The sequence below is a fragment of the Eretmochelys imbricata genome, chromosome 1, assembly GCF_965152235.1.
Source record: "Eretmochelys imbricata isolate rEreImb1 chromosome 1, rEreImb1.hap1, whole genome shotgun sequence".
Lineage (NCBI taxonomy): Eukaryota > Metazoa > Chordata > Testudines > Cheloniidae > Eretmochelys > Eretmochelys imbricata.
Window position 1 is genome coordinate 127,751,394 of NC_135572.1, and position 72,089 is coordinate 127,823,482.

A 72,089-nucleotide genomic window follows, 5' to 3' on the forward strand; every position below is an offset into this window, starting at 1 on the left:
TTGGGCCAAAAGAAATCTGATGAGGTTCAATAAGGATAAGTGCAGGGTCCTGCACTTAGGACGGAAGAATCCAATGCACCGCTACAGACTAGGGACCGAATGGCTAGGCAGCAGTTCTGCGGAAAAGGACCTAGGGGTGACAGTGGACGAGAAGCTGGATATGAGTCAGCAGTGTGCCCTTGTTGCCAAGAAGGCCAATGGCATTTTGGGATGTATAAGTAGGGGCATAGCGAGCAGATCGAGGGACGTGATCGTCCCCCTCTATTCGACATTGGTGAGGCCTCATCTGGAGTACTGTGTCCAGTTTTGGGCACCACACTACAAGAAGGACGTGGATAAATTGGAGAGAGTCCAGTGAAGGGCAACAAAAATGATTAGGGGTCTAGAACACATGACTTATGAGGAGAGGCTGAGGGAGCTGGGATTGTTTAGCCTGCAGAAGAGAAGAATGAGGGGGGATTTGATAGCTGCTTTCAACTACCTGAAAGGGGGTTCCAAAGAGGATGGCTCTAGACTGTTCTCAATGGTAGCAGATGACAGAACGAGGAGTAATGGTCTCAAGTTGCAGTGGGGGAGGTTTAGATTGGATATTAGGAAAAACTTTTTCACTAAGAGGGTGGTGAAACATTAGAATGCGTTGCCTAGGGAGGTGGTGGAATCTCCTTCCTTGGAAGTTTTTAAGGTCAGGCTTGACAAAGCCCTGGCTGGGATGATTTAACTGGGAATTGGTCCTGCTTCGAGCAGGGGGTTGGACTAGATGACCTTCAGGGGTCCCTTCCAACCCTGATATTCTATGATTCTATGCTCCATGTCTTCCACCACTGACAGATGTGTGAAGTGTTTACAGTCCCATCAACACACAGCAAGGCAGATCCTAGAGTGTCTCCCATGTTACCGCCCCTGAAATATTAGCGCTAACCTTGCATACAAGAACAAGGCAGTGTGAACGCGGGTATACTTGGGTACATTTGTGTCCAGCACAACATATTTTGACACTTGGCATGGGTTTGGGGTACATGCACAAGCATATACAGAGCCCAGTAGTATGCATGCCAATGTAGCCTTTGTATCATAACATTAGGATAGGAATGTTTTACTTTACACAGATGGCAGGCACCACCATTCTCAACTGCTGTTTGCAACTGCTAGTAACTTTATGTAGAATTTCTTTAACTCACTGGCTAAGAGTGTTGTGTCCCCTACTACTGGGCCTTAGTTACGACTTAAGATTAAAACTTCCTATTTATGGGATGTGGTTCAACCAAGTTAAGTGAATTAAACCAAAAAAACAACCTAAACCTTCCTCTGTCCTTCTATGAAACCAGAACGCTTTTGTGATTTGGAACAGTTCACTGAAATTTTCCCCACCTCCAACCTTTCGTCATTTAATAGTGGCACCTGGGCCCACTGCTGTTGCTATCTGAGCCCTCACTGGTAGAGATGTTTCTGGGGAACACCAAATTTCATTGTGATGTTGTGCTTCATATGGCTACTGAAGGCCAAACAATCTTTACCAGATAATCCCTAGAAGCACAACATTTTAAAGCTACAGACATACCCAGTATCACTGCTTGCTGTTATTGTTTAGAGGATATGGGGCTTGAGCGTTTTCAATTTTGTTGCAAATGTTCAGAGCTCTAAATATTTTTGGGATAGAATCCGGGCCCCACTGAAATCAAAGAGTTTTGCCATAGACTTCAGTAAGTCTATGATTTCACCCATGGTCTCTGTACTTCCAGTACAATTTGATTAGCAGTCAAAATAGCGTTGGGATTCTGCTTTATGTCACCTAGTTCTGTCAAGAAGGAGCACAGATCAGATATGCTAGATAAATTCTAGTGTATCAACAGATCCATGTTTTGTGATGTATCTGTCTGCTGACACTCTAACTGTGGATTTATTCCACTATGATTACAGTTATTTAAGACTACAGTACTTACATATATGAGTAATGTACTCAACCGATTAAACTCAGCAGTTTATGACATAGCCTTCTAATAGTCTTGGTTGGATGGATTCAGGCCAGCCAGCCAGTTTCACCTTAACTAATTTTTGTACTTTGACAGAATTAGTGCCTCTAGAAATTACATGAAATCTCAAGAGGGGGGCAGGAGGAAAGCTTTCTGGGTGTTTTTTTTTCATAGAAACTACTTTATAGCACATTTTATTTGAAAAGAAAAAAAATGACTAATGGTAGAGCTGTGTTATAAATAATTTGTTCTTTTTGTCAAAGCAGTCACATCCCAAATAAATAATCCATACTCCCATTAATTTTATGAAAACCATAGCATGAATCCATGTGGTATTTGAGAGTGTCAGTATTTACCAACCTGTTCTTCTTCAGGTCAGTAAAGGGATTTAATCAGTTTTTGACACATACCAGCCAGCTGCTTCATGACTGCTTTCAGGTGGCTGATGAAGAGCCCTCCACCTGCCTTAGTCAATGTGAAGTTGAAAATCTTGTATTCTTCCTCCCATAGCTCCCAGTCCCGCAAACAAAATGTTACCCAGCAGGCTTTTACACCACTTGGAATACTATTGACTGCAGTGAGATACCACGTGCTGTAAGAGTCCACACTGGTGCATCTATATGCAAGATCAGAGCTAAAGGTAATAATATCAAAACAGAATGCTCCATTTCAGAAGCATTTAAGCAAAGAAGCTGACTCTGCATTTCCTGGTGTTAGGTGATAATTAAGTAAAACTTTCTGTAGCAGATTTAAATATCAGTGAGAGGTATAGGGAAATTTGACAGAAGAGAAAGAATACTTGTTTCAGAAGGAGAATTTCTTTGCAGAAGTGTCAAGTGGGAAGAGAACAGAACTCAATTACTTTCAAAGAAAAAGAATCATCTGAGAGGTTTATGAAGTCATTCTTTGAACATTAGCTGGAGAGTTAAAATATCTAAGCTGGATACAGAGGAATGTGAGATTACATACAGCTTTTCCAAGATATATTTACCCCATATGTTATCACTTCTGCGTGGCTTTTAGGTCACTTTGTTTTTTTCGGTTGGTAGTGAGAAAAGACTACTCTTAAGAAAAGCAGTGCAGTATGCAATCTGGATTTTGTTAGATATAAATTACTATTATTCCATTACATTTAAGTGATTAAGATCAATTTTACATCAGAACTTTTAGCACAAATTTAAAAAGAGAGCAACACATCATCCTAAAATGCTTCCTTAAACAAATTTATGGACAGTACTAGAGTCTAGTCTACTTTAAGCATATAGACTGTGTGATAAAACATAAGTAAATTAAATATGGTTCTGATCATGTACTTATTGAAATGTGTATTTTAGGAGGGTCAGGTTCAGGGCCACAAGGAGAGTCAATTATATTTTTAGTTGAATACTTTTCTAAGATACTCAAATACAAATATGCTTCAAAAGAAAGAAATTAACTACATATTTTATGGTTTATGAACAATACATATATACAAATATATAAATCTCAATTACTGTAAGTGTAGCCCCAATAATGGAGTATAGACTTGAACCAGAAGTGACCTCTTGTTCAGAGAAAAAAAAATTAAGGCATGAGCAGTAGATAAAAATTATGCAGAATACAAAAGAAACTTGACTGTAGTGTGAATATTTGCAAAATACTTACACTTCCAAAGAATGGCACAGGAGACAACCATCCAATGTGTTCTTCTATCTCACTTATTTTTATGAAATATTTTAATATTTGATGACCTATTGAAGTTATTAGGGCTCTGTCTTGGTATACAGAACAGCTAATTAGATCAGGGCCTCATTTATTAACATCTGAGAGACAATATCTACTCAGAGTTCACTGTAAAATATTTTCCTACAAACAGAAAACATTGTAGAAGTTGAGTGATTATTAATACTGCATACATTCTATATATACACACATATACTGTACATATAATACGTGCACATATATACTACACATTCTTTAAGAAGGTTATCTACATCATAAATATGGGAACAATAATACAGAGTTTATTAGCAATGCAGAAGTTAATGGAATAAGGTGTATGGCATGGAGGGACACTGCAGCAGATATTACTTTGGTTGAAGCAAGACTTGTCAGGGAGAAAGATTATTTGCCAGTGAAAGTGTAACTGTTGTAACATTATCTGAATATTTTGTAAGAATGCCTTTGGCTAAAATCCCCCTTAGTGGAAGGGATTTGATGGCACCACGATTGTGGGAGCAAAAAATACAATTCCTTCAGATCTTTTTATAGGGAATTATCTTAAAGCTTTGTGCAGTCAAGTTAATATCATGAACCAGTCACAGGAAAGAAATGATCCTAAGCCTGTGTCTATTACAGGCAACGACTTGCCTATGGAGGGTTTCTCCAAATGTTTGTCTGAGGAAAGTAGGTATTTGACTGACCAGAAAAGCAGTTTATATGTGGAAGAAATTTCTGAATGTCTAATATCTCAGAAGTGAATCTGGCATTAGATAAGGCAGAGAAAGAACTCATTGCTCAGGAAAATGTTTCTCTGGAGCAAATTAAAGTTGATGGTCAGGTTAATACCCTAACTGTGGAAGAAGAGGGTACATTTTGTGTAGATACTGAATTGTTGGCAAGCGAAGCTTATGAAAGTGAGCCTAGACAATATAAAAGAGATTTGCTTAAGGTAGTTCAGTATGAGCCACCACTGCCTGTGGAAAGCAACAGTTTGTCTGTTGGGAGTGGCACTGGCAACTTGCCTGTTAAGGAAGCTGTCCCACTTTCCAAGTATTTGTCTGTAGACAGCCATGGGTACTGGGACAAAAGAAAGGATCTCTCAAATTGTTTGTCTGTTGAGAATTGCAATGTGTTTGCTAAAGAAGAATGTTTCTCTAGTTCTTTGTGGAGCAGACAGAAGAAGCCTGTCAACCTATGATGGTTAAAAATTTATCAAATGTCTCAGAGTTGATTTTGGACACAACTGAAGCCCAGGAAGGAAGTGTCCCTAAGTTTGTATTGGCTAGGGAGAATGACATTGTAACCAACTTGCATCCAGGTGATATCATAAGTAGGTCCCAGGGACCAGGAGATTCTGGTGCTTCTATTTTGCTTGTTGCTAGTGTGTTGCTGGGTAAAGATATGACAACCGTGTCTGGTTAGGTTTATATCATGACCAGGGCACAAGGAAAGCATAAAGGTGATTTGACTGTGTTACCCACTGAAAGAATGGAAACTTGTGTGTTGAGCCTGGTAACCTGCATGTTGTCTGCAAGAAAAGCTGCAAAGGGGAAGGGAATGCCTCTCAACTTTTGACTGTGGAGTCTAGAAGCTTGCCTAAAAGGAAGTTGTGTGAAATTCTTCCTGATGGGCTGGAGGTAGTTCTGAATTTGAGTGAAAAATCAGAAGGAGTTTGTTAATTTGTCTTTTATACCAAAGTTGGTTCTAAACATCACTAGAGCTCAAAAAGAATCTGTTGCAGTTCATGGTACTGCAGAAAGGAAGGAATTTTAGTGAAGTCTTTAAAGACTGTGAGAAGTCAATAATTGTGCTGGATGAGGGGAAAAAAAGGAATCCCTTACATTGACTCTTAATGGGCCATTGTTAGTAGCAAACAGTTTCTCTACTAAGAAAAGTGTGTTGGTGCCTAACAGCCAAAGTCTATCAAATGAAAATGAATCCACTGAATTTGCTTTTGGAAAATCCAGTGTGGATAGCTTAAAGGAGGCTTTGTTGTTAGCTAATATTTCTATTTGGGAATACATTGCTATAAGTATCTTAAAATCAAATCAGTGTTCTAGGTATTGTGAAATGCACAAATTCTTTGTGGCATCCAATTTTTTGATGGCTTTGTGCAACATTGCAAATCAATTCCAAGAGAAAGCAAATAAGGCTCCTTACATGCCAAGTGTCAGTATTGTTTGTTCTGAAGTACAGTGCATCCATATCCTCCTTCTCTCTCCCTTCATCCATTTGATTTCTTTCATGTGTTTGTTTATTGCAATTAGTTTTCCTCTTCAATTGAAAAATGCCACCTTTGTTATGATGTATGCAGTGTTGTAGTCATGCCAGTCAAGGATATTAGAAAGACCAAATGGGTGAGGTAATATCTTTTATTGGACCAAATTTCTGTTGGTGAGTGAGACAAACTTTCAAGCTTACATAGAGCTTTCCTTCAGGTCTAGAGAAGGTACTCAGTGTCACAGTTAAATTCAAAGTTGAACAGGTAGTTTAGCATAAATAGTTAGCACATATTATAAGGGACCATTCAAGGTTAAGTGGCCCATCAACACCCCTATAATCATAGGACAAAAAGGGGGTTGCAGATTGTTGTAATAAGCCATAAATCCAGTGTCTTTATTAAGACCATGCTTTTAGCATGGTCTAGCAAAGTTATGGGTGTAAGCTTCCAGGCTCGTCTTTTTTGAAAGTGTTGTACAGGTTTCCTTTGAGGATGAGGACTGAATGATCACTCTGTGAAAAGTGTTCACCCACAGTTGATAGGGTGTTTTTGTCTTTTATCATCTTCCTGTGTGAGTTCATTTGAGAGTGTAGTGATTGCTGTCTTGTTTCACCTGCATAGTTATTGGGGCATTTAGTGCACTGGATGAGTCACACCACATATTGTGATAGGCATGTGTAGAATCTATGGATCTTGAAAGGTATGTTGTGGGGTGTGTTGATCATTGTACCAATGGAGATATCTGCAGGTTTTGTATATATTGGTTCTGGCAGAGTTTGGTGCTGCTTTGAGTTGGTGCATCCTGGTATGTGGGGAGCTTGCTTCTGATTAACTTGGTGAAGGGTCGGGTGTGGGGGTGGGGAAAAAGTTGTTTGAAGGCCAGAAGAGGGAGTCAGGAAAGATTTATTTCAGGATAGGGTCCCCATCAAATATGGGCTGTAGTTGTTTGATACCTCACCCACCTTGTCTCATGTTTGTTATAATTAAGATACCATTAGCATTGCCACAAAATTTTAAGAAAACAACTATTTGTAACTTAGTTTACCTCTTTAGCAAAGGATGTTGCAAATAATCCACATCTGTTATTCTTGAGGACAAATTGCAGTACAGTAACAAAAAAAGTGGTTGAAAGGTTTTATATATGCTTAGATTATCCGTTCTATAGCAATCAGTTCAGTATTTTTACCTCTCTTGTTAATATTATTTTTGCTGCTCTTGCTAAACACATTGTATTTAATGATCCATAGGCCAAGTAAATACCATTTAACATTACCAGCTAATAGCATAATTGAAACAGAAATAGCAATCATGACTTCCTGCTCCAAAAATATAGGTCTACAGCACTTGAATTAAAGAATAATCTCTATAAATCATCTCTAATGATCACTTTTCTTCAGCTCATCAACTAAGGAGTACAAGCTGTGAGAACACTACAGCAACTATCTGTTCAGTAGAGGGCACAAGCACACACACAGAAAAATAAAAAAACACCACCAAGAAGGGCAACATTAAAAGAGGTCTGGGGGAAGAGTTAAACTTATCAAGAAGGACATTGGCAACTATATGAATAGACTGATGTTACCGTAAAAATCAACTTAAATGTAGATACAACACATATGACTTCTAATTTAAAATCAATTGATTGTGACAAATATATAACCTCTGATAAGCAATATACATACCAGTTTCTAAGATTTTGCCTTGGAACAATGGCATTTTCAAGACTGACTTTCAGAGAAAGGAATGGTTAGGAGATACACATTTGCACTATTACATGTAACTATACACTAGCCATTTTGTTTTTCAAATTTAAGTGCCTAAAATTAGAAATTTAAATCCATATTTTTAATATGGAGATCTACCTATCTCATAGAACTGGAAGGGACCTTAAAAGGTCATTGAGTCCAGTCCCCTGCCTTCACAGGAGGGCCAAGTACCGTCCCTTATTTTTGCCCACCCTTCACCAAGTTAATCAGAAACAAGCTCCCGACAGACCAGGATGCACCAACTCAAAGCAGCACCAGACTCTGCCAGAACCAATACATACAAAACCTGCAGATATGTCTCCATTGGTACACGTCCACTGCTTTCCCCTCATCCACAGAGCCAGTTATCTCATCATAGAAGGCAATTAGGTTAGTCAGGCATGACTTGCCCTTGGTGAATCCATGCTGACTGTTCCTGATCACTTGCCTCTACTCTAAGTGCTTCAGAATTGATTCCTTGAGGACCTGCTCCATGATTTTTCCAGGGACTGAGGTGAGGCTGACTGGCCTGTAGTTCCCCAGATCCTTCTCCTTCCCTTTTATAAAGATGGACACTATATTAGCCTTTTTCCAGTCGTCCAGGACCTCCTCGATCACCATGAGTTTTCAAAGATAATGGCCAATGGCTCTGCAATCACATTCTCCAACTCCTTTAGCACTCTTGGATGCAGCACATCTGGCCCCACAGACTTGTGCTCATCCAGCTTTTCTAAATAGTCCCGAACCACTTCTTTCTTCACAGAGGGCTGGTCACCTCCTCCCCATGCTGTGCTGCCCAGTACAGTAGTCTTGGAGCTGACCTTGTTCATGAAGACAGAGGCAAAAAGCATTGAGTACCTTAGCTTTTTCCACATCCTCTGTCACTAGGTTGCCTCCCTCATTCAGTAAGGGGCCCACACTTTCCTTGGCTTTCTTCTTGTTGCTAACATACCTGAAGAAACCCTTCTTGTTACTCTTAACATCTCTTGCTAGCTGCACCTACAGGTGTGATTTGGCCTTCCTGATTTCATTCCTCCATGCCTGAGCAATATTTTTTATACTCCTCCCTGGTCATTTGTCCAATCTTCCACTTCTTGTAAGCTTCTTTTTTGTGTTTAAGATCCACAAGGATTTCACTGTTAAGCCAAGCTGGTCGCCTGCCATATTTACTATTCTTTTGACACATTGGGATGGTTTGTCCCTGTAACCTCAATAAGGATTCTTTAAAATACAGCCAGCTCTCCTGGACTCCTTTCCCCTTCATGTTATTCTCCAGGGGATCCTGCCCATCATTTCCCTGAGGGAGTCAAAGTCTGCTTTTCTGAAGTCCAGGGTCCATATTCTGCTGCTTACCTTTCTTCCCTGTGTCAGGATCCTGAACTTGACCATCTCATGGTCACTGCCTCCCAGGTTCCCATCCACTTTTGCTTCCCCTACTAATTCTTCCCAGTTTGTGAGCAGCAGGTCAAGAAGAGCTCTGCCCCTAGTTGGTTCCTCCAGCACTTGCACCAGGAAATTGTCCCCTACATTTTCCAAAAACTTCCTGGATTGTCTGTGCACCGTTGTATTGCTCTTTCAGCAGATATCAGGGTGATTGAAGTCTCCCATAAGAACCAGGGCCTGTGATCTAGTAACTTCCATTAGTTGCCGGAAGAAAGCCTCGTCCGCCTCATGGTGGTCTACAGCAGACTCCCACCACGACATCACCCTTGTTGCTTACACTTCTAAACTTCATCCAGAGACTCTCAGGTTTTTCTACAATTTCATACTCGTGCTCTGAGCAGTCATACTGCTCTCCTACATAAAACTCCCCCACCTTTTCTGCCCTGCCTGTCCTTCCTGAACAGTTTAATATCTATCCATGACAGTACTCCAGTCATGTGTTATCCCACCAAGTCTCTGTTATTCCGATCACATCATAATTCCTTGACTGTGCCAGGACTTCCAGTTCTCCCTGCTTGTTTCCCAGGCTTCTTGCATTGGTGTACAGGCACTTGAGATAACTCGCTGATAGTCCCTCTTCCTCAGTATGAGGTTGGAGCCCTCCCCTCTCGCACTCTCCTGCTCATGCTTCCTCCCGGTATCCCACTTACCTCAGGGCTCTGGGTCTCCTTCCCCCGGTAAACCTAGTTTAAAGCCCTCCTCACTAGGTTAGCCAGCCTGCTTGTGAAGATGCTCTTCCCTCTCTTCGTTAGGTGGAGCCAGTCTCTGCCTAGCACTCCTCCTTCTTGGAGCACCATCCCATGGTCAAAGAATCCAAAGCCTTCTCTCTGACAGCACCTGCGTAGCCATTCGTTGACTTCCACAATTCAATGGTCTCTACCTGGGCCTTTTCCTTCCACGGGGAGGATGGACGAGAAGACTACTTGCGCCTCAAACTCCTTTATCCTTCTTCCCAGAGAAACAGTCTGCAGTGATCCGCTCAAGGTCATTCTTGGCAGTATCATTGGTGCCCACGTGGAGAAGCAGGAAGGGGTAGCTACCCAAGGGCTTGATGGACGTAACTATGCTGACATGAGTGTTCAGCGTAGACCAACCTTGAGTCTAATGATTCCTGTTGAAATCAAAAAGGGAGTCACATATGCACAGTACCTCTGAAAATCAGGCCATTTTAAATTTAGGTCCTAAATGTGCATTTATTTCTTACTGTCCTTCAGCCACATCACCTGACATTTGGCCACTAATCCATCCATGGGAATGTATTCGACAGTCCAACTCCCAAAGCTCTTTCAAACATTTATTTAAAAACAAATAATCCGTCTGTGAGAGAGATCTTTAGAGTTGGATGATTTTCAGTTCAATGGCAATTCTGAAAAAAAGCAGCATGAGGTGATCATTCCACACTTATGCTGCTAAAGCCAGCGCTCTATGCTCTGCCCTCATCGATCCAACAGAACAGCAAGAATTAATTTTTGGACACGTTACTGGATGTTGGTGCATCATTAGAATGATATACATTGTAAAGTGTGCAAACTGATATTTTAAGAAAAAATAAGGAGAAAGGTGTGGGCTGAGATGGATATTTTTAAGGGCAGTCCTTTTGTTTGTGCTGTAATTTTTAATTATGCAATAGGCTCCCAGAGCACTGAATGGATACCTAGAATTGTATTTTAAAAAATTAAGTAGTGATTAAATAAATTAAAAAAAAACAATGCAACATAACAAGAATATACTCATTCTGCCATATTATGCATCAGTACCCTTGGATAATAGGATTGAATATAGTGAAGGTGGCTAAAGGCAGAGAGTCTGATTTTCAGTCACCCAGCACCCACAGCTTCCATTGACTTTAGCTGAAGTTCTAGGTGCTCAGCACTTCTTAAAATCAGAGTCAAAGGGCCCAATTCAGCCTTCAGTTGTGTGATGCAACTCCTATTTACGTCAATGGGAGTTACTCTCTGTAATGGAGCCAGACTCACCTGGCAGCGCCTCCTACTGGTTGTCCTTGGGAATTAGCTCATCAGCCTCTGGAGAACCCTCTGCCATCTGGTGATCTGCCTTACCGCCGGCCCCAGTCCCTCCCAGAACCCCACTGGGGTGCTGCCCCCTGACAGTAAACCCCAACAATCCCTGAGGGTCTCCCCCCCTGGGGAAACTCCACCCACTACCCCCATTTTGGCTCAGTCTTGGCTACTGCCAGTCATCGCTTAGTCCTGCTCCCCAGGGCAGACTGCAGTGTATCAGCCACTCATCACAGGTGAGAGGGTTTGGACCTGCTACCTCTGTCTACCCATGGGTTGCCCCCTTGCAACTCCAGTACCTAATAGGCCCTAACCTAGGCTTCGCAGCCTGGGGGTTTCCCTGCTCCCAAGGCCTTTCCCCTTTAGCCCTGCTCCAATTTAGATATTCCCTCAGGTCTCTGCAGCCAGGCCCTTCTCTCTCTGAACGCAGCCTAGCAGCCCCTTTATAGGCCCAGCTGGGCCATTTCCCCAATCAACCTAGCTTTTCTTGCCCTCAGCCCTGGTTCTCTCCCAGGGCTGGCTTTTAAGCCACACAGGGCTGGAGTGGGCAACCACCCTGCTCCAGGAGGGAGGGTCAGTCTGCTCAGACTGCTCTGCTGGCTGGAGCTCTCTCCCTTCTTGGGCTGCTGCTGGCTGGAACCTTCTCCTTTCCTGGGCTGCTGCTTCTGCTGGCTGGAGTCTCCCTTCCTGGATGACTGCTGCTCTTGCTAGCCTGACCCCGCCCCTCCAGCCTCTGGAGGGAGAAGTCAGGACCCCACCACCATCTATAGGGCCCTCGTGCCTGGCTGATTGCTGCTCGCTGCTGCTGAAGAGGACTCCTGCAGAGGGATATTGTGGAGGGGGTTTATTTATAAACGGAGTGACTTTTGACATCTCTGCTCCTGGGGTGGTGGTGACCTTTATTGCTGTTGTGGGGAGCACGGGGGAGAGGCGTGGAGCCTTCCCCCTTGTTTATCTGCTCCTCCACTACCACCACCATCATTGTTGCCGACTCCACCGCCCCACATACCAACCGGACCTGCTCTTCGCTCCTCGATGTGGCTGATTGTTTCCCTCCATTCACCACCTGGGACTATTTGCAGCAGTGAGCGGCACTGGACCGAGCTACACAGGTGCACGTGTCTCCCTACCTTGGACTTTCCCTCCCCCCAGCTGCATTTGGCTGGTGGGGTCCCCTCCCTGCTGTGCCCCCCAGTCCTCCTGTGCTAGTTTGCCCCCCCACAGCCTGTCCCGCCTGCTACTTGCTTTGCTCCCCTGGGAGTTTCCCTTTTGTTAGTTTTGCCTTTCCCGCCCTGGCCCTTGCGCGTTTGCTACCTGCCCTGCCCCAAACTTTGAGATTTGGTTTGGTTGCCTGCCCCGCCCTTAGACCTGAAGCTCCCTCCTGTGCTTTGCCTGCTCCCTTTTTTCCCCCTTGTCCTTTTTTGCCCACCCCAAGCTCAGTCCCTCTTACCTAAGTGCCCATGCCCCCTCCATAAGCACTTGTGTCCCCCCTTTCAGTTGCCCCCCATCACTGTTCACAGACTCCCCAATGATATTGTAGCTCCCCCCCTTCCTAGTGCAGCTGGAGGAGTTGTATCCCTACCCAGAGCCTGTGACTCCCCTCTTACCCCTCCATCCCCACTGCTAACGCCCTCCTCCCATGCCCGCAGCCTAGCAGGGAGGAGTGTTCGCTTTTCCCCCTCCCCCACCCCAGGGGTGCCCTCCTTCCCTGCCTACTGCTTAACAGGGAGGAGTGGTTAGCCCCTTCCCCCACATTCCCCTGCCCTTCCTACTGGACCCTCCTCCCCTGCGCATTGCTTACTGGGGAGAAGTGGCTGCCCATCGTGCCCCCAGCCCCATATTAGGGTCTCCTCCTGCCTCTCACTATCATGGAGGAGGACCCTGTTCCTGCCCCTGCTGACCCCATGGTTCCTCCCTTGTCACCACCCCCGCTCACCCCAGCGGATGCCCTCTCAGCCACCACTAGCCCAGACTCCGCCACTGCCATGGCCGCCCCTTCCCCTGGCAAAAAGGGCCAGGGGAATAAAAAGGGCAAAGGCCCCACTCGGAAAATAAAACCTCCCATTGGTGGGGCTCCCCTCCCTGCTGCGGCCCCTTCCTCCCCAGCCGTTCCCTCCACCAGCTCCAGGGGAGCTCCATCCCTAGCCCCTAGAGCGTACGCCCAGGTGGCTGCCGCGCCATCTGCCCCGACTGCAGCCTCCGGTACCATTCCTGGCGGCCAGGGCCCCTTCCCCTCGCTGACCAGGAGGCACAGCATCCGCTGCCTCCTGGTGCCCGCCCCGCCCCACATTGAAACGTACATGCAGGCGCTGGCAAGGATGGTAGGGCCCACGGCCGTCGTGGCAGCCTCTAAGATGTATGGTAAAGTTGTGTTCTTCCTAGCGTCAGAGGCTGCCGCTCAGGAGGTGGTAGAGAAGGGCTTGGCGGTGGGGGGGGGGGGCGTGCTCGTCCCTCTAGAACCCCTGGAGGACTTGGTGGTACTGACATCCGTCCTGCCTTTTCTGCCCAACGTTGGCCAGTTGCCTGCCCTCTCTATCCTGGGGATGCCCATTTCCATCATCAGCCCTCTCCCGCTGGGCTGCAAGGACCCCACCCTCTGCCACGTTCTGTCCTTCCGCCGGCAGGTGCAGATCCAAGTGCCGCCCGTGACGCATGGCGGGGTGGCACTCGAGGGGTCCTTCTTGGTGCCCTATCAGGGGGCCCATTACTGGGCCCATTATTCGATGGGGGAGGCCTGGTGCTTTCTCTGCTGGGCGATGGGGCACGTCCGGAAGGACTGCCCTCTGGCCCGGCCCGGAGAAGCTTCCAGGACCCAGGAGGGCACCGACCCTGGTAGCCCGGCTGCTGCTGCCACTGCCCCTCCTCCTGTGGAGGAGAGGGCGGCAAGACCTTTGCCGGCTGAGGGCCCGCCCCAGGGGGAGGTTTCCCTTCCCCCTGTTGTCCCGCCCTTGCTGCCCCAAGCCCTGGAATGATCGCCCTGGCCCTGCCCCTGCTGACCAGCCCTCCACCTCCACTTCGGAGGGTTGGGTGCTCGTCCGGGGGAAGCGCGGCGCCCGTAAATCACGGGCTCGATTCCTCCCCTCCGACAAAGAGGGAGAGAAGGCTCCCCGAAAGATGCTGTGGGGGGGCTGATGCTGTTACTACTTCCACCGCGCCCCCAGATGGAGCCCAGCAGGAGACGCCGGCCACGGTAGCCATGGCAGCGGACGGAGACACCACCGCTCCCCTTGTTGAGTCCCCTCCTGAGGAGGCCTCTGTAGGAGTTCCCCTGGCCCCTTTTCCATCTGTGCCCCCCTGCCGCCATTTTTACTGAGGCTATTACTGCCCCGGTTGCTGGCAGGGAGGACTCTGGGGCCGTGGGGACTGAATTTACGTCAGTATTTGAGAACAACCCTCAGGGGGCGGTTTTCGTGTCCCCTTTTTCCAACACTGTGGGGGCTGCACTATTCCCTCCGCCACTCCCTCCCATGCCAGGGATGGGGACGGGCTGCCAGGTACAACCACGCTAGGGCTCCGCCCCTTGCTTGCCCGTCTCTGCAGGCCGCAAGGGTTGTTCGCGGGCCCCACTGGAGGACGGCAGCGGGTTGGTTGCCACATCCCCCTCTGGGCTGAAGGAAGAGCTGTGCTGTTTCCTGCTGGACACCCATGGCTCAAAGGTCAAGGTGCAGCTCGCTCTCCAGCGCTGGGGGGACTTCCACCACATCCTCCGGGCCGTGAAGGCCCTCCTGGGGGAGAGGAGAGGGACCGGGAGGCAGGGCCTTGCGGCCTACCAGCGGGATCACAAGTTCTGCAACTCCCTGATGACCTTTGTGGTCAAACATGGGTTGTTGTGGGGCCCACTGGAGGCTGTTGATCACCCTGCCCGTGAGGATATGCCCCAGCCCTCCCTATGAAGGGCACCATCTTTGCTACATTGAACATCAGGGGCTGTAGCGTGGGTCTCCACAGGAGCGAGGTGCTCTCCTTCCTTTGGGAGGTGGGGTACTCTGTGATCTTCCTGCAGGAGACCCACATGGCTCCAGCCATCGAGGCTAGCTGACGGCTGGAGTGGGGGGATGAGGTTTACTTTGGCCACCTTGGTGCTCGTTTGGCTGGGGTGGCTTCTCTGTTCTCCCCCGAGCTATGGCCCGAGGTTCTAGGGATAGCAGAGGTTGTGCCAGGTCGCCTACTGCACGTCCGGGCCTGCGTGCAGTGGCTGGTATTAAACCTGGTCAACGTCTATGCCCTGAACACGGGCCCGGAATGAGTGCATTTCTATCGGCAGATGTCGGCCTTCCTCGGCACCCTGGATCCTCACAAGTGCCTGATCCTGGGCAGGGACTTCAACACCACCCTCGAGGACTGGGACCGCTCAGGAGTTGAGACATCGCAGGCAGCCGTGGGCATCCTCAGGGAGATTGTAGACCATCACTCCCTGGTAGACGTCTGGTGCGACCACCCCCCGGACGATGATGTCACCTTTACCTATGTCTGGGTGGAGGAGGATTGGTCGTACCACTCCCAGTTGGACTGCATCTATTTCTCACACTTCCATCTGGCACGAGCCCACGCCTCCGGCGTCCACCCGGCCCCGTTCTTGGATCACCACTTGGTGACCGTGACAGCCTCTCTCAGTTCAGAGAGGCCAGGGCCAGCCTACTGGCATTTTAACAACAGCTTGTTGGAGGACGTGGGCTTCGTGGCGTCCTTCCGGGAGTTTTGGCTGGCCTGATGGGGGCAGCGGCATGCCTTTCCCTCGGTGAGGCGGTGGTGGGATGTGGGGAAGGTGTGCACAGGGCTCTTCTGCTGCGACTACAGCTGGGGCGCCACCCTGAGGAGGGATGCAGTGATAGGGCAGTTGGAGCGGGAGGTCTTAGAGCTGGAGTGGTGTCTGGCCTCCGGCCCCAAGGATCCACCCCTCCATGCAGCGTACTGGGAGGAGCTCCGGGCCCTGGAGGACCATCAAGCCTGGGGCACTTTTGTTCGATCCTGCATCCGCCTCCTTCGGGAGATGGATCGTGCCTCCTGCTTCTTCTATGCTCTGGAGAAAAGGAGGGGGGCCAAAAAGCACGTTACCTGCCTCCTGGTGGAGGACGGGACCCCCGTCACGGATCCGGAGGAGATGTGTGGAAGGGCCAGAGCCTTCTACACTAGCCTTTTCTCCCTGAATCTGACCGACGCCGATGCCCGCAGGGTGCTCTGAACCGAACTCCCGCTGGTCAGCGCGGGCGACCGAGACTGGCTGGAGCTGCCTCTCTCTCTGGCAGAGCTGTCGGAAGCCCTCTGTCGCATGCCCACTAATAAATCTCCGAGCATGGACGGGCTGACTGTGGAGTTCTACTGCGTGTTCTGGGACGTCCTTGGCCCGGACCTTGTCATCATCTGGGCCGAGTCCTTGCAAAGCGGGGTCCTCCCTCTCTCGTGCAGGTGAGCTGTGCTTGCCTTATTTCTGAAGAAGGGGGACCCCCACGACCTACAGAACTGGCGTCCCGTCTCGCTCCTCAGCACGGACTATAAGGTCGTAGCGAAGGCCATCTCGCAGCGGCTGGGGTCTGTGCTGGTGGACGTGGTCCATCCCAACCAGACCTACACCATCCCGGGATGGACCATCTTTGACAACTTGTATTTGGTCTGGGACCTCTTGGAGCTGGGGCGTAGGGATGGTCTGTTTGGCCTCCTATCCTTGGTCCGCCCTGTTGAACGCCAGGGACATCTCCTGGGCACCCCGCGGGCATTTGGCTTCAGGCCCCAGTTTGTAGGCTCTCTCCAGGTGCTGTACGCTGATGCGGAGTGTCTGGTCAGGCTCAACTGGACCCTGACCAAACCGGTCAACTTTGGGCAGGGAGTATGGCGGGGTGCCCCCTCTTGGGCCATCTGTTGCTCTGGCGATCGAGCCCTTCCTCAGTCTCCTTCGCCAGAGGTTGATGGGGTTGCGCTTCGGGAGCCGGAGCTGCGGCTCGTCCTGTCGGCGTATGCTGACGACGTGCTCCTCATGGTCCAGGACCCGGACGACCTGATGTGGGTGGAGACCTGCCAGGCCGTTTACTTGGTGGCCTCCTCCACCCGGGTCAACTGGGTCAAGAGCTCTGGCCTGGTGGTCGGGGACGGGTGGCAGGCGAGCACCCTCCCACCCCCGCTTCAAGCCATCTGGTGGAGCACGGGTCCCCTGCTCTATCTTGGCATTTATCTATCCGCCACACATCCTTCTCCGCCGGAGAAGTGGCAGGATTTGGAGGCCAGGGTGGGTGAGCGGCTGTGGAGATGGACAGGACTGTTCCAGTGTCTCTCCCTGCGAGGGAGGGTGCTGGTGCTGAACCAACTGGTCCTGTCCATGCTCTGGCACTGACTCAACACCCTGAGCTCAGCCCCAAGGATCCTGGCCAGGCTCCAGAGGATGGCTCTGGAGTTCTTCTGGCCGGGACTGCACTGGGTTTCTGCAGGGGTCCTGAGTCTTCCCCTGGAGGAGGGAGGACAGGGCCTGGTTTGCTTGCGCAGCCAGGTCCATGTTTTCCGCCTCCAGGCCCTGCAGAGGCTCCTTTATGGTGCAGGTAGTCCAGCGTGGAGCACATTGGCACACGCCTTCCTCCGCCACCTCTGAGGGCTCAGATATGACTGGCAGCTCTTTTTTCTCCATCCGAGAGGTCTTCTGTGAAACCTCTCAGAACTGCCGGTCTTCTACCAGGACCTCCTCCAGACCTGGAAGCTTTTTCTCGGTGACCAGGTCCTTTGTGGCCACCTTTGTGGCCCCTGCTACACAACCTCTATCTCCATGTGCAGGTGGCAGAGCCTCCCTTGGTGTGTCGGAGGTTGGTCCTGGCAGAAACCACCAGAGTTGGAGACCTCCTGGACTATGATAGCGGGGACTGGGTGGAGCCCTGCGTGCTAGGACAATGCATGGGGCTTTCCACCCTTCTGACCTCCAAGCATGTACTCCAGGAGGTGAAGGCTGCCTTGTCACCCGATTCTCTCATTTTCCTGTGGTGAGCCCTGCGAGAGGGTGCTCCCCGCCCACCCCTCACCCCTGGCTCTCTGGAAATTTTTCTTGGGCTCGTGTTCCACGAGCCCCCCCTGGCCTCCCCGCTCCCACACACCAAGCCAGCTGCATACCCTGCAGCTGGTCCCATTTCAAACCGCACCCAGAAACCATCTGTACACGCTCGTGCTCCACACACTTCACTTCCTCACCCTCGCGTCCCGCCCCAACACCAAATGGTGGGACTATCTTCCAACCCAAGAGGGTGAGGAGCCCCGGTGGGCCAGCCTTTATTCCACCTTGGTCCCACGGCCCACCGGGGACACTGGATGGCAGCTCCTTCCTGGATCCACGAGCATGGGCATGCACTTGGCGTGGTTCACCCCACTACCCAAGTCCTGCCCCTTTTTTCGGCGTGAGGGAGAACCTGGTGCATGCCTATCTCGAATGCGCCAGGTTGCAGCCCCTATTCCTGCTCCTCCAGAACCTCTTGTTGAGGTTCTGGCTGCACTTCTCCCCACACTTGTTCCTCTTTGCACACCCTATCCGTGGCCCCACAAAGTTGCGAGACCTCCTCGTCAACCTCCTCCTGGCCCTGGCCAAAGTTTCCATCTATAATACCAGGAGGAGGATGTTGGATGAGGGGGTGCTCTGTGGGGGCTATTTCCGTTCCTCCCTAGTTTCATGCATCCGGGCAGAGTTCCACTGGGCAGCATCCGCTGGCTCCCTTGACAGCTTTGAGGAGCAGTGGGCGCTGTCTGGGGTTCTCTGCTAGGTGTCCCTATGACGTTCACTCTGACCCCTGTTTTTCATTAGTTGTCCCCCGCATTTACTTGGTCCCTGGGTGCAGTGGTCCCACCTGCTAGGCTGGGGGAGGGGCCTTTTGAAGTGGGCAGGCTTGTGCCTGCTCACCTCCCGCATTTGCCAATAAGACCCTGCTACACTCTCATATAAAAGAGTGCAATTGGGCTCAGGCTTTTAGCACCCAAGTGAAACCTTAACATTAAATTCTTTGACAACAGCAGTCATTTTGAAATAATCAAAATTCTTAGTTTAAATAAGTTGGTAGGTTAAAATAAAAAGAAGGTGGGTGAAAGGAAATGGAATTATGAGGTATGTTTGAAATTTATTATAACAGATGGCAAGCAGCCATTCATTGGATAGTTTTCACAACTTGGAATAAGTATAACAGCAGCAAGCCAATTCCTATAATTTTTTTTTTTAAGGTCAGCCGGAAAAGCATTTTTTCCAAGCCTTGCAAGTTTTCCCCCCTCCATTTCCAACTGCTTATCATCTTGGAATTTGTGGTTGTGAACTGTTAAAAGTTAATTTTTCAGTCAAAGTTGTCATTTTCTGTAAAGTGCTTGAATCCCACTTTTGGTTTCCTGTAAATGAAGAGAAGAAAATCTTGTTCCACTAACCAAACGTTAAATAAATTAGAGTGTGGATGAGCTCAAGTGGTTTACTTTTGTGACTGGTATTTAAGATACGGACATTATAATGAAAATCAAGAGTTCTTTTAAACTGTTCTTGGGACTTTCTGAGATTTATTATACATTAATGCTTTGAGGGATGGTATGCCTCAAAAGATTGGTAATAGGCTACAGAGTGTCTCTAGATTAACAGTATATAGCCAGCCCAGAGAAATTACTTTTTATTGGTTTATGTGAAAGGAGGTGGTAGTTTCAGTGCACTGTCTGCTGACTGGGTAAATACCCCCCCCGCAAATCTCAGCACTAAACATATATCTGTCTTGCCAGACTTAGCAGAATGGTCAAGGTTTGAATGAGAAGGGAGAATGAACTTGCCTTAGAGTTGGAAGAGTGTTGAAGAGTTGAAGAGTGTTGAAGTAAAGTGGTAGGACAATGTCCAGGACTTCTATGACACTCTCTGTCTCCTCCTCTTCTGTCTGTTTGCTCCACTTTGCCACCACCTTGGGCTTCTTTGCCCCTCTTTTCCACTGCCGTGCATGGCCCACCAACTAACTCCCAACCTTGGCTTCTTCTAGTCCTGTTCCTGGGCTGCCGATCACCTCTAGAGAAAAGCTCATAACCACATGGAATTCCTACACTACAAATTCATTCTTTCATTGTTCAGTTCTGCCACCTTCCAAGCAGTTCTTCTTCTCTGCCTCTGCCCCACCCCCCACTGCATCCCACACCTGCAGTCCTAGGCACTGTTCACTGCCTTTGACTTCTTTCTAAAACCACCTCTACCTATCTTCTGTTCCTTCTCTGCAAAGGTTATTTCTGAATCTTTCAGAAAAAGTGATAAGATCTGATGTGACCTCTCCATTCTTCCCCTTTCCCCCCCCCATCATCTTTCTCCTACCTTCTGTGGAAAAATACCTTGTTCGCCTCAGTAGGCTCAGTCCTTTTTAGCCTTGGAGACTCAGGTTTGGGGCAAGGCAAATCCTTATAGGTGGCACAGGGTCCTGCTACTCCTCTCCTCAGTCAGTCAGTCCCTTGTGCTTGTTTTCCTTCCCTTCTGGGGAGTGAGTGCAACCTCCCTACTGGGAAGGTCTAGTGTCTTGCTGCAAACAGCCCACTGGCAGCTTCCCTGCTCCTCTCACTTCCTCACTCTCCCCCTCCTACCACCCAGGGGAGGGTTTAAAAAGGCCCCATGTAGTTGGAGTCAGCTGAACCTAATTGGTTCCCTAGCAACCCGTTTTCCAGCTGAACCTTATTGCCCCCTGGTTCTCTCTCCTTAATGGATAGGGAGGGGCCTTTTAATCCCCTGGGACTAATTACTACCCCCCTCTTGTAGCTGTTTGTCCTGGGTTTACCACACTTCCTTGTCAGTGATGCTGAGGTTTCTGTCCTGCTTTCCTCCTCTGACTTTTCCATCTACTGCAGCAATCCATTTTTGCCTCATGACCTCTCTTGCCCTTAAGCTTCCTCCCTTCTTCTCTCCCCTTTATCTCTCATTCTCATCAGGTTCCTTCCCCTCACAATTTAATCCCTCCCACCCTTTAAAAAAAAGTCCTAAGGTCACTTCTTTCTCACTCTAATGCCATGGTCCTTCATTACTTCAATGCTAAACTCATTGAACTTGCTATCTAAAACGGTTGCTTCAAGTTCCTCTCCTCCACCTCCTTCCTTGATCTCCTCCAATCTGGTTTCTTCCCTCTCCACTCTACTGAAACTGCTCTCATTGAAGTATCTAGTGACTCACTCTCAGGGTATGTCTACACTACGGAATTAGGTCGAATTTATAGAAGTCGTTTTTTAGAAATCAGTTTTATATATTCGAGTGTGTGTGTCCCCACAGAAAATGCTCTAAGTGCATTAAGTGCATTAACTCGGCAGAGTGCTTCCACAGTACCGAGGCTAGAGTCGACTTCCGGAGCGTTGCACTGTGCGTGGCTATCCCACAGTTCCCGCAGTCTCTGCTGCCCATTGGAATTCTGGGTTGAGATCCCAATGCCTGATGGGGCTAAAACATTGTCGCAGGTGGTTCTGGGTACATATCGTCAGGCCCCCGTTCCCTCCCTCCCTCCATGAAAGCAAGGGCAGACAATCATTTTGTGCCTTTTTTCCTGAGTTACCTGTGCAGACGCCATATCACGGCAAGCATGGAGCCCGCTCAGGTAACCATCACCCTATGTCTCCTGGGTGCTGGCAGACGTGGTACTGCATTGCTACACAGTAGCAGCAACCCCTTGCCTTGTGGCAGCAGATGGTGCAATACAACTGGTAGCCGTCATCGTCATGTCCGAGGTGCTCCTGGCCACGTCGGCAGACAATCGTTCCATGCCTCTTTTCTGTGCGGATGCCATACCAAGGCAAGCATGGAGGCCGCTCAGCTCACTTTGGCAATTAGGAGCCCATTAAACACCACACGCATTATCCAGCAGTATATGCAGCACCAGAACCTGGCAGAGCGATACCGGGCTAGGAGGTGACGTCAGCGCGGTCACGTGAGTGATCAAGACACGGACACAGATTTCTCTGAAAGCATGGGCCCTGCCAATGCATGCATCATGGAGCTAATGGGGCAGGTTCATGCTGTGGAACGCTGATTCTGGGCTCGGGAAACAAGCACAGACTGGTGGGACCGCATAGTGTTGCAGGTCTGGGACGATTCCCAGTGGCTGCGAAACTTTCGCATGCGTAAGGGCACTTTCATGGAACTTTCCCCTGCCCTGAAGCGCATGAATACCAAGATGAGAGCAGCTCTCACAGTTGAGAAGCGAGTGGCGATAGCCCTGTGGAAGCTTGCAACGCCAGACAGCTACCGGTCAGTTGGGAATCAATTTGGAGTGGGCAAATCTACTGTGGGGGCTGCTGTGATGCAAGTTGCCCACGCAATCAAAGATCTGCTGATATCAAGGGTAGTGACCCTGGGAAATGTGCAGGTCATAGTGGATGGTTTTGCTGCAATGGGATTCCCTAACTGTGGTGGGGCCATAGACGGAACCCATATCCCTATCTTGGCACCGGAGCACCAAGCCGGCGAGTACATAAACCGCAAGGGGTACTTTTCAATAGTGCTACAAGCTCTGGTGGATCACAAGAGACGTTTCACCAACATCAACGTGGGATGGCCGGGAAAAGGTACATGTTGCTCGCATCTTCAGGAACTCTGGTCTGTTTCAAAAGCTGCAGGAAAGGACTTTATTTCCAGACCAGAAAATAACTGTTGGGGATGTTGAAATGCCAATAGTTATCCTTGGGGACCCAGCCTACCCCTTAATGCCATGGCTCATGAAGCCGTACACAGGCAGCCTGGACAGTAGTCAGGAGCTGTTCAGCTACAGGTTGAGCAAGTGCAGAATGGTGGTAGAATGTGCATTTGGACGTTTAAAGGTGTGCTGGCGCAGTTTACTGACTCGCTTAAACCTCAGTGAAACCAATATTCCCACTGTTATTACTGCTTGCTGTGCGCTCCACAATATCTGTGAGAGTAAGGGGGAGACGTTTATGGCGGGGTGGGAGGTTGAGGCAAATCGCCTGGCTGCTGGTTACGCGCAGCCAGACACCAGGGCGGCTAGAAGAGCACAGGAGGGCGCGGTACGCATCAGAGAAGCTTTGAAAACCAGTTTCATGACTGGCCAGGCTACGGTGTGAAAGTTCTGTTTGTTTCTCCTTGATGAAACCCCCCGCCCCTTGGTTCACTCTACTTCCCTGTAAGCTAACCACCCTTCCCTCCTCCCTTCGATCACCACTTGCAGAGGCAATAAAGTCATTGTTACTTCACATTCATGCATTCTTTATTCATTCATCACACAAATAGGGGGATGACTACGCAGGTACCCCAGGAGGGGTGGTGGAGGAGGGAAGGAAAATGCCACACAACACTTTAAAAGTTTACAACTTTAAAATTTATTGAATGCCAGCCTTCTTTTTTTGGGGGGCAATCCTCTGTGGTGGAGTGGCTGGTTGGCCGGTGGCCCCCCCCACCATGTTCTTGGGCGTCTGGGTGTGGAGGCTATGGAACTTGGGGAGGAGGGCGGTTGGTTACACAGGGGCTGCAGCGGCAGTCTGTGCTCCAGCTGCCTTTGCTGCAGCTCAACCATACACTGGAGCATACTGGTTTGGTCCTCCAGCAGCCTCAGCATTGAATCCTGCCTCCTTTCATCACGCTGCCGCCACATTTGAGCTTCAGCCCTGTCTTCATCCCACCACTTACTCTCTTCAGCCTGCCACCTCTCCTCCTGCTTTTTGTGCTTTCCTGCACTGTGACATTATTTGCCTCCACGCATTCGTCTGTGCTCTGTCAGTGTGGGAGGACAGCATGAGCTCAGAGAACATTTCATCACGAGTGTGTTTTTTTTTTCTTTCTAATCTTCACTAGCCTCTGGGAAGGAGACGATCCTGTGATCATTGAAACATATGCAGCTGGTGGAGAAAAAAAAAGGGACAGCAGTATTTAAAAAGACACATTTTATAAAACAGTGGCTACACTCTTTCAGGGTAAACCTTGCTGTTAACATTACATACATAGCACATGTGCTTTTGTTACAAGGTCGCATTTTGCTGCCTCCCACCGTGTGGCTACCCCCTCAATCCTCCCCCTTCCCCATGGCTAACAGTGGGGAACATTTCTGTTCAGCCACAGGCAAAGAGCCCACCAGGAACGGGCTCCTCTGAGTGTCCCCTGAAGAAAAGCACTCTATTTCAACCAGGTGACCATGAATTATATCTCACTCTCCTGAGGATAACACAGAGAGATAAAGAATGGATGTTTTTTGAACGCCAGCAAACATGCACTGCAATGCTTTGTTGTACAATGATTCCCGAGTACATGTTACTGGCCTGGAGTGGTAAAGTGTCCTACCATGAAGGATGCAATAAGGCTGCCCTCCCCAGAAACCTTTTGCAAAGGCTTTGGGAGTACATCCAGGAGAGCTGCGAATGCCAGGGCAAAGTAATCCTTTCACATGCTTGCTTTTAAACCATGTATAGTATTTTAAAAGGTACACTCACCGGAGGTCCCTTCTCCACCTGCCGGGTCAAGGAGGCAGCCTTGGGTGGGTTCGGGGGGTACTGGCTGCAGGTCCAGGGTGAGAAAAAGTTCCTGGCTGTCGGGAAAACCGGTTTCTCCGCTTGCTTGCTGTGCTATCTACAACCTCCTCCTCCTCCTCCTCATCTTCTTTATCCCCAAAACCTGCTTCCGTGTTGCCTCCATCTCCATTGAGGGAGTCAAACAACACGGCTGGGGTAGTGGTGGCTGAACTCCCTAAAATGGCATGCAGCTCATCATAGAAGCGGCATATTTGGGGCTCTGACCCGGAGCGGCCATTCGCCTCTCTGGTTTTCTGGTAGGCTTGCCTCAGCTCCTTAAGTTTCATGCGGTACTGCTTCGGGTCCCTGTTATGGCCTCTGTCCTTCATGCCCTGGGAGATTTTGACAAAGGTTTTGGCATTTCGAAAACTGGAACGGAGTTCTGATAGCACGGATTCCTCTCCCCATATAGCGATCAGATCCCGTACCTCCCATTCAGTCCATGCTGGAGCTCTTTTGCGATTCTGGGACTCCATCGTGGGCACCTCTGCTGATGAGCTCTGCATAGTCACCTGCAGCTTGCCACGCTGGCCAAACAGGAAATGAGATTCAAAAGTTCGCAGTTCTTTTCCTGTCTACCTGGCCAGTGCATCTGAGTTGAGAGTGCTGTCCAGAGCGGTCACAATGGAGCACTCTGGGATAGCTCCCGGAGGTCAATACCGTAGAACTGTGTCCACAGTACCCCAAATTTGAGCCGGCAAGGCCGATTTAAGCGCTAATCCACTTATCAGGGGTGGAGTAAGGAAATCGATTTTAAGAGCCCTTTAAGTTGAAATAAAGGGCTTCATCATGTGGATGGGTGCAGGTTTACATCGATTTAACGCTGCTAAATTCGACCTAAAGTCCTAGTGTAGACCAGGGCTCAAGGTCTTTTCTTCATCCTCCTCCTTCCTAACCTCTCTGCTGCCTTGGTCAATGTTGATCATATTCTCCCTCTTGAAATCTTGTCCTTCCTTGAGTTTTATCACTCCATCTTTTCCTAGCTCTCCTCCGGCCTCTCTGGTTGAGCCCTCAGCATCTCTTTTTAGTCACTCCTGCTTTTCTTCTCCCTCACTTTTCATAGGTGTCTCACAGGGATGTGTCCTTAGATAACATCTCTCAGCTTATCACTCGCAAATCTTCTTTTCCACTTTTGGGTAGATTCCCTATATCCAAGCCTATATATTGACCATTCACTTTAGTATCTCTTCATGAATCTCTTTTAATTGATTTAAACTTAATATGGCCAAAACAGAGTTATTGTTTTCCATATTCCCCTCTTTCACTGTCACTGTTCATTACACACCATACTCTCAGTCACTCTGGCCTGTAACCTTAACTTCGTCATTGATTCTGCCCATATCTAGACTTGCACATCCAGACTGTCTGAATCTTGCCACTTTTTCTTACATAATATCTTTAAAATGCATTCTTCTCTTCATCCACACTACTGTCACAAGCATCTTTGCCCTTTTAATCATCTACGTGTATAGAATCCCTTCTCTGAACTAGTCCATAAAGCCACTATACTCTGTCCCCCTCCAAATCCCTCTTCAAGATTAACTTGTAATGTGACACATACAGGAAACTACCATCTGGTAACAGCTAGGTAATTGGCCTGTACAGACATCTAATGTATATATTTTTTTTGTTTATGTATATCATTTTTTTAGTTACCCAACTTCAAACCATCTAGCTGTGTACATATTTTGCCTGTGTTTCCCTCACCCTTCCTTCCCTGCTCCTCCAAATAGTTTGCCACAACCTTTTGTTGCATCTTCTCAGCTAGCCTGTAACTCTTCAAGGCAGGGACAAATTTTCAATCTATGTTTTACAGTGACTCAAGGGAGACCAGCATGAATTAATTAATTATTCCTTAAGCAAAGTGTGATGTAGTTAATTTTGATTTAATTTAAGGAAAAATTCTCCAACTCACCTGTGTGATTTAAGAGCCTAAATCGCATTTTCCCAAAAATGATTTAGGCACTTAGAAGCCTAAGTCTCATAGCGTACCTCTACACATGGAGTTGGGGGGGAGGGGGTGATTTCCAGCATGAGTAGATATACTCGTTCTAGCACTATTTAGCTGCTTTTGAAATCCTGCTAAGTGTCTACCTCCATCTTTAGGTGCCTAAATACCTTTGGAAATGTAGCCCCTAAATGCCAAAGTCACTCCTAAATCATTTTAGAGCTTGTCTGCAGGAATGTTTAGTTTGCGGCAAGCTGGGGAGTGTATCCACCTCTTGCTAGCCTACAGTGCACTCATTGTCCATGTGGACCCTGCTGATGTGCACTAACAGTTAGTGTGCTTTAATCTACTCCCACTTCAAAGAGGATAGCAGCCCCGAGGCTGAGCCTAGCAGGTAGATGTTAGTTAAACTGGTTACTTATAGAAAGATGAGTTGAGTGAAGGAGGGAGAAATGAAGAAACCTAGTATGATTTAATCTGTTTGCTTTTGAGAGGATTCTGAACAGTGGTGAGTCACTAACAGCTTTACCAGTAAGTAAACTGAAATAAATGTGGAAGAAGTTCTTTAAAAATTATGGGTCAGATCCTTGCAGGGTGGATCTGATTTAAATCACTAGTCAGGAAGACTTGATTTCATCATGGATTTCTACATAAAAGTACATCCTTGTTGGTTGTTACCAACCTGAAGATCCTGCATGTTCAGATATGTTCCTTTCATCATCTTCAATGTAGCTTCCTCCTGAGAAGGAACACTTCTCATGATGTTGTTTTATTCGGGCAACCAGGGCTTGTATTTCTTTGTTGCACTGTTTGCATTTTGCACACATGCCTCTCTTACCCACAGGTAGAGGAACTTCATTAAAATAGTTCCGAACTGGGTCTCTTTTACTGCCTGCTGCCATTATAGGTTTTCCCTTCTAGTGAGAGAAAGGTATGATAGATCTCAAATCAATGAAGGCCACATTCAGAAAGCCATCAAGACTTCTAGAATATGCTGCTCAGTTTCACTTTTGTTTCTACTGCCTGTCCCTCCCTTCTCACATTTATCTCCAGAGTTCTTCTCCTTGTCCAGATCTAATGCGCCCCCAACAATCTTCTATTCATTGAACTTTTTGAAACTTTGCACTTTTAGAGAAAGGTAAGGGATTGACTCTGTACACAGGTTTGCAGAGGGACAATAGGGTTGAGGTCTGTTATTTCTTACCTCTATATATTATTTATTTAAAAACATTTTTGCTGTTGACAAGCATGTTGTCTCTGGAGACACAAATCCACAGTTTGAGGACTGCAAAACTGAGCATCTCTGATGGTATCTTCTAGACTGAGCATTGAGTCCCATTGGGTAGATAGAAAGATTAACCTAAATAATCTATACAGAAACCCCTGGAACTCCACAAAATTGGGTCCCTAATCCATGAACTATTGGAACTCATTTACAAAACTTTTCTTAAACATTACATGAATATATTGTCTCATACTATAGAATTAGAATTTATAATCCCTATTCCATCATGAGATATCTTTGAGCTATAATGTATCTTAATTAAAACTCTCTTTAGATAGGTTTTTCCTCAAAAAGCATTTTATCAAAAAAATCTGATTTAAATAAAAAATCTGATTTTTTTTTTTAAAAAAAATTAAATGATTTTTATCTATCCTGGATCCTTGCCTGCCTCCAATTCCTGTGTGTCACTGGAGCAGTGACCTTAAACCAGCCTTAAAAGGATTGCCCTGGAATGAGGGAATCCTCAGATGGCTTTATGGTACCCATTCATCCCATCTCCAGCGTAAAGTGAACATCAAAGCTAGAATAAAAGGCATTGAGAAGACATGTCAGGGAGAGAGGGGGTGGAGTTAGAGTGTGTTGGATGTGCTCTGGCAGTCCTGAGTCAGCCAGCAAAACATTCCCCAGAGAATTATTTCTGCTCTAACTTGTGTTGGGGGCTGTTATGACCTCTAGCCACCCCAGGATTAGGGGAGATGAAACAGTGGCTTTAACCTCTCACCCTTTTCACCTGCGCCAAGCATAAGTATGTGCAGATACTTTAAAAGAAAGGAGGATACTAAAACACGATTGTATTCCATACTTTTCTCACTTCTTTTACCTACTTCAGTTCTGAAATAATGAACTTACAAACTTAGTCACCTGCATCAAAAGATTTCTTATCCACAAGATTATTATTAACTGTGTTGACTCTTTCCTTCATATTCATGACCTGAAGCTGTGAAACAAGTTTTGATCTGGTTCTTCTGAAGGCAACACTTTCATTTATGATACCCAGAAGGGAGGCAGTTGATTAACTATGAACTCTTCTTTCTTTTACTATTTTCAGCAATCCAATTTGAACAGAAAAATGACTTTCACCCCACAATTTTTTCAAACTCCTTTCTCAAATATTTTAGGCAAAATTTTCCAAGGTACCCTGTGTCTATACCAGCACAAAAGAATGTCCATGTTATATTTTAGGCACAATCACCTCCATGTTTTGTGTGAACAATCCATCAGGCAAGCACTTCTGCAGTCCAGGAGATGGAAGCACTTTTGCCAGTTCATTTCACTATTAAATTACATTTTAAGGCTTTTCTGTGGTCTTTTTTTCAAATACAAAATTCAAGTATGCTTTTCCTTAGTTTCTCTATAGCTTTTTACCAGAAGAGAGTTCCTTTAACATAAGCACAAATCCTTTCCTGACCTACACAACTGAGGGTATGGGGTTTAAGCCAAAGCAGAATTTGGCTGAAGATCTAAAATTACCACGCTCCTCTTTCACTACTTTCTGACTGTAGACCATTAATCCAAAACTGAAACTGAAACAAAGGATCATTTTACACTTGCAAAATCAAAACATAATGGCTGAGGGTTTGCAAAAGCAATCATCCCTGGCTCATTCCATCTCTACTCATTTTCAAAAAAAAATCACAGTTTACACCAGGGATTGGCAACCTGTGGTACGTAGCCTGTCGGGGAAACCCGCTGGTGGGCCAGGACGGTTTGTTTACCTGCAGTGTCCGCAGGTTCGGCCAATCGCAGCTTTCACGGGCCGTGGTTTGCTGTTCCAGGCCAATGGGGGCTGCGGGAAGCAGTGGCCAGCACATCCCTTGGCCCATGCTGGTTCCCGCAGCCCCCAATGGCCTGGAACATGTTTTGAAAGGAAGTAGGTAAAGATACTGAATAACATTTTCAAAAGCACCTCAGTCAGTAAGGCACCTAATTCCCATTTTCAAAACCTGTCTACCCACCATTGAGACATAGGCAACTAAGTGACTTAGGCACTTTTCAAAATTTTACTCACTCATATTATTGTGCAGTCTTCCATTATTCGTACATCATTACAATAGCAAGCAAAAACGTCACATTAAAATTAGTTCCCTGCAGTTTGGGGGCTGGCAGACAGTTTCCCTAGCTTTTAAAGCAAATATAGATAAAGCAAAAGACAGCTGAGGCAATCATAACTCAGACCTCCTCAGTATCCCTTGCTAAGGCTCCTATAGCTGTAATTATTTTATCTATTTACTATGGTATGTAGCTTTTCACTATTTTCCAAATGAGGACTACTAGATATGTTATTAAAGAAGACAATTAAGGAATCCTGGCAGTCAAATCCCACAGTAAACTTTTTCAAACATCAACCATATTCTTCCATAACAGCCTTCTTCTTTCACAGTAATTTACTCTTGGCTTGTGATGACATGTAGGGAATAGCAGCAACAACAGTTAATGTTAATTATCTTCCAATTAGCTAAATTGTCTGTAGGGTCTTAATTATAAACCGGAGACAGAAATGCTAAAAATTTCAATTTATTAGGGACAACAACTATACTACATGTTGCCTTTTATGTCTAGCCTACCCTGCACATGCTTACTCAGGAGAGCAGTCCACATTCAGATCAGGAGTACCACTGAGATTGGTGAAGCCTTGAGGGGTTTCATTTCCAGACCTGCGTGTCAGTAAAAAATTGCATGTTTGGACCCTAAAAATCCTGAAAAGATGTTACAGAGTTTGCTTCACTTTATATATGGTGAGATGTCCTCATTGAAGTCACACCTCAATTTAAGGAAGAGATCAGCTAACGTTTGTGGTGCTTGTATTTAATTATTATGATTAACTGCTGATGTTTATGTTCACTTGGTGGTGGAGAGTAGGATGGGCAGCAAGCCAAATGTTTTCTTTGGTATAGTATCCTTATCACCAGGGAAACAGGCATTTAGATCTAACCATTCTAGCTATAGCAAAGCTGGAATGACATAGGTAGACTGGAATAAAAAGAACACAAGCAAAGAGGAAAAAATAGTATTTAAAGTAACTTTATGGGCACAGTTTTATTGAGAGCATATCTCAGCTAGACAGAGATTCGGTTCTTAAGGGAGATTATTAAATAGAAGTGATCACTTCAAGAGCTTCATATCCATCATTATCTCTTAATGATCATGTCTCTCTTTCACACCCTTCTTATCAGCCAAATAATAGTTGATTATTGTATCCATTCCTGTTTGAAAGCAACAGTACTGACAACAATATATTTTAAAATATATGAGAAACAGGCTGGCTAAGCGTGACATTGGCAGGTGCCTCCAATTGAATTATGCAGAATTTTCTACATATGTGCCCAGAAATTCCAAAGAGTATTTGCCAGAATCTTTGGAATTAAAAATAACTCTTATATGACACATTTCTATACATAGGGTTTTGCTTAGTTGTAAAAAATAACTCTGTTTTCCAATACAATTCATGTTTCAGTGTATGCACAATGAATATATTTTACCATCACAACAACGCCATTGTGGTTTAGATTTAGCTTCCCAGATTCTTCTATCAGTTGCATTTGTGTAACCAAGATCAGAATCTGCTTCATTAATGTCAAAGCAGATTGTGGTTAGGAAATCCTGAAATGAACTTGAATAGCGAGGAAAAAATAGGATCTAATTCATGAAATTAGTAGTTGTAGTTTTGGAATCCATCTGTCTGTTTGGTGCATTTCCAAACTATCCAAGTGCATCAATTGGTTTTACAGCCACTCCAGAATTCACACTCTCTCTTTTATGCCATTGCCATATGTTCATTTGGTAAAAGCATGTCAGAAAATCCCCAAAGACAGTGAGCTAGAAGTCTGTAGCTTTCATACACAGTCATAGATAATATATTCAAGGCCAAGGAAACAAAGTTTCATATTTTCTGTGACAGAAAGCGGAGCAGGAGTGTGGAGAAATTTCTTCTGTTTTAAACTAACACCTTCATTCTCACACTGGGTTGTCTACAACAACTACTGTACATCTCCTATTTCATAGAAACCAAACTTTGGAACAATCTTTGACTCCCCATTGCTTCATTGGGCAGAATGTATTTCCTGTGCCTGAAAAAACACTTGGGTTGGGTAAGAAAGAGCACCAGTGTTGGTGCCCCATCTGCATATGTCATTTCATGCTTTAGGAACATTGCATGGTGTGCTGGGATATGTGGACTTGCAAATAGATTATTCAAGACTGTCATTTGTAGTGCCATGTCGTTACAAATATTGCCTGACTTAAAATGCAAAAATATATGTAAAAAAATAAAAATATCTTCCCGAAATAACTCCTGTCACTAGTGTTTGTAGACAGTAGTAAAGGCTAACAAAGGGGTGAACCTAGAGAGAAAATTTGGATAGTAAAAATAATGGATGGTAAGAATAATTAATTAGCATCTCCCCTGTATCTTTCATCAGATACTGGAAATCTTCAAAGCAAGCCCTTCTCTAGTGAGAAATGACTTCCCAGAAAGAGAGCTGTCTTCTTCATTGTGAATCTTAATTAGTGAACCAGGAAAGAAAGACAAATGATTCCCTGCCCCAAGTGACACAAATAAAAATGTTGCACACAGATGCCTACCTTTGTCTTCCATTAAAATAAATGAGAGTCCTGTAAGCATTATCAAAAGGAGTTTGGTGTTAAGGCTTTATCTAGCTCAGTTCTGCACCTATTGAAATCAGAGCCACAATGGGAACAACAAAATACATTTCAGGTTTTGTTATGGCTGCTTATTATCTGTAACATTTTGCATCGCATTAGAACCTGGTAGCAGTTTTGATACTTGGAAAACCTTACAAAAAGGAACAAAAATAGTGTTGGCTTTGACCCTAAGACTCTCCTACTTTAACTGTAGGCAAGTTCTTTGTCATTATATATAGGCCAACATCACAAAAACAGTTAGAAATATGGTATTGGGGGACATGTAAATACTTCTTGCTATAAAACTTTTCCTCAAGGTGATTTTGTTGTATTAGCTTTAGAAATATATATGGGAAAACTCTCATTTTGCTGAGAGATCATAAAATAATTAGCACTTCTGACCATAAATATAGTTTGAAATAGATTTCAAAATTATGTTTTTATTTTTAATTGGCCTCCTTAGCCTGCTTCTGGGTGAGACAGACAGATAAGTCCTCCTTCCTTTTATCTTTCACGTTCTCACACACTCTTCTATTTCTTGCCTTTACAGATAAAACCTATTATTTAATATTTATATTTTCATTGCATCCAGAGGCTCCAATCAGGATCAGGACTCCATTTTATTAAGCATTGTAAAAAACACACACACAAAAAATGAGGTGCAATTCTGGTCTCATTGAAGTCAATGAGAGTTTTGCCATTGAATTCAATGAGGCCAGGAGTTCATCCATAGTCCTGGACCTGAAGAGTTCACAATCTACGAAACAACTCTATTATTTATTTATTTACTTATCTATTTTTATTACAGTAGCACCTAGGAGTTCTACTCATGGACCAGGAATCCAGTATGACACCATTTATTTCACCTGGCCTGCGCTGTCTGCAAGTACTGGGCCAGATTTACCTGTATATTCCAGCTGTTTTGAGCCATTCCAGTGACGCAGAATACCCACAGATATGGCTTAACCAGCCAGCTAAACAGGGTTTATGACTGCCTTGCTTCCCAGGAGTAGTTCAAAATCATGGGAGCAAACTGGAGAATCTGGTCCCCTGACTTTTTAAATATATTCAGAACATATATTGGGATTGTGTACTAATCATTTGATAGAGAAAGGATGATTTTGTTTATCTATAAATCCTGGGCTATCATGAAGTGAAGTGGTGCTAAATAAGATGAAGAATGATTCATTGTGATACAATGTGATTCATCTCTCAATCCTTGGAAGCAGTAGTTTTGATGGTTTCCTTAATGGAAATAGACATTGCATCAAGACAAATCTGACTCCTGTTGAGCAAGAATTAAGTCAGTGCTAGCCAGTTATGGAAAATGAAATTTTTCCAGTCTGATACTTTTTCACTGATTCAGAAAATGAGTATCCAAGGCTGGTTTGAATGCAGAACCAGGATATGACCTGAGCCAGGAAGTATTCAATATCCACAGAAACCACAAGTAAAAGGAAGAAAATTTTCTTTAGCTGTGATAATGATCTTTCAGTTATATAACTCCATTAATCCAAATGGGCCCTCAAAGTACTTTACAACAAAAGCAGGTTATTTCCTAGTAGGGGAGTGGAAATTTTGTGAGGTTCACTCCTAGAATATAGTAGTAATTATTATTTCTGAGGGATCAGGTTTTCTTCACTCACACATGCATGTCTTTCCACCCTCCCTGAAACACACTGATGGGTTCCACTCTGAGTACATAATCAAGGGGATTTGCTTGATATGGGTCCCTCAGGCCTTAGACACCATTGTTCCAAGAGACGCCATGTTGCTAGGGGCCTGTCATAAATATAAAGGGAAGGGTAAACCCCTTTAAAATCCCTCCTGGCCAGAGGAAAAATCCTCTCACCTGTAAAGGGTTAAGAAGCTAAAGGTAACCTCGCTGGCACCTGACCAAAATGACCAATGAGGAGACAAGATACTTTCAAAAGCTGGAAGGAGGGAGAGAAACAAAGGGTCTGTGTCTGTCAGTATGCTGCTTTTGCCGGGGATAGAACAGGAATGGAGTCTTAGAACTTTTAGTAAGTAATCTAGCTAGGTATGTGTTAGATTATGATTTCTTTAAATTGCTGAGAAAGGAACTGTGCTGAATAGAATGACTATTCCTGTCTGTGTGTCTTTTTTGTAACTTCAGGTTTTGCCTGGAGGGATTCTCTATGTTTTGAATCTAATTACCCTGTAAGTCATCTACCATCCTGATTTTACAGAGCGGATTTCTTTACTTCTATTAAAAGTCTTCTTGTAAGAAAACTGAATGCTTTTTCATTGTTCTCAGATCCAAGGGTTTGGGTCTGTAGTCACCTATGCAAATTGGTGAGGATTTTTACCAAACCTTTCCCAGGAAGTGGGGTGCAAGGGTTGGGAGGATTTTGGGGGGAAAGACGTGTCCAAACTACGTTTCCCAGTAAACCCAGTTAGAGTTTGGTGGTGGCAGTGGAGATCCAGGGACAAAGGATAAAATTAATTTGTACCTTGGGGAAGTTTTAACCTAAGCTGGTGAAAGTAAACTTAGGAGGTTTTCATGCAGGTCCCCACATCTGTACCCTAGAGTTCAGAGTGGGGGAGGAACCTTGACAGGGCCCCTCTAGCTACAAATGCCCTTGGGTGGTCTAAGACTTCAGGGAGAAGCAGTATAACAACTATATGCTGTAACTTCTGTCAACTTCTTCATTAGGTTTGGAGGGGATAAGGGAGTAAGATAATTTGGCAGCCTAATGTTTGTCTCTCTCCTTAACCCACCCTTAAACCTGTCCGCCTTTAGTCTTGTCTCCATTACTATTATTTGTGATTTGTAGTGTGGTATACACAGCCTCCATACATTGAACTACTCACTATTGAAGTGTCCAGGCCTTCCGCATGTGAACTCTTTCTTGTCTGATATATCATTTTTGTCTGAGACTGTAAGAATTTTGTAAAGGGGATTTGTCCAAGTGTTTTGTAAAGTGCCATATACAGTCCTAGTGCTCTGTAAATTATAAATAACTACCACAGCTGAAAAATAAGCTTTACATTGAAATGATACCATTTTCATAGATATTCCATTGACTAGGAAGAGCCATTTTAGGACTGAGTGCCCTAAAAAGCTATGAAAGGACAACTGCCACTTTTCATATAATGGGATACTTCCTCAAAGATTCCTTTGACACTGACAATCACAATTATACTTTGCTACTTATATTTAAATATAATTTGAAAGGGTGCCTTAAATGCATCCTTTTTAATTGGTTAAACTCCCTACGTTAAAAATAATCATGGGAAAATTTAAGTTAGCATTGGCAACAATGTTTCAAAGATGAAAATCCATTTAGGTAGTTCCTGTTTCAGTTCTCAGAAAAAAGCAACTGAAAGTACTATTAGCAACGAGATATGGAAACACAGATTGTACTGGAGAATCTTAGCTGTTCAAAACACCTATTTGAAGTCCCTTGAGTCATTTGATTTTTCCCCCCTGATGACATGAACCAAATTTTGCTTTAAAAGTATTGGTTTTTGCTTTATGCCTCTTCTAGTATGGAATAAGAAAAACAGAGTATTAAGGATATGTATGTGTGTGTGGGTGGGGGAAAGCTGCTGCTTTCTTTTTTTTTTTTTTTTTTTGGTCCCAGGCTCATTTTCCACCGGTAACTACATTCCACGATTGTAACAATAACTCTGCCTGTAGAAGCCAAGTTGCTTAAGGATGTTATGATTTTAAAAAGTGTTGTTAAAATAAAAGGTAATTTTAATGGAGTAAATGTTGGACATCAAATTACAATAGCCGAGTACCACATGGAATCTATTGCTCGAGAGAAGTTGACTATGTATGGCATGTAGCTAAACATGAAGCAAATCAGATAGACCCTGTACTCCTTCTGTTACAGGAGTCATTGACAATGTGTGAGCTTCTCAGTAATGCTGTAAACACAATTTGCCACTGGATTTGAATAATTTATTGTCTCATTTAGGACCTGACCTATTCCCCATTACAATCAATTTGAATCTTTCCACTGACTTCAATGGGAGTTGGATTGGGGCCCCAGTCCTACACTTAGTTCTGCAAAGTCAGGTCCCTGTGCATGCATGGAGCCCCACTGACTTGGATGGGGGTCAGTGTGGGAGAAGGGGTCTGTCTGCATGGAGCTCATAGCAGGATCAAGATCTTAAGTCATCACAGTGCATTAAAATATAGACAGCAATTTTATCAATAGCTGACAGTATCAAGTAATTGGCAGTACCAATTGATTAAGTAAAACATTTATTTTGCATATCTTTATAACTGTGCACTCTGTAAGCCTGAAGGTACTAAATTGACACAAGAGAAGAGGAGGGAAATATTTTTTCAGACATTTCTAAGTGTTGCATGAGTAGAATTATTTTGTCGAATATGGTATCAATTATGAAAGATTAAAAACAGTTTATGACCACAAAAAAGTATGTTTTGCTTTAGTTTTAATGTGCAGTAAAAAAATTCCAAAACAAGAAATACATTCTTTAAATTAGAGATTGCATTTACTGTAGGACCAGAAAACAAAATTAATTCTAAAACAATTATTCCTACAACTATTACCAAATAATAGCCTGATCCTGTAAACCTAATCACACAAGTGGTTCTGCTAACCTCCTTTACTCAATGGAACTACTCACAAGAATAAAGAACTATAATGCGAGTAAGAGTTTACAGGTTCAGACACTGATGGTCCAAAGGATCTGTGCTGCTTTATACCAGCAAAGAATTTGATTTGAGAATCAAAGGGCTAAATTCAGAGATGACAAACATGGTGATGTTGCACATTGGTAAGTCAATGTAAGAAGGCTACCCTGCTTTTTCTTATACTTTCTCAAGTCCTCCTGCAAGTTTCTTTTCCCACTACACACTTCTACAATGAGTGAACTACATGAGATGGCCAATGTCAAGGTGTATCTTATGCTACCATTTTTGTCATTTCTGATTTAGTCCTAATACATATAATTTGTTTTCGAATGCAAGTGTTCTAAAAGAGAAAGAATCAAAGTTGGTAAATGTTTTAGTTTGTCACATTTAATTTTTTTCATCACGACCAAATCACAAAAAGAGGAACCTATGGGAAAATGACACTTATGGATATCAACATGTGGAAACATATTACTGTAGAAAGAATAGAAATCAAAATACAGGTCTATAAAACACGACTTTGTAGAGGCTACAAAGAACATAAAATTGTGTTACAGTCATTTTGACTTGGCATTAAAGTCCTGTACTATATGCAGTTACAATTTGTGAAAAAATATATACCAAGCCAATGATAACAGTAATACATTAGTAACACAGGATAAACTGCCAGCAGAACTTTACTGCTTATCAGTAAAAGTTGTATTACAAAATATTTTATTATCAACTTAAACTCTATACTGTGGTCTTCATACCACAAAGAAGTAACATTAAGGGCAAAATTGACTTTAAAGGAGTTTCTCTGGATTTGCACTAGTGTAACTGAAGGAAAAATCTGGCCCTATGGGACCAGACTTGAACTCAAAAGAGGAAATTTAATGTTAGAGGCTTGATTCTGCTCATTAAAGTCAGTAGGAGCTTTGCCATTAATTTTAATGGGAGCAGGATCGATTCCTGAGATAGAGATTTGGGGATCAATTTTCAGAAGTCTTTGTGACATAAGACCCTAAATCCCATTCATTTTCAATGAAGCTTAGGATATGTGTACCTTGTTATCAGAGGGGTGATTTGTAGTTTGTACATATCCATGCTAGCAGTACCCTACATAATGCAGCTAAAAATAGCGGTGAAGACACAGTTGCACAGATTTCAGCACAGCCTGTACAAGCCTGCACAGTCCTCCTGGGTTCATAATCGTATTGCTAGTCCATGCTGAAGCCCAAGCTGCCATGTCTTCAGTGCTATTTTTAGCAAGCTAGCTGGATTAAAACAAGTCTGGGTACACCTTCACGAGCTGCACATCCTAAGTCTGATTGCAGCCTAGACTGCAGGGACTTCTAGGGGCCAGGTTTTTAAAGGTGTTTAGGTGTCTATAGAGGCAGATTAGTTTCTACTGGGATTTTCAAGTGTCTAGGAGCCTAACTTCCATTCAACTTCTTCCCATTTCTCTCTGAATTTCTTATATTTATTCAGCATCTTCTAGTCATAGGTTTTCTAGTCATAGGTCTGGCACTTAAGGTCCTCCAGCTGAATGCTGAAGGGTTGTCTGATGCCAAGCCTGAATTTATTGGTGTTCTGGCAAAGGAAGTTCTAACTGATGTCATTTGCCTATAGGAGATTCATGTTGCACTGAATGAAGCACATCAGTTTACAATCATTGGGTTTGATCTGTTAAGTCATGATCTTCATGCAAAAGGTGGTCAAGCCACGTACATCCATAGTGATATATTAGATGCTCTCCGTGTAGAATCTTCACCCTTTTGTGACACAACTGAAGTTGGTGGGTTTCAAATCACAAATTGTATATAAGCCACCTGGTGAAACATAGGGTCCACAAGTTCTCCCAAGGCTTAAGCAGCCAGCAGTGTATGTTGGCAACTTTAATAGTCATCATAGCAAGTGGGGTTAGCGACAGCAGACCCAAATGGTGAACAACTCTTGGAGTGGGCAACAAAGAACGATCTTGCACTGGTCCATGACCCTAAGCAGTGTGGTACCTTCCATTCAGCACTTTGGAATAGGGACTACTGCCTAGACATGTGCTTGGTTATGTTGTTTGCCAAGCGCCTGAAGCCAGCGGCGTGTATTGTACTAATGATTTTCCAACATCATCCGTTGTTGATGCAGATAGGAATGCATCTTATTATTATAAGGAGCATATCGAAGCCTAGATGGAACTTCCAGAAGGTGGATTGGGGCTGCTCTAAATACAGAGTATTTAGAATGCAGGGTAATAACCATCCCATTAAACATCATCTCTGTGGAAGATGCAAACTGATGGGGTAAGAGTAGCTATAACCCCTCAGCAAAGTCTGAGCGACCACTCTGAGTCTTGGGGTAGCGTGGCCTAAGGGCCAAAGTCAATATGGCTGCCCTACCGGGTGGGGAGGTCTTATTGCCAAAGTTGATACTGCTGCCCCCCCATTGGGTTGGGGTGGCCTAACAGTCAGAGTCAATAGAATTGCCCTTTCTGTCATTCTGAGTGGCCTAGTGGCCTGAGTCAGTAGTATTGGTGAGATGGGCCGCTGCCCCAGGGTCGGCGGCAGCCAGGGTAGGGGGACCTGCATTCTCCCTCTCCACCGAGTCCCAACCCAGGGCCCTTCTGGTGGCTTGGTGGGGATCCTGCCAAAACACACCAAGTTAGTCTCCAGTTCTATAACCAATTCCCTGCAAAGTTTCCCTGCGTCACTTCCTACCCATTTCTTTGCAGTGTGCCATCGCGGGGTTCCCATGGTCACTCCTTCTTCTGAGGCACTCAGACTCTGGGGTTTGTGGCTCATCACCATCTGATTGGCCTCCACATCCTGAAGTGCCAGCGGTCCTTCCATAGGAGCCTGCAGCACACCTCCTTCTTCTCCAGAGGTCAGCCCTGAATGAGCTGGACTGTTCCCTTTTATACCTGGTCTCCAACCAGAGAAAGCCCAGCAGGGCCAAGGGGGCATGGTCTCCTTGGCTCAAAGAGAGGAGTTAACCCCTGCAGTCCCAGTTAAGGGCATTTGTGCCCTGTCATAGCATCTGATTTCACAAAGAATTTCACCATCTGTGGAAGGAATGCTCACACCAGAGCAAGCAGGTTTTCGCCGCAATCGTAGTACATGTGATCACGTGCTGGCACTTACAGTTTTCTTTGGAAATGGATTCCAACATAAGCTGAAGACTGGTTCAATTTTCCTTGACCTGACCATGGCATATGATATGGTTTGGCACACAGGCCTTTTTGTGAAATAGTTTAGAAATGTGCCAGGTTGGTTAGTGTGTGCAATGGCTCTGTTTCTGAGAAATTGCCATTTCCATGTGCATGTTGGTGATAGAATAAGAGCTTGGAGGCACCAGAAGAACGGCCTCCAGCAAGGATCGGTATTATCTCCAAGTTATCCAACTTATATTCAAATGACCTACCATATACTGGGTCTCACAAGTTTGTTCATGCAGATGATATATGCTTCAGAACTGAGTCACACTCCTTTGACATACTTGAGTGTGTTCTGAAGATGGAGGCTATGGTCGATTATTGTTGTCAGTGGCGCATGATACCAAGTGGCAGTGAGACTGTGTCAAGTGTCTTCCACTTACATTATGCACAAGTGGGCAGAGAGCTAATGATAGTTCTCAATGGTCAGTGAATAAAACATGATTCACAGCTGGTCTGTCCAGGCATCACGTTGGCCTAGTGGCCTGAGTCATGACCCTCCTACAAACACAGCGATTAAGGTCCAAATGCTCAACAACCTGCTTGAAAAACCGGCCAGAATGACATAGGGTGCTAATGCCCAAATGTTATGCACTTCAGCCATGTCACTCTGGTATTCAGCTGTGAAGAACTGCACTCCAGTATGGGCTCGCTCATCTTACACAATGATTGAGGTACAACTTAATTCCACCATGTATATTATTTCAGGCACACTTAAATCTACTCCTCTATCATGATTCCTGGTTCTCTGCAATATTGCTCTGTGCAGTGTTCACAGAGAGAATAGCATAGCAAAGCTCGTGACAAAATTGCACGATATGCCACATCTACCATTAATTAAAGACTTGTTTCATCCACCACAGAGTCATCTGCCCTCCTGGTGCCTGTTGTGAATAGGTTTACCAGCTGAGTGATTTATGGTAGAGGCATGGCGAGCTTCATTCCACAGGGAAAGTGACAAATAATTACCTTGTCTTGGACCCCACTCAACGCTAACCTGAGTTTGATTTACTGCAAAGGCAATGGAGCTTTCTGAACCGAATTTATTAAATTAATGAAATTTGTGCTGCAGCGGAATTTCAGTGTCATTTTAGAGACAGTCCACTATGTCAATGTGGGCAGCCACAAACCATGACACATATTGCTGAGGACTGCAAAATGACTCAACTTCCTAGAGGTCTTCATGCCTTGAATATTGTAGATAAGAACGCTGTGGCTTGGCTTGACTGGATTACGTACGCCAAATAATAATTCAATATCTCTCTATGAATGTGCTACTCAAAACTGAATGTAACATTCCAGGTGTGCATGCACCAGTGGTCTATGTAGAGAAACTATTAACTCCCTGCTCTGCGATGTAATCCCTTTGTACATTTAGCACAAAACTGCACTGAATCTTTTAGCAGCTATATTCCATTGCAAATGCATGTCTGGTTTGCTGTCTACCTTATCTTTTTGAGCATTACTTTTTCTCAAGTTTCTCCTTCCTACTGAGTATATGCAATTTAGGTCCCCCGCCCTGCAATTTATTGTTTTCTGCTCATGTTTCCAGTCTCTCTAGATGCATTGTATTATTTCTCTGTCCTAGCAGATCCCTCCAATTTAATATAATCTGTACATTTCATTAATGTGCTGTTTACTTCCTCTTCTGGATCACTTGTGAAGAGGATAAATAAGACCAGATGTATCAACAAACCCTGGAATACCCCCAGTAGACACTCTCTCCAACTCAATATTGCTGTTTATCATTACCCTCTGTTTACAATTAGCTAGCTAGTTTTCAAACCACATTACAGTGTCAAGCCAATCTGAACTGAATTAATATTTCAAGTAGGTTTTCAGGAGACAAAGTATTAAATATTAATTAAAATCTAACAATAGCACAATTGCTGTGTTTTCCTCATTCCCCAATATTGTAATTCTGTCAAAAAGTAATCTAGTTTGTAAAATAAGGCCCTTCCACGCTGATGCTCATTGCACATTTGACCTATCAGATGTTTTTACTGTCCAGACATGCAGCTATGCACACATGTCAAGATTTGTACAGTGATGCAGGCACCCTCTACATTGGCTGAACACTGCACCATCCTGTTTACTAATGCCATGTACAATGGATATCACTGGAAATTAACCCTACATACTACTATGGGCAAGGTAGAGTCATAGAAGTGTAGGACTGGAAGGGACTTCAGTAAGTCATCTAGTCCAATCCCCTGCACTCAAGGTAGGACTACATAATAACTACACCATTCCTGACAGGTGTTTGTCTAACCTGTTTTTAAAAACCTCCAATGATGCAGATTCTAGAATATCCCTAGGCAATTTGTTCCAGTGCTTTACTACCCTGACAGCTATGGAGTTTTTCCTAATGTCCAATATAAACTGCTCTTGCTGCAATTTCTTCTCCTATCCTCAGAGGTTAAGGAGAACAATTTTTCACCCTCCTCCCTGTAACAACCTTTTATGTACTTGAAAACTGTCATGTCTCCGCCTCCTCAGTTTTCTCTTTTCTAGACTAAACAAATCCATTTTTCCCCAATTTTTCCTCATAGGTTGTGTTTTCTAGACTTTTAATAATTTTTGACAGGTTTCAGAGTAACAGCCGTGTTAGTCTGTATTCGCAAAAAGAAAAGGAGTACTTGTGGCACCTTAGAGACTAACCAATTTATTTGAGCATGAGCTTTCGTGAGCTACAGCTCACGAAAGCTCATGCTCAAATAAATTGGTTAGTCTCTAAGGTGCCACAAGTACTCCTTTTTTTTTTTTAATAATTTTTGTTTCTCTTCTCTGGGCATTCTCTAATTTGGCCATATTTTTCCTGAAATGTGGGATCCAGAACAGGACACAATACTTCAGTTGAGGCCTAATCAGCATGAAGTAGAGTCAGTAGAGCTATTTCCTTTGTCCAACTATCTGCATACTGCTCCCAAGCGGTCCATTGTCCTGTCATTATTGCCAGCCTGTCTCTGGTTCTTGCAGTCAATATACCAACTGTAGCCAGTGAGCGGAGTTCTCTTGCTAACTCAGTGTCCAAGCTGATATCACCTCTTCCTAATGGATGGGGTCTGTCAGATGCTGTAAGAGAGCAAAAGTTACAACAGTTTGGACCCTGCTGTACATGGTCACAGAGCACTGCAGATAACCTGGGTTTTGAAAACTCATTTGCATGATAATCCAAAGAAATCAAAAATTTTGCTCAGAAAACTGGGCTGAGTGGCTCTGAGAGCTGCTGGGTTCTTCTCTGGAGTGGAGGGGAAGGAACACAGCAGAATGGCTTATTTATCTGGCTTCTTTTTGCTTAATAATAAGAGCATTTTGCCAAGTTTAAGTTCCAGTTTTCTCCAGTCTAATTTTAAATAATCCAAAACCATGAGGTTAATACCACACCCTATCTGATTAAGCAGCTGGCAGAATCCTTTTATTCAGTAAAATAATGAATCTTTGGTCTACAGAATACACTAACAGTAGGTATAAAAAGAGTCTTACTGAAAAGTATACACAGTTAATATTCTGGGTAGTAAGGAGTTATTAGATTGTGTAATATTTGTAATTTTCCATAATTCAAAAACACAGGACCAAACTTCTCTTGATGTAACTGTTAGCCAATGGAACTACACCTGGATGATTTTGACCGAAAATATTACTTGCTGCCAATGCAACTTTAAATTCTGTATTATCCCCCAAAATCTTAAGAAACATTTGTAAAGAATGCAAGCAAACAAGTCAAAAACCATCGTGTTCTTTCAAGCAATAATCAGGTAGTAAAAGGATGGGGAGGTTATAAAAAGGAAATCTAGGAAGAAAGTTAATTCATATCCATCTTGTGAGTACTCAAAGTAGACACCTGGAACCCACACTGTCAATTATAATTATGATATGTTTTCTACAAAGTATGCCTCATGAGGTGGTATTTTAAGTCTTAATCTGTTGAATATTAATATCCTATTGGATTGTATGTGCTATCATTGTATGGGAAGTTATGAAGTATTGCTATATGTGTTACTGAAATATGTTCTAAGGCTGGGAACACCCACAACCAGCCTTTCAGTTACAACAAAGGAGCAGCCATCGAAAGTAAGTCGTAATCCACTATCCCAGAAACTCCTTAAGAGAAGGCACGTACACAATGGAGTCTGCTTGACCAATGGGAACTGCCCGACCCTCACTTCACAGCAAGGACCTTTCTAGCAGTTGAAAGAAAGTGTAAAAAGAGAGACAGTGACATCATCACTTGGCCTGTCTCTCCCACCCCATCTCAATACCTAGAAGCACGTTTGGAGGACAAAGACTTAGAACTGGGGAAATTTGGACACAGGCTGGAAGGGAGTCCCAGCTGTATCGAGGAACTGTAACCTGTTTGTACCACCTGTCAGGGTGAGAAAAGCTGTTTGATTCAGCTCTTGCTTAGACTAAAAGTTTAGAATTTAGAATAGGTGTTTACTTTTTATTTTCTTAAGGTAACTATCTCTGACCTTTATGCCTACCACTTATAATCACTTAAACTCTACCTTTCTGTAGTTAATAAACTTATTTTAATGTTTTATCCTTACCAGTGAGTTTGTTTAAAGTGCTTGGGAAATCTGCTCAGGTTACAAAGACTGGTGCATGTCCAATTTCCTATGAACAAGTGGCAAATCAAGTAATTAACTTAGACTCGTCCAGCTTCTGACCAGTACAAAATGGTACAGTTCTGGGATGCAAGACTGGGGAGCTGGAGGAATTGTCTGGAGTCTCTCTATTGATGGTTCATGAATGGCTGGGAAATCATTCATGTAATACAGCTGGGCGTGTCCCTGCCTGTGGATGTCTGTGCAAGTGCAGTACCTGCCAGATGTTTGTAGCATGACATTAGCATCACAATGTAAGGGATACCCCAAGCTGGTGGGTTTTGGTTCAGCAGTCCCAAAGTCCAGATTACACCCCAGGAACCCCGTCTCAGATCCCTCCTAAATAATTACCTCTTCCCCAGGGCCCACACAAGAAGTGAAATAATAATGACTATGAAACTCCACATTTAAAATAAACAAAAACAAGCAGCTTCCTACTCTGGGTCTCCCAGTTTGTCTTGCTTTTTCTGTGTCTGTCTTCTGTGCTGTGAACTCCTCTTGTCAGGGATTGTCTGTTTTTGGCCCTTGTACAGCACCATGCACCTAGTTAGTGCATATCAAATAGTAAATAAAAACTTAATACTAATCCAATTTAATTTTTGATGTTATGATAAAAATCCTATCTTACAGATTTATTTGAGCATAAGCTTTTGTGAGCAACAGCTCACTTCATCGGATGCAGTGAGCTGTAGCTCACGAAAGCTTATGCTCAGATAAATTGGTTAGTCTCTAAGGTGCCACAAGTACTCCTTTTCTTTTTGCGAATACAGACTAACACGGCTGTTACTCTGAAACCTATCTTAGAGATGGATCAGCTAAACAGAAGCAGGTAACAAGCACATGAGCTGATTGTTTCATTTGGCAGCTGCTCCGATGATGTTTGCACACACCCTTGTAGTTTTAAGAGTGGGAAGGGTTTTCCTCTTTGATTTAGGAGAAGAAAAAGCATGTGTGTATTTCAGTGTCAGCACAAAACTTAGTTATTAAATTTCAATCTCATCCCAGCATTATTCTGGCTTCTGATTTTTAAACAAAATTGCTTTGGCTCAGAGCACATTAGCCTTTTAAGGGATTGTTTCATCCTCCATGTTGTTACTTGCAGTGAGTACAAATGTTCTGTGCATCTCTTGTTGCAAAATTAGGGCTCACGGTCACTCTCACTGAAGTGAATGAGAGTTTTGCCATTAATTTTACTGGGATCAGGCCCGTGTTATTTAACCGGGAAAAGGTAAAATCCAGAAGGAAGCAAATGATTTAAGTAGAACAGTCTCTGTCTCTTATAGGAATGAGCCCATTCCATATGGATGGTTGTATAGAGCTGGTAAACTTGTTGACATTGCTCCATCTATATAGACATTGTGCACTGCAGATAACTAAGAGGCTACTTATATTGCAGTACCATTTCTGTTCTTCCCTCACAATCAGAATCTGACCTAAATTATGTTGTAATAAGAAATGGGAAAAAAACCATTGTTGTACTATAGAAACATCTGAACAGAAGCTGTCTAGGTCTGTGGATCATTTGCACTCTGAAGGTGAGAAGGAGGAATGGCCAAGGCCCCCGCAACTGCCCACTGCCACAAATCCCATATGGCTATGGCAACAGGGGGTGCAGATCTGAGAAGACGCAAAGCTGAACCAGGGCCAAGCCACTGCCCAGCAGCCCTGAATAGGGAAGTACATGCTACCTCCCTTTGGTGTCTATACTGGTGAATCTCCCCACCCCACCAATGCATTTTGGTAGCTGCCCGTTGGCTGCAGAGCTCTGCTAGACACGAGTTAAGAATAACCCCAACTCGATCACCTGCATGGCAAAACGCACACGCGCACACACACACACACACACAGGCATTCTTCACTGCACAAACGGTATGTGGTTTTACATTGAGATAGCTACCTTGATGTAAGATGCTAGTGGATATGAAGTATTGTAACTTCTACCTCAATGTAGCTAGTCAGGGCAAAACAGATGCGTGGAGTATAGGGTCTACCTCAGCTAGCTCCCTGAAGGTAAAACTACCTGTACCTTGTCTCTACTAGGATTTTACCTTGAAATAGCTATCTTGCTGTAAAAAACACACTTTTTTTGTAATGAAGACAAAGCCACACACATCTGACCCTGTTCTTGGAGAAGGCATGAAAGGAATAAAAACAGAGTATTAGAAGAAAAGTGAAGTTCTAGACGATTCCTTTCCTTGAGCCATATAAAAGAGGAAACAAGCACAGCTTTTTGTGTAGATCACTAGCATGGATTTATGTAATTTCATAAAGCACACAAATATTATAGTGATGAAAGTAATATAACTACCCACATGACGAGATAAATTTGACTAGAAGATATTATATACGCTTCATGCAAAATCTTTTTCAGGTCTTCATGAAACACGTGCTAAATGGAATCATTTGCTTAGGATCTACAATCATAGAAAATCATAGAAATGTAAAACTGTAAGGGACCCCAAGAGGCCATCTAGTTCAGTCCCCTGCACCGAGGCAGTACTATTATCTAGACCATCCCTGACAAATGTTTGTCTAAACTGTTCTCAAAAACTTCCAATGACAGAGATTCCACAATCTCCCTTGGTAATTTGTTCCAGTGCTTAACAACCCTTTTAGTTAGGAAGTTTTTTCTAATGTCCAACCTAAATCTCCCTTGCTGTAATTTAAGCCCATCACTTCTTGTCACGTCCTCAGTGGTTAAGGAAAACAATTTATCACCCTCTTCTTTATAACAGCCTTTTATGTACTTGAAGACTGTTATCGTGTTCCCCCTCACTCTTCCATTTTACTAAACAAATCCAGTTTTTCAATCTTTCCTCATATGTCATGTGGTCTAGAGTCTAGACCTTGAATCATTTTTATTGCTGTCATCTGGACTTTCCCCAATTTGTCCATGTCTTTCTTGAAGTGTGGTGCCCAGAACTGGACACAGTACTCCAGTTGAAGTCTTATTAGTGCTGAGTAGAGGGGAAGAATTACTTGTCATGACTTGCTTACAACACTTCTGCTAATACATCCCAGAATTGCATTCCCTTTTTTGCAACAATATTATATTGTTGACTCATATTTAGTTTGTGATCTACTATAACCTCCTTTTCTGCCGTACTCCTTCCTAGGCAGTCATTTCCCATTTTGTATTTGTTCAATTGATTATTCCTTCCTAAGTGTAGGTACTTTGCATTTGTCCTTATTGAATTTCATCCTATTTCAGACCATTTTTCCAGTTTGTCAAGATTATTTTGAATTCTAATCCTGTTCTCCCAAGCACTTGCAATGCCTCCCAGTTTGGTCTTATCCTCATATTTCATAAGTGTACTCACTATACCATTATCCGAATCATTTATGAAGATTTTGACTCAAACGGAACCCAGGACAGATCCCTGTGGGACCCCTGTTGATATGACCTTCCAGCTTGACTTTGAACCATTGATAACTACTCTCTGTGCATGGTTTTCCACCAGATGTGCATCCACCTTACAGTAGGTTCATTTAGGCTATATTGCCCCATATTTCCTGCAAAGGAGCAGGTTATAATAGACTTGTCAAATGTCAACAATGAAACACACAAATTCCTGACAGTGCTCTTTATATTTTCTTATGATTAGTGGATGCTCAGCAGGGTTAGCAAAGAAAGGGATTTACACCCTAAATATTGCCTTGTTTTATTCCCTCCTTTTACCCAACATTGTAGTAACCATCCTTCTCACCAAGACAGATGGATGTGTTTGTAGCAAATCACATATTTTAGAGAACTGACCCAAAAGTAACATTTTAACAGACCATCTACTATATAGAGAAAAATATTAGAACTGAGAGGACAGTAACTCTCTAGAGGCTCCAAATTCCACCCCTGTCCCCAGAGGTTGAGATTACATGCAGGTCCCATTAATACCACCTCTTTACTTTCCAGGTGCACCAGCAATGGGGAACCCAAGTAACCCATTTCCTTCTCCAAGAATTCAGCATATTAACACCAAGCATTCTACATAGTCTCAATCTGGCCTAGAGTTAAGAGTATTAAACTAGGAGCTAAGTGGAAATATGCACATCGGCGTTCAAAAACTGACCTTCATGATATGCTGGAGCTTTCATCTGGGCAGACAGTAACCATAGTAACTTGAATATTATTTACTGGATTCTCTTCTCCCCCCCCAAACACAGATAGGCCCACACTCTTCTTTCATGTACCCTCTCTTCTCCCTCCTCCTTAAAAAAAGCACAAGAGGTGCAAGAGCTTCAGAATAAGGAAAAAAGCACTTATTTAAAGTCAAAGAGGGGTACATGAAAGAAGATTGTGGGCCTATCTGGGCTTTTTAGGATGGCATTGTTCCTGGGACTGGATTGCATGGGAGTCACTTCATCTCCAAAGCAGCCTGCAGAAATAGGGTCACCAGCATGGTGTCAGATGACTCCATGTCATTACCTTTCCAAGCCTATTGGCTTCTTTTGTCTATAAATATATGTTTTTTAACTATTTGCCATTACCATGGTGAAAGGTGGAAAAATTCAACACTGAGGCCCGTTCTAGTGCAGTTTGGCCATACATTCTCATCAGAGATCCAAAAGAGCAGAAGATAAGGTGTCCTTGACCTCTACAGAAAGCAACCAAATGTCATTCTGCATTTGATAACTATGTGAGAATCACAGAAAGTTACACCATCTCAGAGATCATAACATGACAACTGTGTGAAAGGAGAGTCAAGCCACACTCACAAGAACTTCACATCTGGGACCTTTGCAGCCAGCAACCAAAAGTTATTGTGTGTATTTTAGAAGCCGTGTCAAGGTTCCTCCCCCACTCTGAAATCTAGGGTACAGATGTGGGGACCTGCATGAAAACCTCCTAAGCTTACTTTCACCAGCTTAGGTTAAAACTTCCCCAAGGTACAAATTAATTTTATCCTTTGTCCCTGGATCTCCACTGCCACCACCAAACTCTAACTGGGTTTACTGGGAAACGTAGTTTGGACACATCTTTCCCCCCAAAATCCTCCCAACCCTTGCACCCCACTTCCTGGGAAAGGTTTGGTAAAAATCCTCACCAATTTGCATAGGTGACCACAGACCCAAACCCTTGGATCTGAGAACAATGAAAAAGCATTCAGTTTTCTTACAAGAAGACTTTTAATAGAAGTAAAGAAATCCCCTCTGTAAAATCAGGATGGTAGATACCTTACAGGGTAATTAGATTCGAAACATAGAGAATCCCTCTAGGCAAAACCTGAAGTTACAAAAAAGACACACAGACAGGAATAGTCATTCTATTCAGCACAGTTCCTTTCTCAGCCATTTAAAGAAATCATAATCTAACACATACCTAGCTAGATTACTTACTAAAAGTTCTAAGACTCCATTCCTGGTCTATCCCCGGCAAAAGCAGCATACCGACAGACACAGACCCTTTGTTTCTCTCCCTCCTCCCAGCTTTTGAAAGTATCTTGTTTCCTCATTGGTCATTTTGGTCAGGTGCCAGCGAGGTTATCTTTAGCTTCTTAACCCTTTACAGGTGAGAGGATTTTTCCTTGGCCAGGAGGGATTTTAAAAGGGTTTACCCTTCCCTTTATATTTATGACAAGCCATAATGACACCTTTCAAATGTTTATTTAAAATATTTGCTGCAGTAAAATATTCATTCTATTGGGAATTACCTGGCCTGGTCACACTTGCCCAGACACAACAGGATATAGAGTGATAGTCACACTCTAGTCGAACAGAATATTTACTCTGCAGCCTCTCAGTGAGCATGTATCCGGTTGTATATGTACAGAGCCTTCTACAGAACGAAGTGTACAATTTGAAAGTTGCCCAAAAGGTACATTGCTCACATTACAGCCACACCTATATACAGCAGCAGCAGCACAGGGTTTAGATCTACAGCACTTATAGATATAGGGTCAGATTAAGCTTTATGCAGGAAAGAGCAAAACAGCAGGACAGGAAACTCAACAAGTTTCCTCAGCTTGCTGTGTTTCCCTAGAATTGTCTTGTCAAGATGTGGAGTTCTGTGGGTGGAATTTAACCTCTCTTCAGAACTGGGTTTGTGTTGCTGTGAAACCCACCAACGTCCTGTGCCTTCACACTGCCTTCTGAGGGGAGAGGGATCTCTGCATGGTGGACCAATCTGAAAGAGAATGTAGATAGGATCAACATTCTGCTGTGCTAAGATATCATGGAGTTGAAGCAAGTGGTGGTGGGGAGATGATACTGTGGAGTCTTTCCTTCTTTCATGAAAGTTTCCATGGCATTTTTATCAACTTTTAAGGAAAATTATTATTTAAATTTTCACTGAACAAAAATGATTTTCAGTAAACTAAAATGTAGGATAGGGAGTTCAAACACAATTTTAATACAATTTTTTATTTAAATACTGATAAAAACATCATGGAAACTTTTGTGAAAAACAGGACATTTCAAATATGGTGACAATTTTTCATGAAAAGTTCCTTTAAAAAAAGACATTTTTCAAAAACTTTTCATGTGAAAAATTCCAACCAACTCTACTCTCTTGCAATTCAATGTTTGGCAGGATCCACTTGGTTTCACTGAAATCTTTTTATTGTCTTTCCTGCTTTCCAGGTGTTTCATTAATTCCTTTAAGTATCTTGACTGTCACCACACACATACACCCCTAACAAAACTTTAGCTTATGACTTTTTTTCTTTTACTAGTGGTCCCCAATGGAGAAGTTTATCTTACTGGAAGAGAAGCCAGAATTTAACAGAAGGAGGTAGGTGTTTCCTCTCTGATACTTCCCGACATGGCTGTGGGGCAAACTGCACCTTAGAGCTGTTTTCATCCCGCTCAAATGCACCCCGTTGGTGACAGACCTGGCTTCCTGCATCAGACTCTGGGTATAACCATGTGGTCCAACAACTCCTAAACTGGAACTCTGGGCTGCAGTCTCCTGGTTCCCATTTGTGTTAATGACAAAGGTCCAATCTGCTTTGGCATCTGTATAAGGTTTCCCTTTGAGAACCTGTGATCATGTACATTTGCAATGAAACAGTGTCTTCAGCACAGAGCATTATTTCTTCATTCATTCCTCAAAGGTACAAAGCACATAGAGCAAAGAGTTAAAACAATACAAGGACTACACACATGGGTATCACACCTTTGTAAGTTCTCCTCAGCTCAGCTACCTCTATCTCTGGCAGGGGGAAACAGCTTGTTCCGCTCACACTATCTGTCTCCTTCTCTACGGTTATCAGCCTGCCAGCATTTTACTGACACACTTTGGGCAGCCTCTCCTTTTTCACCCAAATTTCTTCCCTTTTCTAGGGTCTTTGAGGTTTCCCTTTGATCTCAGGCCTTCGCCTGAGTTAGCCATTCTAGCTTGGCTAGAACCAGGCAGATAGTTCATTCCCCACTGATGGCCCAGTCATTGCTGTCTTAACTTACTGAAGCTGTTTACCTCAGGTGTCTTTTCTGTGTGACTGTTTTACCTTTCCTGCTTGTTTGATTTAACAACCCCTTTTGATTTCACTCCACAGCAAGAAACCCATGTAATGGGGTCCTTGGTGGGCTGGATGACCTAGTGGTGAGCATCCACCCAGTCATGGGGACAGTGGTATAGGACTCCAGGACCACTCACTCCACTGGGCTCCAACCCAGGGCCCTAGGATGGTCAACAGCACTTGGCTTCAGAGGGGGACCTCGGAGCTACCCTCCCTGGGTCACTTCATACTGCTGCTTTCCCCCTTCTGGTCTGAGATAAGGTAAATAGAAAAAGAAAGAGAAACCAAACCATCAGTCCCAGCCAGGCTCAGCATATAGTCCTGTTCCTTCAGGGAGACTTCTCTGGTGTCTTTGTCAGGAGCCTTCCATGGATGTCTGTCTTCCTCCCCTGCCTCTCCCATTCTGAACTGTGTTGCTCCCTTTTCAATCCTGTTTTCAGGTGGTGCATGCTATGCAGAGCAGGAGGGGCACGGCCACCTGGGCCCACTATTGCCCTTTAACCCCTTCTGGCCCCATCAACCCATCATAAGCACACAGGGCATGCCTACACTGCATCAGGGAGTGAGCCTCCCAGCCGAGGTTCACAGACTCATGTTCATGAGGCTTGGGCCAATGCTCTAAAAATAGCTGGGTAGACATTGCTATGACATTGTGGCTTGGGCTGGAGCTCAGGCTTTCAAGCCCACCCACATCATCCCCATACTTCACAACTATTTTTAGAGCACTAGCATGAGCCCCGGCCACGAGCACAAGTCTGTGGACCCGGGCTGGGATACTTTCTCCCAGATGCACCGTAGACAAGTTCATAGAGGCTTGCGCCCTTCATACAAAAATCATTCAGTTATTTCCCTGTTCATCACACACCTGCACAAGGAATGTTGTTTTCTTCTCTTCATCAGCCTCAAGTAGCTATGGCCTGGAATGCCCCCCAGAGTGAGGTCTCAGTGCTGCCTTGCCAACTGGCTCTGTATCAAATTGGAAATGTTACTCAGTGTTCTCTTTAGATTAACTTTCAATGTGCACAACTTACAGTAGCAGCTGCTGAACAGTGATGGCTACAGTTTGTCTTTAAGGGTGCAGCATTGTAGTTGGGATTCCAAGAGGAATTCTGATTGATTCAAATACCTCCTGAGGCTCATTTGCTTCCTCTTTTGAAATGTCACACCATGAACTTCCCTCACCGTGCCAGGCCAGCTTTGCTGGCTAGCATCAAATCACATGCCTATGTCTATGTTCATGCTCTTACTCAGGGCCCTCTAAGGGCAAACACTGGTGGTGTTGCTAGGTGGGAAAAATGCCTCTGCTTCCCATCAGGATTGTGCTCATTGCTTGGGTCTGTATCTTTAAGACCTCAAAGAGTGCGGGATCTGCCTAGTTTAGCGAGCCCTGTTCATCACTTAACTGTCAAGACAGTTATATTCATCAGTTACTGAAGCTGAGAAAGCTCAAGGTGAAATTTTCAGTAGCTGGGGAAGAGTGTTCTGAGCTGATGACCTTAACCTGTGAGTGTTCGTTGAGATGCTAGAGCTGGGTTTTGTGATAAAAACTGCCAGTTGACAGCCACCTCTACCAATACACTCCCTTCCCCTTCCCCACAGTAAAAAAACCCTCTGTTCTTCACTCAGCAATAATAAAGAAGTAGTACTTTACAGCCCATAGGTGCTGGAATTATGGGTTCTGGGGGTGCTGCCGCACCTTCTGGCTTGAAGAGCTTTCCATTATATACAGCGGAGCCAAGAGGCCAGTGAAGAAGCTTGGCAACATGTGACCTCCAGAAGAAGAAGGGGGAATGTCCGGGTACCAGCAACGCAGACACAGGTAAGTAACCGTTTTCATGTTCTCTCCACAGGCACCATTGCAGAGAGTGGACCAGATGATACGTCTGGGGGGAGAAAGCAGGAGGAGACTCCGCTGGTTGGAAGGCATGAGATGCGATGTCCTGAGGTTGGGGGTTCCACGACCACCACTCCCAAGAGAAGGAGGCGGGTGGTGGTGGTCAGGGATTCTCTCCTCAGGGGGACTGAGTCATCTATCTGCTGCCCTGACAAGGAAAACAGAGAAGTCTGCTGCTTGCCAGGGGCTAAGATTCGCGATGTGACGGAGAGACTGCTGAGACTCATCAAGCCCTCGGATCGCTACCCCTTCCTGCTTCTCCACGTGGGCACCAATGATACTGCCAAGAATGACCTTGAGTGGATCACTGCGGACTACGTGGCTCTGGGAAGAAGGATAAAGGAGTTTGAGGCGCAAGTGGTGTTCTTGTCCATCCTCCCCGTGGAAGGAAAAGGCCGGGGTAGGGACTGTCGAATCATGGAAGTCAACAAATGGCTACGCAGGTGGTGTCAGAGAGAAGGCTTTGGATTCTTTGCCCATGGGATGGTGTTCCATGAAGGAGGAGCACTGGGCAGAGATGGGCTCCACCTAACGAAGAGAGGGAAGAGCATCTTTGCGAGTAGGCTGGCTAACCTAGTGAGGAGGGCTTTAAACTAGGTTCACTGGGGGAAGGAGACCAAAGCCCTGAGGTAAGTGGGCAAGAAGGATACCGGGAGGAAGCACAGGCAGGAACGTCTGTGAGGGGAGGACTCCTACCTCATAATGAGAATGAGGGGCGATCAGCAGGTTATCTCAAGTGCCTATATGCAAATGCACAAAGCCTTGGAAACAAGCAGGGAGAACTGGAGGTCCTGGTGAAGGCAAGGAATTATGACGTGATTGGAATAACAGAGACTTGATGGGATAACTCACATGACTGGAGTACTGTCATGGATGGTTATAAACTGATCAGGAAGGACAGGCAGGGCAGAAAAGGTGGGGGAGTAGCACTGTATGTAAGGGAGCAGTATGACTGCTCAGAGCTCCGGTATGAAACTGCAGAAAAACCTGAGTGTCTCTGGATTAAGTTTAGAAGTGTGAGCAACAAGAGTGATGTAGTGGTGGGAGCCTGCTATAGACCACCGGACCAGGGGGATGAGGTGGATGAGGCTTTCTTCCGGCAACTCGCAGAAGCTACTAGATCGCACGCCCTGATTCTCATGGGCAACTTTAATCATCCTGATATCTGCTGGGAGAGCACTACAGCGGTGCACAGACAATCCAGGAAGTTTTTGGAAAATGTAGGAAACAATTTCCTGGTGCAAGTGCTGGAGGAGCCAACTAGGGGGAGAGCTTTTCTTGACCTGCTGCTCACAAACCGGGAAGAATTAGTAGGGGAAGCAGGAGTGGATGGGAATCTGGGAGGCAGTGACCATGAGTTGGTTGAGTTCAGGATCCTGACACAGGGAAGAAAGGTAAGCAGCAGAATATGGACCCTGGACTTCAGGAAAGCAGACTTCGACTCCCTCAGGGAACTGATGGGTAGGATCCCCTGGGGGAATAACATGAAGGGGAAAGGAGTCCAGGAGAGCTGGCTGTATTTCAAAGAATCCCTATTGAGGTTACAGGGACAAACCATCCCGATGTGTCAAAAGAATAGTAAATATGGCAGGCAAACAGCTTGGCTTAACAGTGAAATCCTTGTGGATCTTAAACATAAAAAAGAAGCTTACAAGAATTGGAAGATTGGACAAATGACCAGGGAAGCGTATAAAAATATTGCTCAGGCATGTAGGAATGAAATCAGGAGGGCCAAATCGCAAATAGCTGGAGCTGCAGCTAGCAAGAGATGTTAAGAGTAACAAGAAGGATTTCTTCAGGTATGTTGGCAACAAGAAGAAAGTCAAGGAAAGTTTGGGCCCCTTACTGAATGAGGGAGGCAACCTAGTGACAGAGGATGTGGAAAAAGCTAATGTACTCAATGCTTTTTTTGCCTCTGTCTTCACGAACAAGGTCAGCTCCCAGACTGCTGTGCTGGGCAACACAGCATGGGGAGTAGGTGGCCAGCCCTCTGTGGAGAAAGAAGTGGTTAGGGACTATTTAGAAAAGCTGGACGTGCACAAGTCCATGGGGCCGGATGCGTTGCATCTGAGAGTGCTAAAGGAGTTGGCGGCTGTGATTGCAGAGCCATTGGCCATTATATTTGAAAACTCATGGCGATCGGGGGAAGTCCCGGAGGACTGGAAAAAGGCTAAAGTAGTGCCCATCTTTAAAAAAGGGAAGAAGGAGGATCCTGGGAACTACAGGCCAGTCAGCCTCACCTCAGTCCCCGGAAAAATCATGGAGCTGGTCCTCAAGGAAACAATCCTGAAGCACTTAGAGGAGAGGAAAGTGATCAGGAACAGTCAGCATGGATTCACCAAGGGAAGGTCATGCCTGACTAATCTAATCGCCTTCTATGATGAGATTACTGGTTCTGTGGATGAAGGAAAAGCAGTGGATGTATTGTTTCTTGACTTTAGCAAAGCTTTTGACACTGTCTCCCACAGTATTCTTGTCAGCAAGTTAAAGAAGTATGGGCTGGATGAATGCACTATAAGGTGGGTAGAAAGTTGGCTAGATTGTCGGGTTCAACGGGTAGTGATCAATGGCTCCATGTCTAGATGGCAGCCGGTATCAAGGTGAGTGCCCCAAGGGTTGGTCCTGGGGACAGTTTTATTCAATATCTTCATAAATGATCTGGAGGATGGTGTGGATTGCACTCTCAGCAAATTTGTGGATGATACTAAACTAGGAGGAGTGGTAGATATGGTGGCAGGTAGGGATAGGATACAGAGGGACCTAGACAAATTGGAGGACTGGGCCAAAAGAAATCTGATGAGGTTCAACAAGGATAACTGCAGAGTCCTGCACTTAGGACGGAAGAATCCAATGCACCGCTACAGACTAGGGACCGAATGTCTAGGCAGCAGTTCTGCAGAAAAGGACCTAGGGGTGACAGTGGAAGAGAAGCTGGATATGAGTCAACAGTGTGCCCTTGTTGCCAAGAAGGCCAATGGCATTTTGGGATGTATAAGTAGGGGCATAGCCAGCAGATCGAGGGACGTGATCGTTCCCCTCTATTCGACACTGGTGAGGCCTCATCTGGAGTACTGTGTCCAGTTTTGGGCCAAGAAGGATGTGGAAAAATTGGAGAGAGTCCAGCGGAGGGCAACAAAAATGATTAGGGGTCTAGAACACATGACTTATGAGGAGAGGCTGAGGGAACTGGGATTGTTTAGTCTGCAAAAGAGAAGAATGAGGGGGAATTTGATAGCTGCTTTCAACTACCTGAGAGGTGGTTCCAAAGAGGATGGTTCTAGACTATTCTCAGTGGTAGAAGAGGACAGGACAAGGAGTAATGGTCTCAAGTTGCAGTGGGGGAGGCTTAGGTAACACTATTTCACTAAGAGGGTGGTGAAGCACTGGAATGCATTACCTAGGGAGGTGGTGGAATCTTCTTCCTTTGAACTTTTTAAGATCAGGCTTGACAAAGCCCTGACTGGGATGATTTAGTTGGGGTTGTTCCTGCTTTGAGCAGGGGGTTGGACTAGATGACCTCCTGAGGTCCCTTCCAACCCTGATATTCTATGATTCTATGATTCATGGTTTACAGTTTGGTTCAATGGCTCTCACCACCCCCACTACGAAAATTGTTCCAGCATCCCTGTTACAAGAATTTGCAAGCCTTAAGTTACTGTTTTTGGCTAGATAATATAGTAAGTAAAGAGAGAGGACTACAGACGATTACAGATGCAGGCAAGGTTATTGCTAGAGCTGTCAATTAATCTCAGTTAACTCAAGTGATTAACTAAAAACAAATTAACTTGATTTAAAAATTAATCACAATTAATTGCAGTTTTAATTGCTTTGTTAAACAATAAAAGAATACCAATTTAAATGTATAATAAATATTTTTGGATGTTTTTCTACATTTTCGAATATATTGATTTCAAGTACAACACAGAATACAAAGTGTACAGTGCTCATTTTATATTATTATTTTTGATTACAAATATTTGCACTGTAAAAAAGATAAACAAAAGAAACAGCATTTTTCAATTCACCTTATACAAGTACTGTAGTGCAATCTCTTTATCCTGAAAGTGCAATTGTGGTCAAAGCATGAAGGGGCATACAAATGTTTAGCATACCTTGCAACACCAGCTACAACAGTGCCATGTGAACACCTGTTCTCACTTTCAGGTGACATTGTAAATAAGAAGCTGGCAGCATTATTTCCTGTAGATGTAAACAAACTTTTGACTCAGCAATTGGCTGAGCAAGAAGTAGGACTGAGAGGACTTGTAGGCTCTAAAGTTTTATACTGTTTTATTTTTGGGTGCATTTATGTAAAAATAATTTTACATTTGTAAGTTGTATTTTCACAATAAACAGATTGCACTACAGTTCTTGTATGAGGTGAATTGAAAAATACTATTTCTTTTATCTTTTTTACAGTGCAAATATTTGTAATAAAAATAATACAAAGTGAGCACTTTACACTTTGTATTCTGTCTTGTAACTGAAATCAATGTATTTGAAAATGTAGGAAACATCCAAAATATTTAAATAAATGGTATTCTATTATTGTTTAACAGTGCAATTAAAACTGTGATTAATGGCATTTTTTAAAAAAATCTTGTGATTAATCATGATTAATTTTTTTAATCATTTGACAGCCCTAGTTATTCCTAATTAAATAGGTGGAGGAGACAGTGATTCTTGGAGAAACCAAAATATCTGTAGCACTGTGCTTCTAACACACTGTTTCGAAGATCTGTGTTTGTGGATACAGGCCAGAAACCAAGGAACTATGTTACTTTGTTTTACTCTGCCGAAGGGAAGGAATTGGCAAGTGCTGAACTCTACATATTGTTTACTGGGGCTAAACAAGAGCATTATTGTAAGGAGATGTTCTACTACTGACAACTGTACAGTAAAATGGTTATGTTTCAGTATGCAAATACTTTTGTATGTGTGTGTTCCTATTGTTCAGCTCACTGTGTAGGGGATTAGAAAATGAAATATAAATTGGAAAAAGCAAAGAACTGATGCCAAATGAAACTGAATCAAATACTTGTAACTAGGAAAATGAAATGAATGCAGGATGCAATTTTTCCAACAGCGGCTGTATTACTTCTCTCTTTCTCTGGTACCATTGAAGCATGGCAATGTAATATACAACTAAGCAAGCAGTTCAATGGGCTTGTTTCTGCGGAAGGAAGCCATCCAAACCTCAATTTCAGGCTTCTGGTGACAGAAAGTGCTGCAGCGGGATCTGGATCTGAGAGTGGGGGTGCTGCAGGGCTAAGTAGAGTGTAAGGCAAAAGTTCCCATCAAATGAGCTGGATCAGAGACTCTCCCACATAGTCTCTGCTTGATGGGCTTTTACGAAGTCCTAGCCAGAACTTAAAAGTTAGTGCTTCCTGGATGGAACTCTCAAGAGAAGCAACATTTCCTCTTCCAAAGGCACAGTTGACACTGCTGGTACAGGATCTAATCTTTTGGACTCAAGCTTGAGCTCTCTTTGGCTCTCTTGGCACACCTCTGGGAAGAAAAGGAGAAAAGCAAAATGTAGCCATATCTACCCAGCTGTAGAATTCCCTACTCAGGGTGAGTCTTCAACTGGTGTAGGGCTGATATGTCTGTGACCTATGCCACCCTCACAACCCATAGTCACTGGTCTAAGCCATCTCCAGGCTACCCTCACCTGGCGGACAGCCTCTTCAGGACCATAGCTAGCTGGTGCAGATCAGAGCAACCCAAAGGTTGTTCTAATATACATTGGGACTGGAGATGTTGTAGGAGGATTCATACCTCTGAGCCCAATTCTAACCTTATTTACATTAGTGTAACTCCAATGACTATTGAAATTATTCCTGATTTATACCAGTGTAAGTGAGAAGAGAATCAGTGTCATTACATAACACAAAACCCACAACAGACTGCAATGCCTAAGAAGATGAACCAAAGCACTACATAGGGATAAAAGTTATGTGCTAGTAATGGGTTATATTTTGGGGCTCTGCTTTTACCAGGACTGGAAAGTATTTGTTTGAAACCAATTTCTGCTGCACAAAATTTAAAATGATTTCCTGTTTATAACTGAACATACCTGATGGGATTTTCTAAAACCCACCACAGTAGAACCTCAGAATTATGAACACCAGAGTTACAAACTGACCGGTCAACCACACACCTCATTTGGAACTGGAAGTAGGCAACCAGGCAGCAGAGACAAAAAAAAAATAGCAAATCTTGTACAATATAGTTCTGTGTTAAACATAAACTACTAAAAAAATAAAGGGAAAGTTAAAAAAAAAGATTTGACAAGGTAAGGAAACTGTTTCTGTGCTTGTTTCATTTAAATTAAGATGGTTAAAAGCAGCATTTTTCTTCTTCATAGTAAAGTTTCAAAGCTGAATTAAGTCAATGTTCAGTTGTAAACCTTTGAAAGAACAACCGTAATGTTCTGTTCAGCATTACGAACATTTCAGAGTTACAAACAACCTCTGTTCCTGAGGTATGTGTAACTCTGAGGTTCTACTATATTTGCTTTAGAGATGAGATTAATGGTTTTCTTTTATGTGTGTCGAGGGGCATATCCATGGCAGTGGTTTATGATTTGAAAACATTATATTTTGTGGTTCAATTTGGCCAGAAGAGTAATAGGGGTTATGATACGCTGAGCGTGTACTGTTACAACAGTGATAGCATAATGGCTGAGTTTAATACAAGGCAGATTGCTGAACACTTTGGAGTTTACATGAATTTGAAGTGACACTGCCATTAAAGAGAGGGCTCATACCCACTGTCTATGTACATGTGGCTGTTTATTTTCAGTGTGCGTATCTGGATGCATCTACATTTGCTTTTGCAAGGAAAGAGCCTTTTACAAATCAGCTCTGAATGGAAAAATGTCAACATTTGCAATTTAAATTGTTTACATGTGTATGCTGCTGCTGCCTTTCTTCAAGATGAAAGATTCATTTTAATTAAGAGCTGCTTTGGAGGGAACTGGATTGCTCTGAGGAATGGTAATGGGATATGCAACATTTCATTTATTCAAATTTAGCCCAGGTCAGTAGGAATTGAAAGTTAGCACCTGATGTCTTTTTGGTGGTCTATTGACAAAATTACATTGTGATCTCAATCCAGTTCCTATTGGACATGCATCAACATCACACATCTCCTATTGCTATTAGTCTCAGTGCTCATCTACATGGGAAAGCAAATCAAAATAACTACATTTGGTGGTAATAACACCTTTAGTTATTTGGTTCAAGTCTGTGTATGGACACCCTAATTACAAAATAAATGCCCTATTTTGAAATAACTTAATATGGAAAATAAAAGTAAGTTATTAGTTATTTTGGTTCCTTTTACCATGTAGGCAAGCCCTTGGTCAAAAATATGAACTGAATGGAACATGGAGACTAAACTTACCTTTCACAACTAAAGGTATTTCCTCCAAGTCATTGCTGGAGCACCTTGCTAGAGCCATGCAGGAAGGCCCATACCTGTGTTCTTCCAGCTTTACAGATAAACAGATGGCTTCAGTCACCAGAACTATCTATCCAAGGTTTTGAGTGAGCAGTCAACCTATTCAAATAATCAAGAGCTGTATTTTGGTAAAAGTACAGGAAGAAACTGTATCAATACAAAATGTTACCTACAATGAACTTGTTTATGATATGGTGAGGAAAAACCTCTGGATTCTTAGTGCCCTGTTAAAAATATCCAGACCTTTGTAAATGATATTTTCCATATATTATGTATATACACCCACAAACAAACTCGGACTGGGTACAGTTAATGGCTTAGTGGTCAAATCCAAACCAGAGCTGTTTCAGTTTGAAAAACAGTTACATCCCTGTAATGGACAATGGTCAGGAAAACTGTAAAAGAATGGGGGAAAGGAGATGAAAGACCAAAATCAAGTCTAGTCAAAAGTGCCTTAGAGACTATCTTCAGCTATCAGCTTTTGTTTTAATTGTTGTTATTGTTTTAGTAACACTAACTGCTACTGGCTCTATTAAGCTTAAGTTTGTGTTCCCAGCATAAACTCTTCTACACAAGGTTTAGAATCTGGCTATTAAAAAATTTTAAAAGACAAATTACTGTGTTCAGAAATGACATTATTTCATTTAGAAAAGGGGCTAATTGGCATGTGCAATAACTTCATTTTCTCAATAAAAGATCTATAAACAACAGACTGGCTATATTGCCATTATATGCATTGTTGTTTTAGACCTGAAGAAGAGCTGTGGTGAGCTTAAAATCTTGGAGAAGTTGATCCAATAAAATATAATATAATCTCAACCACCTTGTCTCTGTATGTCAGTTACATTAAGGAGAAAGAATGTAAATGGTCCTCATTGACAGATATCTGTCACAGTTACCGGACAGGCTGTATTTTACATCCATTTTGAGTGCACCCTTTTCGTGACAGTTTCACTACCCCTGCCTCTCTGGGCCAGGAAGCTAGACTTATTTACTGAACCATCTGCTGTTTAGAAATCCTGTAAATATATACTATAGTAGATAGACCACAACAGCCCAAAATAACTTATTCCATTGTCTTGAGCCAAAATATGCATTTTTAAATGAATTGAAGGGAGACACACTATTCCCCTTAGTAAAGAACGTAAGACATTTTAGAAAAAAGACCAGAAGGCCTATATACTTTGGAACACCTCTCTGTTGCCTTAGCAGTAGTTCTCCAGTCAGTGCTCTGGAATAGTTTATTTTACCTCAAAATACTTTACTAAATCCTTTTGTAAATCATTTAGAGTACTTGGCCCCTGTTTCTCCCTATGCAATTTATTTCATATAATAACTTCTCTCTGTATGCAAAATTCCACCTAATTTCCTCTAGAGCATAGGCTTTCCATAGTTTATATTGTCTGCCCTATTTATCTGATACAAGCTTAAATAGCCTTGTTGCATTTATCTTTTTAATTCCCTTAACAATTTCTCATAGTTTAAGAGATGCATCTTAATTTTCTCTTTCCAAAAGAATACTGACCTAGTTTCTTAAATATTTTGGAATAATGAAAATTCTTCATTCCCTCTCTCACTCTGGTTGATCCTTCTTTTACTTCTGTCCACTTCTCCCTTCCTCAAAAGAAGAATTTGTAGAAAGTTCAGTGAGGGGAAACTCATGGAATCTCCCTTCCTCTTAACCCCTTCCTATGGGATTTACCATAGGGAGAGGTGATCTCATTCTTCCATCAGCTTACTTTGTTGGGGGATGTCTGGAAGAGACGGAGCACAACTGACACTTGTTTCCATCTGTAATGGGTTGGCGGTTGCCCCTCCCACTCCAGCTCAGAGAGAGGCCACTCCACCTCACTGGGTCACTGTGGGGTCAACCCAGTTACAGAGGGAGTTAGCAAATCAAGGTCTAGGAGGCCCTGGCCCTCAAGCTGTGTGGAGTAGCAAACAGTCTTGGGGCTCAGTCCCTCAGACAGGGTGGAGCAACAAACAGTCTTTCACCTGGCCTCCTGGCTCAAGCAGACAGCAAACAAACTCAGGCCTCTTGGCCTAAGGTGAGTAGGCGGCCACCCCAGGAAGCGGGGTGACCACAGTGGGTAGGGGGACTTGGGCCCACCCTACTCCACCAGGTCCTAGCTCAGGGCCCTGAGAGTGGTGGAGGGCTCTGCCACTGGATCAGTGGGGATCCCACCAAAACACACTGATAGCAAAACCAGACTAAAGACTGGATTCCCTGGGCTACTTCCTGCCACAATCTGGGGAGGGGTTCTGGTATCCAGGAATCCTCCATTTCCTCAGAGTATTTGGCCACCAGCAAGCTCAGTGACTCCTCTCCTGATTCAGTCTCCTCTGGGGGCAGGATGTACCTGGTTCAGTTGTAGGCCCGGGGGCTGCAGTCAAGAGGTATCTGCCTCCTTCCCTGGCTTCCCTTCAATTGAGCGGAGGCCCACCTCTTATACTTCCTGTCCTGCCTCGCTCCCACATTCTGCCATGAGGGCCAGGCCCAGCCTGGGTCCATCCACCCAGGTGCAGAGAGTGGTCCCTCCCACTCCGGCTTAGAGGGATGCCACTCCACCTCACTACACCAACAGATACTATGAGACCTATAGATCCCAAATGCCATGGAAGGGCTTTCATAGAATCATTGGCAACACACCGCAGTGGCAGAATGCCTCCTGTATCTATTGCCTGGGGTCCCCTCTGCACACAGATAGATAGTGGAGCAAGGGGCCTTTGTATGGCTTTATATTAATGTTCTTTGTATCTCTTTGCATTAATTTTAATATCTCCATTGCACTCATGGTAAATAAGTACATTTCATCATCCTATTGTAGATTTCTGCATTGACAGGTTAAAAAACAGTGACTCAGCTCTGCTCTTTGAACCTTGGGCTACTCCACTAACCCGCACACTCTGTCTCAATATCTTAAATAATTTGAAAGTACCCTTTCATATATAGGGCATTTCTCTAGCCATCCAAGCTCACCCTTATACTCAATGACATGAAAGAAGAATGCAGTTCTACACAGTAAGCATAGCTCTCATTGACACTAGGTACATTATGCTAATTATTGTTTTTGCTAATTTGCAGTGATTCAGTGGTCTAATATCAGCACATTGCACTTCTATGGACTGTATTTTTAGTCCCAAGCTCAGGCCTGGCCTAATATGCAGGCAAAAGCACTAGTGTGGACACAGTTATACCAGCCAAAAAGTCCTTTTGCCAGTTTAACAAATACCAGTTCCCCAAAATAAGCTATACTGGCAAAAGGAGTTTTTTTTCCCTGTGATGGCATATACCAGGGATCGGCAACCTTTGGCATGCAGCCCATCAGGGAAATCTGCTGGCAGGCTGGGAGGGTTTGTTTACCTGCAGCGTCTGCAGGTTCAGACGATCGCAGGTCCCACTGGCCACAGTTCACCGTTCCAGGCCAATGGGGGCTGTGGAAAGTGGTGGCCAGCAAATCCCTCGACCCACGCCGCTTCCTGCGGCCCCCATTGGCCTGGAATGGTGAACCATGGCCAGTGGGAGCTGTGGTCAGCTGAACCTGCAGACACTGCAGGTAAACAAACTGTCTCGGCCCGCCAGCAGATTTGCCTGACGGGCCGCATGACAAAGGTTGCCGATCCCTGGCATATACAAACCCCACACTAGGCTGGAAGGGGTTAAAGGGCAGTACTTGGCCCAGGTAGCCCCATCCCTCCACCCTGCAAAGCATGCTCCAACTTGAGAAGAGGTTGAAAAGGGAGCAACCCAACTCAAAAGGGGGAAAAGTACAGACCTACCATGAAGGTTCCTGTCAAAAAGGGCTGGAGAAGCCTCCCTGAGGGACAAGGATTATATGCTGAGCCCAGTTGGGGCTAATGGTTTGGTTTCTTTTTCATTTTCCTTTTTTTTCTTATCTGGGACCAGAAGCTGAGGGACCAAAGCAGCTGTAGAAAGTGACCTATGGTGGGTAGCTCAGAGGGACCCTGGAGGACAAATGTGCTGGCCCTCCTACGGCCCTGGGTTGTAGCCTGATGAAATGGGCAGGCTTGCGCTCCCCTACCACTGCCCCAAGACTGGTTGGCACTAACCACTAGGCCACCCAGTCCACAAAGGGCCCTATTACTTTACCAGTATAAACTGTGTATATATGAGGAGGGTTTTCTAGTATTGCTATACCGACAAACTTTTTACTTTCACTCCCCAAGCCATCTGGGACCTATGTGCTGCGGTGACAGTCAGTCAACTGTAGTTTTCAGAAACCCTTGTCTGACCTTGCACTTTCAAATTATAGCACATATTCTCACACCTGCTTTAAGAGTCATCTGTGCATGATGGCTCTCTTTCCAATACCGAGAAAACAATCAACGGTATCCATGGAATTGCTTTACTGCAAGAGAGAAGCAGTTAACACTTTTCATCTGAGCACACAAGAAGGACTTTCTGGTGAACAGCAGAATATTCTGGCTTTTGTTTTTCTGCTGTGACATTAAAGAGGAATGATACAACAACTTGATCTCTCTGAACTTAAACTCCGTTTTGCCACCTATCTTTTTTTCCCATGAATAATATGATGCAATTAGATCTGAAGTTATCATTCCTGCAAAGTGACAATTCCCATGTTCATATTAACAGATACTCCAACGCTTAGGGATACTGTGTTACCTAAAGCCCATTGTTAGAGTTTTGGCAAACAGATATTACCCCTGAGTGTTTTCTGGATTGCATAACATCATTACATCTGGTGAGCGTCTAAGCCAAGCAATCCTCATGTCCTTGATAGCAGCTGTTATTACCACTAGGGTAAAGTAGGCTATAATTTCCCATAATGTCAGCAAAAGAAAACTTCTCCCCATAATATTTTTATTACCATATACATTTAACCGCTAGCACAACAAAGTGTGTGTTTTGTCAGGACTGAGCATTACAAATTAACAGGGGTAATATAAAGTTCGTTGAGACCATCTGTGGTTCCTATATAATCTTAGATTTGTGAGTAAAGAGCAACCCACTTCTTTTTTGCAGATATATATTTTTATTAAGCATCCCATACCTCTAATATCCAATGACTACTAGTCAAAGTATACTTTTGCATTTCCTACCAGAATTCCTTTTCTAAGTTCCACGTTGGTTTTTCATCAATAAAGATAACACCTTTTTGCTTTATGCACAATGGCCAATAATAACCAAATCAGAGTACATTTACCATCTTTTTCATTGTGATTTTGTAGCCTATCTGGAACACAACAAGAAGCCAACAGAGAGCACCAAAGTGAGACTTCGACAAGCAAAAAACGAGATACAGCAAGCCAGCAGACACTGTGCAAATCACTACTGGATCAAGCTCTGCGAAGAGATACAGACAGCTTCAGACACAGGAAACCTCAAAGTCAGGTATGATGGCCTGAAGAAAGCTCTAGGCCTCACTGTCAACAAGGTTGCCCCTCTCAAATCACACAGCAGTGAAATCATTACTGATAAAAGCAAGCAGTTGTCTTGTTGGGTTGAACACTATTCAGAGCTATATGCACAAGAAAGAAACATCACCAGTGAATCACTGGACTAAATACCAACTCTACATGTCATGCCAGAGCTAGATGTGGCACCCACTGTAGAAGAGCTAAGCAAGGCCATTAATACACTATCAAGTGACAAGGCTCCTGGAAAAGAATGCATCTCAGTGGAAATCTTCAAGTGCTGGAAAGACAACCTATTACCATATCTTCATAAGCTGTGAGTTAAATGCTGGAAAGAGGGTGAAGTACCACAAGAGATGTGTGATGCAAACATTGAGGATCCATTGGTCCAAGGTGAGCTGTGACCATTCCGGCAGGAAAGCACACAACCGATTGGAGAAAGGAGGCTTTATTGGCGGTAGGTCCCTACTGAGAACTGGCAGGGTACCCCCGAGCGTCCCGTCAAAAACACGTTTTGCCCGCCTGCTTGTCCTTAGAAAACCCAAGCTGAGGGGCAGACTGAGATTGCTACTGCGGGCGCGTTATATAGTCCTGCTGCTTTTTGTGGGTGGCCTCATACTTTGGGAGGGCGGCCTGGGCGGGAGCCTGCTGCGTCTTGAACTTGGGTTTTGCAGGAGGAGGGACATAGAGGCCCAAGGTCTGGAGGGTCGTGCGGAAGTCTTTCATGCCATGCAGCCTTGTGTCTGTTTACTCAGCAAACAGAGCCTTCCCATCAAAAGGGAGATCCTGCATTGATGACTGCTCTTCGCTGGAGACCCCAGAGAGCAGAAGCCATGACACCCGTCTGATGGACACTGCTGAGGCCATGGACCATGCGGCTGTGTCCACTGCATCAGAAGCAGCCTGCAGGGATGCCCTTGTGGCCACCACCCCTTCCTCCATGAGCGCCTTAAACTGCTTCTTATTGCGCTCCCGGAGGGAGTCCTCAAACTTGGGGAGGGATTCCCAGGGGTTAAACTCGTAGTGACCCACGAGAGCCTGATGGTTTGTTACTCGTAGCTGAAAGCTTGAAGATGAATAAACTTTTCTCCCGAAAGAATCCATCCACTGACAGTCTTTGTTCTTAGGGGTTGGGGCTGGTTGCCCCTGCCGCTCCCTGTGGTTGACCAATTCAACCACCAAGGAGTTGGGTGCCGGGTTGGTATACAGATACTCGTGTCCCTTCGTGGGTACAAAGTACTTGTGCTCCACCTTTTTAGAGATGGGAGCCAACAAGGCTGGTGTTTGCCACAGGGCATTTGAAATTCTTGCCACCCCTTGATGGAGCGGCAAGACCACCCTGCCCAGTGCTGAGGGGGACAGCACATTGAACAGGGAGTCTGAGGGCTCTTCCATCTCCTCAGCCTGGAGGTGGAGGCTCGCTGCCACCCTTTTTAGGAGCTCTTGGTGGGCCCGGTAGTCCTCCTGAGGGAGGGAGGGAGGTGGGGCCGCAATCAGCTCCTCCGAATGGGGCGAGGCCAGTGTGATGCTTTGGGTGTCAGCCAGCACCGGAGGATCCACCACCTGTTCGGACTCCAGGCACGGTACTGTCAAGGTTCCTTCCCCACTCTGAACTCTAGGGTACAGATGTGGGGACCTGCATGAAAGACCCCCTAAGCTTATCTTTACCAGCTTAGGTCAAAACTTCCCCAAGGTACAAAATATTCCACCCTTTGTCCTTGGATTGGCCGCTGCCACCACCAAACAAATACTGGTTACTGGGGAAGAGCTGTTTGGAAACATCTTTCCCCCCAAAATACTTCCCAAAACCTTGCACCCCACTTTCTGGACAAGGTTTGGTAAAAAGTCTCACCAATTTGCCTAGGTGACTACAGACCCAGACCCTTGGATCTTAAGAACAATGAACAATCCTCCCAACACTTGCAACCCCCCTTTCCAGGGAAATGTTGGATAAAAAGCCTCACCAATTTGCATAGGTGACCACAGACCCAAACCCTTGGATCTGAGAACAATGAAAAAGCATTCAGTTTTCTTACAAGAAGACTTTTAATAGAAATAGAAGTAAATAGAAATAAAGAAATCCCCCCTGTAAAATCAGGATGGTAGTTACCTTACAGGGTAATTAGATTCAAAACATAGAGAACCCCTCTAGGCAAACCTTAAGTTACAAAAAAGATACACAGACAGAAATAGTTATTCTATTCAGCACAATTCTTTTCTCAGCCATTTAAAGAAATCATAATCTAACACATACCTAGCTAGATTACTTACTAAAAGTTCTAAGACTCCATTCCTGGTCTATCCCCGGCAAAGACAGAATATAGACAGACCCACAGACCCTTTGTTTCTTTCCCTCCTCCCAGCTTTTGAAAGTATCTTGTCTCCTCATTGGTCATTTTGGTCAGGTGCCAGCGAGGTTACCTTTAGCTTCTTAACCCTTTACAGGTGAGAGGAGTTTTTCCTCTGGCCAGGAGGGATTTCAAAGGGGTTTACCCTTCCCTTTATATTTATGACAGGTACCGAGGACACAGGTCCCACCGACCTTCTTTCTGGTGGTCTAAAGATGGATGCTGATGGTGCTTCCAAGGCCCCGCCCACCGAGCAAGCCCCCACTGTGGGCTGTGCCGGAGACCACGGTGCCCACTGGTACCACTGGGCTGGCCACGACACTCGGTGCCATTGCACTTGCTTAGGCATCAGCAGGGCCGGCTGTTCAGGCTGGCTAGCCTGGCCTGTAGACAGGCATCTGTGAAGGGAGGCCGGGCTGGTGCATGATCTGCTGCTGCCTCTGGACCGGGAGTATCGTCGATGCCAAGATCTGCATCGGTCGCTGGGTGGCGAGCGGTGTCGGGAACGGTCCCTCGACCGAGACCGGTACCGGGCTGGTGGCAACTGCAGTGATCCCAGTGGTGGCTTGCCTCTGGGGCTTGGGGCCAACATCGGTAGAGCTCCGGGCACCAGCATGGACATGTTGTCCCTGGCCGCCTGGAGGGCTTCAGGTGTAGATGGTATCCGGACATCCGGAGAGGCCTGCTCTGAAGGGGCCGGGCTCCTCCGCTCAATGTGAGTCGGAGGCCTAGGGCCAGATGGGGATTGAGGACTACCTGACATGGGCCTAGCCTCTGTCCCAGACTTCCCTCGGTGCCGTTGCAAAGAGGGAGTCTTTCCAGTCTTCTTGGCATGCCCCGTGGACGGAGAGCGGTGCCGACTGGATGATGGTACCAGAGGGTCTCCATGTACCGACACCAAGATGCCGGGTACCAGTTCAGAGCGGCATACTGGGGTCGGGGCCAGTGCTGACTCCATCAGGATGGCCCGGAGCCTAATGTCCCTTTCTTTTTTAGTCCGGGGCTTGAAAGACTTGCAGATCTTGCACCTTTCGCTGATATGGGTTTCTCCCAAGCAGCGCAAACAATCCGCATGTGGGTCGCTCCTTGGCATAGAGCGTCTACAAGAGCCATGCGACTTAAAGCTTGGGGTGCGAGGAATTAGCTAACTGACTTCAGGTACTACTGAACGAACGAAGAGTTCTGGGGACGAGCTGCAGCAAAGCTGGAGCCGAGTAGTTCTGACGCACCTTCACTGGCGGCAAGAAGGAACTGAGGGTGGGGGAAGCGCAGCCACCCCCCTTATTCCGTGCCAGGCAGGCGCCGCTCCAGGAGTTGTAGGGGGGCGCTCCCCCCTATGGGTACTGCTAGGGGAAAAACTTCTAGCACCGGTGCACGTGGCAAGTACACACACCTCTTGTGGAATACACATGAGCAATCACTCGAAGAAGAAAAGAGCCTGTAAGAAGCAAGCAGCTCCCAACCAAGATACATATATTTGTAATAACTACCAAAGATCATTCAAATCTCAGATTGGACTATTCAGTCACTGTGAGACATTGCAAACCATCTACATCCTGGGGTGCAGTTCCCACCATCTCTCGCAGATGAAAGGATGCCAACAGAGGTAGTGATTTATGAGAGAGAAAGCAGCATTTAATTAGATCAACTGGCCCTGCAGAAAAACCACAGCACAGTGAAGCAAAATAAACAAAAACGACAGGGAAATCTCAGGGTATATGTCATAAATATTTGAGAAGGAAACTTTTCAAACTAAAGGACTTAGTGAAAACAATCAATCAGTCTCCAATAGAATGAAAACTGCAATGTATTACTAAATAATGCAGGACTGCCTGTATCTCTCGCCCTAATAATTTCATCTTGACACAGGACAATACACTTTACCAACTACAACTTCTAGGAAAAATATCAAATTTCTTTATTCTGTATTCCAAATCAAAGGTTATAGCAATAGGTACTGTCGCTTAATTCTCACTTATGTTTCACAGAATGCTGGGCACTGTAAATGGCTACAGATAGATTTGACTATGTTTTGATTTTAGAAAAACCTGAATCGTGCTTTGTCTTGTTAAATACAAAAGAAAAGCCACCCTGGCTTTAGGTGCTTTTATATTCATGACTTACAGATCTATAATTTTGTATCTTTTTAATATGCATGCTTTCCAGTTTTCCCCAGCTTACTTTTGACATCTTTACTTTTTTACTGGCATCTTTGACATTTTTACTTTTGACAAGAAAAAACCATCATCTCCTTTTCCCCTTTAATTCTTGCCATGGTTCTAGGACTAGGAAAGGTATAAAATAGGAAAGTGGCTTGCTGTCTACCTCCACTATTTTTCCTGCAGTAAGATGGTAGGTGCCCTCAGCACCTTCTGAACTCAGGCCCTCCTGTGTCAAATAATTCATTCAATGACTAGTATTCAACAATTGAACAAAAATTGGACAAAGAAACCAAAAAAGTGAACGTTGATAAATAGCACATTCATCTACTAGTACTGAGCCAGCTCTAATTAAATCATACCACTTTTGTGCAGACAAAGTACAGATCTTTTCCCTCTTGCCACTGACCCAGCTGCTATACTTTTGAAACCCCCTCAATGTTTACATGAACTGAGAAACGGAAAGCAAAACACTTTCTAAAGCTAACTTCAGAGAATAGCGAAGTGACGCTTTTT